The sequence below is a fragment of the Microcaecilia unicolor genome, chromosome 1 (genome assembly GCF_901765095.1).
Source record: "Microcaecilia unicolor chromosome 1, aMicUni1.1, whole genome shotgun sequence".
In the NCBI taxonomy this organism is placed as follows: domain Eukaryota; kingdom Metazoa; phylum Chordata; class Amphibia; order Gymnophiona; family Siphonopidae; genus Microcaecilia; species Microcaecilia unicolor.
This window is the reverse complement of record NC_044031.1, coordinates 508,668,624-508,740,712: the sequence shown is the minus strand read 5'-3', so window position 1 is coordinate 508,740,712 and position 72,089 is coordinate 508,668,624. Positions and strand designations below refer to the sequence as shown.

Genomic DNA, 72,089 nt, shown 5'->3' with positions numbered 1-72,089 from the left:
CCTTTTTTTCCCATAGGTTGACAGCTGTCATCCCTAACTTAGGGAATCAGAAACCAACCTTCACAGCTGTCAATCCATTACAAAAAAAAAAAAGGGATGACAGCTGTCAACCCATTGGAAAAAAAAGGAATAGCTGTCAACCCATTGCAAAAAAAATAGGGATGACAACTATCAACTCATTGCAAAAAAAAAAAAAAAAAAAGGGATGACAGCTGTTAACCCATTGCCAAAAAAGGGATGACAGCTGTCAACCCACTGCAATAAAAAGGGATGACAGCTGTCAACCCATTGCATATACCTGTAAAAAAGGGACGACAGCTGTCAACGCATTGCCAAAAAGGGATGACAGCTGTCAACCCATTGCAAAAAAAGGGATGACAGCTGTCGACCAACTGCAAAAAAAAAAAAGGAATGACAGCTGTCAACCCATTGCATGTACCTGTAAAAAAGGGATGACAGCTGTCAACCCATTGCAAAAAAAAAAAAAGAATGGCAGCTGTCAACCCATTCTAAAAAAAGGGATGACAGCTGTCAACCCATTGCAAAAAAAGGGATGACAGCTGTCAACCAACTGCAAAAAAATGGGATGACAGCTGTCAACCAACTGCGGAAAAAGGGACAACAGCTGTCAACCCAGTGCAAAAAAAAAAATGATGACAGCTGTCAACCAACTGCTAAAAAAGGGACAACAGCTGTCAACCCATTGCAAAAAAAAAAAGATGATAGCTGTCAACCCATTGCAAAAAAAAAGGGATGACAGCTGCCAACCCATTTCATGTACCTGAAGGGATGACAGCTGTCAAGCCGTTGCATGTACCTGTAAAAGAGGGATGACAGCTTTCAACCCATTTCATGTACCTGAAGGGATGATAGCTTTCAAACCATTGCAATATAAAGGGATGACAGCTGTCAACCCATTGCAAATAAAAGGGATGACAGCTGTCAACCCGTTGCAATAAAAAGGGATGACAGCTGTCAACCCATTTCATGTACCTGAAGGGATGACAGCTGTCAACCCATTCACATACCTGAAGGGATGACAGCTGTCAACCCGTTGCAATAAAAAGGAATGACAGCTGTCAACCCATTGCAAAAAAAAGGGATGACAGCTGTCAACCCGTTGCAATAAAAAGGAATGACAGCTGTCAACCCATTGCAAATAAAAGGGATGACAGCTGTCAACCCATTTCATGTACCTGAAGGGATGACAGCTGTCAACCCATTGCAAAAAAAAAAAAAAAAAGAATGACAGCTGTCAACCCATTGCAATAAAAAGGAATGACAGCTGTCAACCCATTGCAAAAAAAAGGATGACAGCTGTCAACCAACTGCAAGGGATGCCAGCTGTCAACCAACTGCAGAAAAAGGGACGACAGCTGTCAACCCATTGCAAAAAAAAAGGGATGACAGCTGTCAACCCATTGCAAAAAAAAAAGGATGACAGCTGTCAACCCATTGCAATAAAAAGGGATGACAGCTGTCAAGCCGTTGCATGTACCTGTAAAAAAAGGATGACAGCTTTCAACCCATTTCATGTACCTAAAGGCATGACAGCCCACCTCCCCTTGAAGTTGCATTCCTTAGCCTATGCAGAAGATGAATCCAGGAACTGGTGGGTTGTGTCCATCTACCAGCAAGTGGAGATAGAGATTACAAAGCTGAAGGCAGTGATACCAGATGGTCAGCTCCTCCTTCACCTCAGTATATCTCTATCTCTAGCAGGTGGTAGACGGTGTCTCTGCAGCTCCTGGATTCGTCTCTTGGGCCTGCTCCTGGGCCTTTTGGCCAGTTAAGCATAGGGGGTGTTTGGGCTCTGTGCCATCTTTAGGGGCATACTTAGTGGCCTGGGTCCATGCCTCACCCCGTGGTCCATTTCCTCCCAGAGTTTGGACTGTAGCCTTCCTCACTTAAAAAAAAATACAAAAACCTTTATTCCACAACAGACCTCTGTTTGCTGCTGTTATCAGCTGAAAAAAATAGAGCAATTTGGGACAGGGCAGCAGGTTGCTAAGAGAAGCCTTGGAGGCAGCATCTCTGGAGTCGCTGTGTGTGTAGCCTGCTGAGCCTGGGAGGTCCCACTGTCGGCGGGAAGTCTGGCTGCGCATCTCCGGTGAGTGCATTTATTTTCTGCCATTGGGGAACGTGCGGCAGAGGCCACCATAGGAGGCTCGTGTTCTGAGCAGGTGTTGGCAGGTGCACAGAAGCACAGGCAGGCACCAGGGATTCCTTTCTCTCAAAACAGGATTCCCTCTCTGAGGTGTCTGGTGCATGCGCCATTTTCTTTTGGCGCCTCCCGATGCGGCTCGCTTTTCGGCTGTTGGCTGCGTTGGCGGCTTTGCCTCTGCTATGGGGGGGACCTCTTCAGGCTTTCTACCGACCTCTCCTGATTCAGGGGAATGGTTTTGTGCCCAGATTTGTTCCTCCTTTTTTTCCACATCCACTGGTTAAAGTGGCTTTTCCCCCTCAGCATTTATCTGTAGCCCGCACCTTTTGAGGGTTTCTTCGGGTACAGTAATGGCTTTGCTACCCTTTGCGGTACACCAGTGTTCCGGGAAGGCGGCTGGGTGCTGTGTTGGAGGTGGGGTCATTGGGACCCCTCTCTGGTTCCCCCTCGATAGCTTCGTGCTCGGGGGAGTTCTTAGGCCCATCTCGGGCGGATGGGTTCTAGACCGCAAGGTTTTCCAGAAGGAATCTGATGGTCTTGCTGCGGTGCGCCTTGTTTTTTGGGATGCACATCAGCCAGCCAATCTGGGGGCTTCTCTGGGGCTGGGGGGCTTCTGACCTCCCTCCCCTCCCCCCCCCCCCCCCCCCCCCCGAGTCCATTCTACTTCTCATATACCTATATTTTGTAGAAGTCTGGTAGGGGAACTGACAGTTCCTTTTTAGTTCAGCCTTTGGATATTTCTGGCTTGTTCCCTGTCTCAGTCTCTTCTCTGATGGACCGTGCCCCAAAGAGGGGATGTTTACTCTCCAGCTCAGCAGTAGGGTTCATTGTTCCCATGTCTCCTCCTATTCGGAGGGAGTCTTTTCAGGGTAGTCCCTTTCTGCACAGAGACAGCAATGATCACCTGAGCTGGAAAGCCATGTTTGCCTAAGTGGGCGCATTGATGGCAACAGGCTCGAGTAGGCCTCGCTGTCTGTGGTGAGTTAAGATTTTCTTATAGTTCCTGCATTGGCTAAAGGCTGTTCTTGGTGTGGGAAACAGTGAACAGCATCATTCTTGGTGTGGGAAAAGTGAACCGCATCAGAGCAGGGCTGCTTGTATGTTGGCCCTCTGAAAGGGCCTGTTTCATATTTTTATTTACAGACTTTTTGTTCCCTCAGTTTTTTCTCTGAGGGCAGTTGCTTAAACACCCTGAAAGTCTACCTCACTTCCTTTGTATAGGGTTACCATGCGTCTGGACGGATTTGGCCAGCCTGCCCGTTTGTCCGGATTTCTCCGACAAACGAGCTGGCTGGTGGGGGCGGGAGCGGGATTCCCTTCCCCTCCCCTTACGCTACTATCCCTGGTGGTCTAGAGGTACCTCTTCACGTTTCAAAATGGCCACCGAGAGTTGAAGCAGCCTCGCGAGACTTCAACTCTCGGCGGCCATTTTGAAACGCTGAGAGCCGGACTCACACAGGATGCAGCAGGGCAGCTAGCAGCAGCATTCCGGGCAGGAAAGAGGGAGCTCTTTCCTGCCCCAAAGAGCGAAGAGGTACCTCTAGATCACCAGGGATAGTAGCGTAAGGGGAGGGAAGGTGATGGGGGGAAGAGGGGGTGACCGGGGGCGGGGCAATAGCATGAACAGGGTGGGGCGAGGGCGTGGAATGGGGCGGGGCAATTGTCCTCTTTTTATGAGGACGAAAAATGGTGACCCTACCTTTGTGGAACTCTTTATATTGGCAGGTAGGTCTGTGGATGCACCACCCTGAGTGCTCCTGATCTCCTCTGAAATTGAAAGCTCAGCAGGGCGGTGGCTTCTTATTCGACACGGTAGGACTCAGTCGGGCCCTGGCCACCAAGGCGTGTCACCCCCATGGGGCAGAAGACCTTGTGTTTCCATTTCTCCGTGGCCCACTTTGCGGGCTTTTCTTACAGTGAGCTCTCTCTTTCTGCCGTCTTCTGGTCTCGGCAGAATGGTTATTCCGCACCAGTAGTGCTTCAGTTTGGCCTCGGGTAGAGAGCTCCATAGGTACATCTGATGGTGTCCCAGCTGGATGCCGAGGTGCTTTCTTTCTTTTGTCATCGGAAAGAGGGCGATTCGGCAGGGCTGGTTGTTCATCTGCTTCTTTAGCCGGAGGGCGTTCTTTGATAATGTTTCCTCAGTGGCCTTTCTGCAGCAGAGTTCTTTTCGGATTGCTCACCACCAGGGTTGAGCCATTCTGGCCTCAACACCCTTGGTATGTGGATCTGGCGCTGTTCCTGTTGGTGCCTCCATTTCGAATTCCGCTTAACTCCGGGCTCTTCCTTCAGGGTCCGTTACTCAGTGGAGGGTCCCTCTTACTTTGGTCTTACAGCCTAGGTTTCTTGAGAGGTTGACTGAGGAACAGAGTTATTTGGATACAGTGATTACTGCTCTGTTGTGAGCTTTTATGCGGTCCACTTTGGCCACGTATTTTCAGGTGTAGAAGATTTTTTGAGGCATGGTTGCGGCCCACACTTGGTCTCCTTTGTGGGTGTCTGTTCCTCAGCGATTGATTTCTTTCTGCAGGACGGGTTGCAGAAGGGCCTGGCCTCTAATTCGCTTTGGGTGCAGGTTGCGGTAGCCTGCTTCTGGGAAAGAGTGTCGGGCTGTTCTCTGGCTTCACACCCGGATGTGGTGAATTGCTTGCAGAGTGCTTTGCTCCTCCGCTGCTGTGACCTTGTTTGCCCTGAAACCTCGTTCTTGTTCTCCGAGCCTAGCTTAGGGCTCCTTGTCTATCGAGCATTGATTCGGACTCCTTTTGATCCTTTGCAGAAGGCTTTGCTTAGGAGCTTACTCACAAGCAGTGTGCTTGGTTGCCAATTCTTCGGCACGCAGAGTGTCTGAATTTTTAGCGCTGCCGTGCCAAGCTGCTTTTCTGCAATTTGCTGACTCTGGAGTGACCTTGCATAAGATTCCTCCTCTTCATATCGGTTATGGTTTGGCCTTTCTTCTTTATCAGCCTCTTTTTTTTCCCCTTCCTCTTGGGAGGGGGATTTTCACTTGGAGTATGCGGAGCTTGGCCTTCTGGATGTTCAGAGGGTTATCCTCCGGCATTCGCAGCTGTTGCATTCGCAGCTGTTGCACGTTTTTCAGCATTCTAATCTTCTCTTTGTCCTTCTCGCTGGTTCATGCCGTGGGACGACGGCCTCTGATCTGGCTCTTTCTCATTGGATTGCAGATACTCTGTTTCTTGGATTTTTTTTTTTGGAAGGTTGTGTCCCGCCGGTGGTGTTCAAGCTCGTTCCACGAGGTTGCTATCTACCTCTTGGGTGGAACGGGTTTGCTTTCATTATTCAGATGCTGCCTTTGCAGCGGTTGTTCTGTCTCGAAGAGCGGCAATTTCCCACCCTCATTAGGGATTGCTTTGGTACATCCCATCAGTTCCTGGATTCATCTGCTGCATATGCTAAGGAAGGTACAATTATGCCTTACCTACTGATAATTTTCTTTCCTTTAGTAGCAGAAGATGAATCCAGGATCCTGCCCTCTGTCAGTCGCAATTGTTTTGCCTGTCTGTTCTTGTCCTGGTCTTCAGCTTCAGAAAACAAAAACCAACCAACCAAACAACCAAACAAAAAGAAAACCCCCAAAGGGGGAAAAAAAAAAGAGAGAGAACAGAAACCACTGAAGAGGAGTCCATCGTGGTCATGATTTCTCTTAAGTTGGACTGACAAGTTTCTGTTGTCTTTGATTGGTGAGGAAGGCTTCCTGGTTTCTTGTCTGATTCTGCTTTATGATGAGACATATACTGAGGTGAAGGAGGAGCTCACCGTGTGGAATCACTGCCTTCAGCTTTGTAATCTCTGTCTCCACCTGCTGGTAAATGGACACAACCCACCAGTTCTTGGATTCATCTTCTGCTACTAAAGGAAAGAAAATTATCACTAGGTAAGTCATAATTTTACCTTATACAACACTGATCTGGTCACTTGATATACTGCCTTTCTATGGTTTTTGCAACTACATTTAAAGTGGTTTACATAGTATATACAGGTACTTATTTGTACCTGGGGCAATGGAGGGTTTTGTGACTTGCCCAGAGTCACAAGGAGCTGCATGGGGAATCAAACCCATTTCCCCAGGATCAAAGTCTGCTGCACTAACCACTAGGCTACTCCTCCATCCTGGAGTGCACTGTCCGCACCAGGCTATGTCTGGTGATGTCACCCATCAATGTGGATATTCATCCTGCTGTCTCGGGAGAACATCTGCTAAAGGTGAGTAACTCCACTTTCTCTCTTTCTATCTGCTGTTGGGGGTGGAGGAGGCTCATAACCTACTTGTTTGGTCTAGTTTGACAGGACTAGCTTGCTTAGGAGTGGAGGAGTAGCCTTATGGTTAGTGCAGTGGGTTTTGATCCTGTCAACCTGGGTTTGATTCCCCCTGCAGCTCCTTGTAACCTTGAGCTGCTCACTTAACCCTCCAGTGCCCCAGGTACAACAAACTTAGATTGTGAACCCCCTAGGGACAGAAAAAGTACAGGTCACTTCACTGGCTTCCAATCAGATATCGCATACAGTTCAAGCTTCTCCTTCTTACCTACAAATGCACTTAGTCTGCAGCCCCTCATTACCTCTCTACCCTCATTTCCCCTTACGTTCCCGCCCGTATCCTCCGCTCACAGGACAAATCCCTCCTCTCAGTACCCTTCTCCACCACCGCCAACTCCAGGCTCCGCTCATTCTGCCTCGCCTCACCCTATGCTTGGAATAAACTTCCTGAGCCCTTACGCCAAGCCCCCTCCCTACCCATCTTCAAATCCTTGCTCAAAGCCCACCTCTTCAATGTTGCTTTCGGCACCTAACCTTTATACCTTTCAGGAAATCTAGACTGCCCCTATTTGACTGACTGTACATTTGTCCTTTAGATTGTAAGCTCCTTTGAGCAGGGACTGTCCTTCTATGTTAAATTGTACAGCGCTGCGTAACCCTAGTAGCGCTTTAGAAATGTCAAGTAGTAGTAGTAGTAGTAGTATGTTATGTCTAGTAGCACTATAGAAATGATTAGTAGTAGTACAATTAATAGCTAAGTTTAAATTTCACCATTGTGTTTCAATCATATTAAACACATTGCTTATTGTAGAGATATTGATCATGTAATTTAAATTTTTATTCCACTAAATTCATTTTTGTACCTAACTACTAGCATAACATGTCTATGAATATTTTCTTTTAGCTTCAAGCTATTTGGGGGGGGGGGGGCTTTTACTAAGGTGCACTAGAGTTTTTAACTTACACTAAAAATCAGCTGGTGCTAAATGCTGAGATGCCTATTATATTCCTATGGGCATCTTGGTGTTTAGTGCCAACTGATTTTTAGCGTGAGCTAAAAATGCAGCTCACGTTAGTAAAAGACCTCCATATATTTGCTACAGTACTTCTCCAGGAAGTGGGTATCCCAGCTTGGTTCTATGCTGTGGCTGAGGCTAATGAGTCTAAAACAACTCCAGTGTAGCTCCAAAACAGTTGGTCTTTATCTGCCTTAACTTCCTCTGTGTTTTGTTTTCTCCAGAAAAAAGGCCAATGTTTTATTAATAGCAGTTTGTATATGAATGGTTTTCTTTTATGAGGTGTGTTTTATGATTATTTGTGAATCATTTTGAATGGTTTTGTATATTTGTATATGTGTGTAGTACAAGAAGTGAGATGGGTCAGAGTCTCTTGTTGAGGTGCTGAAAGCCCAGGTTTCTGGACTCAAAACATAATGCAGGAGTGACTTATTTTTGTGGTACCTAATCAGGTCTGAACTCACCCCAGTGTAAAAAAAGGAAATTGGTTTTGGATTTAGCTCATATTTATTTTTGTTTCAGCCTGCTGTTCTTACCATTACCCTACTCTCCACTATGATTTATTGTTTTCTATTGGACATTATTCTTTTCACAATGAAATATAATATACAGTGAATTTTTGGAATTTGGACTGTTTCTAATGTCTTCTTTTTCTATGTTTTGGGCTTCAGTTATTTCCTTCTTTCTATTGTTTATATTCTTTGTGTCCTAATACATTATGTACTAGATATAACCAAAAGGTTTTTCTTACATAAGAGAGAAACTTTGTAAAGGAACTTTGATACTACTGCAAAAAGCAGACTGGTCTGTTAGATAGTATAATGAAATTAAAATGTAACATTTAGGATTTGTTACAACACACACACACCGTTTAATCCTGGCTGTAATTCAAAATACATAACTTTGTTAAGAATTGGCTCCATCCTCAGTGCCCCTTGAAGTGTGATTTGCACTTGGACTTGTGTGCTTGCTGATTAGTACAAGGCTGAAATTTACAAATGTGTCAAGTGTTACCTCAGCTTATGTACATATTATCTGACAAAAGTGAGCTTAGCCTTGTGAACTGATCCATGGCTACAGCATATGGATTCATTAAATGCTCTGCAGATGAAGGCGATGGCCAGCACAGCATTTGTTTGGGGCGTTCCTAAAGATATGCATGTCCTCCCTTCTGGCAAATAACCAGCCTTTGTGTGCTCCAGACACCAGATGGGAAGCAGTTCTGACTCTGACAGACAGCTGGACTGCATGAGACCTGGCAGTTGACCGGCTGCCGTATCATTTTTGGCGGGCTTTTCAGAAAAAAACATTTTCAAAAGGCTGTTTTCGTTCTTGCCTTTCATACTAACCTTCTGCTTCCCAGCTTTTGCTAATCTGTTTCCACATTTAATTATTTGAGCTTGCAGTATTATATACTTATTTCTTTGAAGTGATCTGCTTTAATATAGACCTTAGACTGGAATATACAATTAGTAATCATGAGAGCATTAATTTAGCCAATGTAATGGTTATGACAACTCCTTGTAAAACTTTATTGCAAACAGTGTGTACTGAGTGAAGACACTGAGTATATGAGCAGCATGTTTCTCTACAGCACCTGGTAATTTACCTAATTTATAGGTAATCAATAGAAATAAAATAAAACAGAGAAAAGAAAATAAGATGATACCTTTTTTTATTGGACTAACTTAATACAATTTCTGACATGAATATCTCCTTGACATCCTCCTCAGTATTGACCTAAGCATCTATTGCTAAAGAATATGGTGTCAATTCCAGTCAAATTTCACGTGTCTTGAAGCAGAAAGACCAGCTTCTGGAAGACTGGCAACACAATACAAATCCACAATTGAAACGAAAACGGGTGGGAAAAGCAGAGGAGGTAGAAGATGCTCTGCTTCGGTGGTTTTCTTGAGTCAGGAGCAGACAGTTTCCTGTCAGTGGTCCACTGCTTATGGAGAAAGCTAACCAGTTAGCTTGGACTAACTGAATTCAAAGCCACTATCGGATGGTTGGAAAGATGGAAGGAGAGGAACAACATAAAATTCAAGAAACAGCATGGTGAAAAACAAGACTCTGATGACTTTGGTGCTGAAAATTGGGTTGTTTCAGTTCTTCCTACCATCTTGAACGAGTTTGCACCTCGTGACATTTTCTACTGGTGAGCGATTCCTGATCAAACATGCCAAAATTACTGGAGGTAAAACGTTGAAGGGCCGACTGACGATCCTCCTTTGCTGCAATATGGATGGGAGTGAGAAGTTGGAACCCCTCGTCATTGGAAAGAGCAAACAGCTCCATTGCTTCAAGAAAGTTAAGCGACTTCCTGTGTCATATGAGGCTAACGCAAATTCATGGATGACTGGGGAAATTTGGAAGCCGTGGCTAAAGAAGAGTCTCGGCGGCCATTTTGAATCTCGCCGAGACCGTCAGGCAGCATACAGGAGGACGGAGGAGGACGGAGAGCAGCGTGCTGGGCAGGAAAGAGGGGGCTCTTTCCTGCCCCGACATCACTAGACCACCAGGGAACATCGCTGACGTGAGTAGGGGAGAGCGATCCCGAACTCGGGGGGAGGGCGATCCGGAATCGCTACCTTCGGACTATAAGACGCACCCCCCATTTTCCTCCCAAATTTTGGGGGAAAAAAGTGCGTCTTATAGTCCGAAAAATACGGTAGATATCATTGTTAAAGCGGAAGTAGTTGTCTTCAAGTCTAGGCTTAAAGCCCACCTCTTTGCTACTGCTTTCGACTCCTAACCATGACTCTCTTACTCAACACCCTCACTTATCACCCCTACCACTGCAATTTCCCCACCCCTAGCTGTCTGTTCGTCTGTCCAATTTAGATTGTAAGCTCTGTTGAGCAGGGACTGTCTTTTCATGTTAATTTGTACAGCGCTGCGTAAGTCTAGTAGCGATATAGAAATGTTTAATAGTAGTAGTAGTAGTAGTTTTCCTTCGGTAGTTCCTCCTTTACACTTTCAACCACTGAAGTGAGGCTTACTAGCCCATAGTTTCTCAAGTCCTCTTTATCCCTATTTTTGTGAAGAGCTACCTCATCCACTCTTTTCCAATCCGTGGAACCTCATGACTGCAAGGATTTATTAATTCTTTAAGAAGACCCACCAGAGGATTTCTGGCAGCAGTGCAATTGGAGGGCACAGCTTAGAGGTAACACCTGTCTTTACATCCCTAGCCAGATTTTCTTCTGCCCATGCTTTTGCATACTGTAATTCTCTCTTCGCTTCTTTGAGTTTAAATCCGTATGCTTTTCTGTGTTGCTGTTCATGTGTACTGTATTTCCTGAATGCCACCTCTTTTAAATTTATTTTTTCAGCCACTTGTTTAGAGAACCATATCACTTTTCTTTTCTTCTTGATTTTATTTATTTTCCTTACATAAAGATCAGTTGTCATTTTTTATAGCTCCTTTTAGCTTGGACAACTGGTTTTCCATTTTTTTATGTCATCCCTTTCCATCAGTTCTTTCTTCAGGTACTGCCTCATTTTATTCAAAAATCTCACAGAGCTACCACTCAACTAACATCAGTGCAAACAACAACAACAAAAAAAACAAAAATGTTTTTGTTTATATAGTGTGATCTTGAAAGTTGAAGGACTAAGACAACCAATAAGGTCTTAAACGTCCAATCATTGTACATTGTTTTCAAATTGACTGTTTTTATCGAATGATATGTACCCAGGTGAGACGAGCTTCTAAGTTTGAAAGATTTTTAAGAGGCCAGTTTCACTTCCGGGTTAGTCTTGACATTTCTCACATGTTGTTATGAAAGAAGTCCAGTGAGGTATAGAATCCTTTCCTGTCTTTTAACCCTGCTGTAAGATTTTTAAAAACTGCTAGTATTTGAAATTGATATTTTCATTGAAGACATGAATGTTCTTTAACTTATTATTTTTACTTGCAATGACTAACCCAGATGGAAATATTTGTTTGTTGGATACCTTGAAACAGCGGCATTCGAAACATGATCTGTGTCGGGACCCAAGAACAATTTCAAAAAGATAAGTCATCTTGCATTTTGAACATTTTATGTTCACTTTTATGAAAAAGTAATAAAAATTATAAAGAATATCAAATTGAAAACAGTGTGCAGTGATTGGAAGTTTTAAGGATGGAAGAATAAAGACCTTATTAGTCAGTGTTAGTCCTTTAGATTAATTGAGTATGCTATATATATATTGAGTACTCTCTCTATATATATTGAGTATGTATATATATATATATATATACATATACATACACACAAAAAAAATTGTATTTGTTTCTTTTGTTTGTACTGGTGTTAGTTGAGTGGTAGCTCTGTGAGAGTTTTGTGATTATCAACTGAAGGTATTTCCCTTCATTGATTGAATTGCCTTTACCCTCTCTTGATTTTTTTGGTATTGACCCTCATTTTATTTAAAGTCAGCATGTTTGAAAATCCAGGACTTTGAGTTTTGTGTGTCTACACTCCACTTCAGTTCATATCAGACCATATCATGTGAAGATCACAACTACCCAGCACCTACTCAAATGTTAGACACATTTTCTCCATTTGTAAGTTCTAGATCCAGCGTCACCCCTTTACTCATGGGTTCCAGCATCATTTGTCTAAGCAGAGCACCTTGAAAGGCATCCATGATCTCTCTACTTCTTTTTGATTCTGAAGATGGGATGCTCCAATCCACTTCTTAATACAAACTTTTGTGTTTAGCCAGTCTTAGGGCCCTGTGTACTAACGTGTGTTAGTGTTTTTAGCACGCCTACACTTAGTGCGCGTGCTAACCATGTAGGCGCCTATAGGGATATTGTAGGCCCGTACATGGTTAACGTGCGTTAAAAACATTGACTCGCTTATAATGGTGATTAGTAAACGGGGCTCTTAGAGTTTTTAAAATTTATTCCAAGAGACTTGGTACAATTTAAACCTCTCCAAATTCCAAAGAGATTAGGATCAGCAATGAAGGTTTCCTTTTAACAGTATCTCCCATTGTGAATGGGTTTGACCCAAAACCACTATCTTCAGGTTCCTTCCCACAGTGCCAACACACCTTCTCTTATGGTAACACCTTTTTACTATTCTCTTTATACAAGGTTTAAATGATGCATTTATTTCCAGGTTCCTTAACAAGAAACATCACCTTCCTGTTGAAGCTAATACCACAAGGCTACCACTAGAGGTCACAACAGCCATTTTGAGAAAGGAGCTGCAACAGGCAGGAGTGAGTGGGCATCCCTCCTGCCTGTAGGACCCTGCTAAACCCCAGGGATAAAAAAGGTAGGCTCCCAGCGAGTCCTTTGATTAGCACTGGCGAAGGAGTGTCGACGCTCTTGGACCTGGAAAAAACAACTCCATTGCTCCCGAATTATTCAACCACCATGTCCAAAGGAGTGGAGGAGTGAGTTAGAGGTATATGCTGAAATGGAGGACGTTTACAGCAGAACCCGAATTGGCGGAACCACTCCTAAACACCTATGAGAAATAAACTTGGAGTTTTTGGCTCCCGTAGAGGTTACATTGAATACCATCTGGAAGGCGCTTCGGGACCTAACGGTGGCAGTAAATAATTTTGTTTCAGATATAATTTTATTAGAGAGTTACATGGACAATTCAACAGAACCCTTTGAGAGTAAAAAATCGATATAACAAATGATTCTACATGAGCAAGAAGTGGTTATGATTTTGAAAATGATAATAGACCAGAAATTTTGAATAATAAAATGAATATTATTATAGACTAGTAAAAAAATGCCCGTTTCCGAAACCAATGAAACGGGCGCTAGCATGTGGCTTTTTTTTGTGTATGTGTTACAGAGTTATTTTGTGTGTGTGTGTGTGAGTGTGTGAGTGTGTGAGGGTGGGGTGTGTGTGCAGGTTGTTGATGTGTGTCTTTTTTTTTGTTTTGTTTTTTGCTTGGGGGGTTGGGGGATGTGCTGTGCTGTGCTGGCAAAGTGGGATGGATTGGTGTGTGGCTTTGAGGGTGTGTGTCTGTTGTATTGTGTGTGTGTGTGGTTTTGTCTGTCAAGGAGGTTTGTGGAGGGGGTCTTTCTGTTGGTGAAATGTAAATGTGGTTGTAGGGGGGTCAGCCTTTGCTGAGTGGTGGATTGTTTTTTCCGGGTTTTTTTTGTGTTGTGCTGAGGCAGCAGTGTTGTTTTAGATGGGCGGAAGGTAGAGGAGCACGTTCTTGGTCTGTGTGTATTTTTTGGCCGTTTCAGGGCTGCTGTAGGGGAACGCTGGAAGAGAAATGTGCTGTGGGAAGCAGCATCGTCTTTTTCCGTTGGGCTGGGGTTTTGGTATCCTGGAGGTGGGAGACGGCTTGCCTGAGGACGGGGATGATTGTTTTAAGTTGGCGGGAGAGGAGCACGGTCTCGGGCCATCGGGGGGTGATCCGGTATATTCGGTCCATTTCAGGCCGGCTGCAGGGGAATGCTGGAACATTTATGTGCTGTGGGAAGCAGCGCTATCTTTTTCCGGGTGCTCGGGGAATCCCTGAGGTGGGAGACGGCTTGCCTGAGGCTGGGGATGGTTGGGCACGTCCTTGGCCGTTTCGGCAAAAGGGGAAGAGGAAGGGTCGTGGGGAGTTACCTGCAGCCGCGTGAGAAACCGGGTATTTTTTGTTTGTTTGCATTTCTGTTGAAGAAAGAGTGGATGCCTTTCAAATGATGGAGGTGGTGCATCGGTGTGCGGTTGTTTCGTTAGTTTGGCAGCCAGTCTCCAGCGATTCCCAGGCAGGGAAGGAGTAGGGAAACACGCTCCGCGTGTTTCCCTACTCCTCCCCCTTCCTTGGTCGCTGTTTGCTGCTGGCTGGGTCGCGGGTAATCCTTCCAGCTGGGCCGCAGCTTGTCCTATTCACCCACGTCCCAGATGGTGAGGGGCACGCTGTTCTCTGGCTCCACCGACTCCACGTCAAGCGAACCCAAATATAGTCTGTGCTCTAGGCCCTCCGGCACTCTTCAGTACCAGCATTAGGCATTTAAAAATCCCCCCCCCCCCCCCCGGTCTATTTTTGCACATACCCACAGCAGGAATATTCTTCTCTCGTTCAAGCGGTGGTTCTGTGCTCTCCGTGCTGCACAGATAATGAGCCGTTCTGCTGGGGAATGCTCCTCCCTTATTGCCACACAGTTTCCTCTGATAGGTCCGTCTTACGTCGCCTAGCGTTGCCTGGGAACGGTTTTGTGATGGTCCTTTGTATTTCAGAACGTTGAGGGTGTTTTTTCTGATTGGTCCGTCATGCAAGGGCGGGGCAGAGAGACATGGTCAGTGTTGTGGCTTCACCACCATGAACTGACGAACCCTTCAGGGAGTGACTGAGTGACTTCAGAATGTTGTCTTCAGAATGTTGAGGGTGAGTTTTATTATAGTAGATGATTAATATCGAGATTATTGTTTTTCCCAGAGTTCCGGGTATGACTCCTAAAGTTTTCCTCAGAAATATTTCCTCAAATTATTACTTTAAAAGGAGTGAAGCCTGTGAAAACTGGGATTACTTCATCAGTGGGATTTGAATTAGAGACTTAAGTATATTGTTAAATAACTTCTGGTTTTTAAAAGAGAAAGAATGTAATCAGATGTATTATTTCTAACTAATATTGGACAATAAGTATGTTTTCAATGAAATGATTTGACTGTACATCGTATTGGCCTTGAAGAAGCCAACCAGATGATCAATGTGGAATAATGAATTAGACGAGTAATATCTGGGGATAATCAGGTTAATACCACGGTTTTTTTTTCTGTTTACTGTTTAATTGATCTCCTTGTCTTGTTTCACTCTCCCTATTTAGTGGTCTAAGGAAGAGAATAGAATTACCTGACTGAAATAATTCCTACATATTACTTTCTCTGTATTTCTAGCAAGTTATTTTATCGCTTGTAAAAATTTAAATGGTTATAAATAAAAAAATAATAATTAAAAAAAAAAAGGTAGGCTCCTGGGGGGCATACAGGGATGGGAGGGAGGTGGAGACGGGGCCCGGTCTAGGGCATATTGGCTTTAGCAGGAGGGTTGTGTGTGTGTGTGTGGGGGGGGGGGGGGGGCTGGTCTGGGGCATACTGGCTTTGAAGTGGAGGGGGATGGAGGGGAGGAATCAGAGTGGGTGAAGGCACTTGCTTGTACTTATGCAGGCCCTGGAAAAGTCCTGCATAAGCTCTGGTGGCTTCCATATGCCAAATTAGCCTCGGATATTCAATTCTGGTGCTGAACGTGGCCTGGCACTGAATATCCAGGGCTAGTTCTGCCCATGGTGGTCTGAGTTAAAAAAAAGAAAGGGGAAGAACTGACTGCCATGGGCTAAATATTGACTAGTTTGTGTTCTTATTTCAACGTTTTTTTCCCTGACAAATCTTTCACAGCACACATATGCAAACTAAGCAGTGTTTTGCTTGGATTTTTACTTTTAAACACTCACTCTTGCTCTTCTTACTTTCACAAATACTTTTTTTAGATATTTTTTTTCCAAATGTGTACAGTTTTGGAATATTGTCCACTCTTTCTCACTCACCAGTTATCTTCCGCTATAACAAATTAATTACTATAGACATTGGCTCCCCACCCTCACCCCCATTCTCATTGAGTGGTTTATCGGAACTCTGTCAGTACTGTAGTCAAATGTTGGCATTCAGCTTGGGTTTTGCTTAGGGTAGGATGTTTTCAGTAAGGGTTTCCTCTATTAATGAAGCTTGCCACACTCAGAGACCTGGCCCCATCAGTGCTTGCCAGCACATCTCTGTACCTGAGAAAGGAGGTCTTGATGCCCCTTTATAAGTCGTTGGTGAGGCCCCACCTAGAGTATTGTGTTCAGTTTTGGAGGCCGTACCTTGCGAAGGATGTAAAAAGAATTGAAGCTGTGCAAAGAAAAGCTACGAGAATGGTAAGGGATTTGCGTTACAAGACGTATGAGCAGAGACTTGATGACCTGAACATGTATACTCTGGAAGAAAGGAGAAACAGGGGTGATATGATACAGACGTTCAAATATTTGAAAAGTATTAATCCGCAAACGAACTTTTTCCGGAGGTGCGAAGGCGGTAGAACGAGAGGACATGAAATGAGATTGAAGGGGGGCAGACTCAAGAAAAATGTCAGGAAGTATTTTTTCATGGAGAGAATAGTGGATGCTTGGAATGCCCTCCCGCGGGAAGTGGTGGAGATGAAAACGGTAACAGAATTCAAACACGCGTGGGATAAACATAAAGGAATCCTGTTCAGAAGGAATGGATCCTAAGGAGCTTAGCCGAGATTGGGTGGCAGAGCCGGTGGCGGGAGGTGGGGATAGTGCTGGGCAGACTTCTACGGTCTGTGCCAGAGCTGGTGGTGGGAGGCGGGGCTGGTGGTTGGGAGGCGGGGATAGTGCTGGGCAGACTTACACGGTCTGTGCCCTGAAAAGGACAGGTACAAATCAAGGTAAGGTATACACAAAAAGTAGCACATATGAGTTTATCTTGTAGGGCAGACTGGATGGACCATGCAGGTCTTTTTCTGCCGTCATTTACTATGTTACTATGAGCCTGCTTCAGGCCCAACCACTCCACACAGCCCCAGGCAGTCTGCTGTCCCTAGCCTGCTCTACATCTGGCATCCCTCAACCCTGACTGGGCTTTTATCAGTGCTGCCACTGTGCTCTCCCATTTCTTTCATTGGGAAAACTAACAGCTGTGACCTCTTTTAATTTTATAAATCTTCCCTGCAAGCGGCTCCTGTTAAACCATGAACTGTGGCCTCAACACTGATTCTTTTCTGGCTTAGTGCCACTTCTACATTTGGCCTTAGCTGCCCAAACCTGTTGCAGCTTGCATGTCACAAACCACAGTTTCTCCTGCGGTGCCAGAAGAAGCCTCATTTAGAACTCTCTTCTGCCAAATTCTCCTTACTGCTGCTGCAGCATGGCCCAAGCTTCAACCACCTCCTGGATCCTGGCCATGACCCCTGTCACCTTGGAGTCCATAGAAGGCTTAATAAAAATAATTTGTTAAAAAAATGATCATATCAGTGTTTTCCAAGTCCGTTCCGGTAGTACCTATTGCCAGTCAGGTTTTCAGGATATCCACAATGAATATGCATGAAAGAGATTGGAATATAATGGAGGTAGTGTATGCAAATCAAGTTCATGTATATTCATTGTGGATATCCTGAAAACAGGACTGGACTTGGGAAACGCTGATTTACATTCTGATTGTCTTATTGTGCATTATTGCAGATGCCAAACTGTTCTAAGTTAGTGACAAGAATTAGAAGGGTCTCCCAGCTGTCTGGAACTGGTTTATCCTAGATTGAAAACTGCTGGATAATTTTTTTATCATTTTGTAAATTATATAAAACCTGGCTTTTAAAGAAAGTCTTTGACTAAATTATTGATTTTAAGTTTTATGCTGTGCTGTTTAAGTTTGTGCCCTTTATTGTGCTAGTTTGTCCTGTGAACCGCTTTTTAGCTGAAAGTGACCTGGAAGTATACCTGAATGAAACTCACCTTGAGCTACTACTGAAAAAGGTGTGGTGAGCAAATCAAAATAAATAAATAAATATAAGTTTTATAAATAAAATAAATGTGGCAGAGTGATGCAGGATGGAAACATTATGGTTGTTCTACTGGGAATCAAGTTTCTGAGGCCTACTTGATTGCCAGAAACATTGTCTTTAAAACCATAATTTCTGCTCTAGGTAATAGATTTCTAAGCTGCTGCCAATGCATGTTTTTTCCTCTTCCCTGCATAATTTAGAGGACACACTGGCCTTTTCATAGTGTTGTTCTCAACTGTGCCTGGAACAAAGAAACAACAATATTCAGTAAGATGGGAGTATATTTTGGTTCTCATACACCTGTTTTAAATATTTCTTTATTTTTGTATTTTTCTGACTGGCTAGAGAAACCACCACCTCCTGGGAAGCTAAGCATATAAGTATTGCCATACTGGGAAAGACCAAAGGTCCATCAAGCCCAGCATCCTATTTCCAACAGTGGCCAATCCAGGTCACAAATACCTGGCAAGATCCCAAAAAAGTACAAAACATTTTATACTGCTTATCCCAGAAATAGTGGATTTTCCCCAAGTCCATTTAATAATGGTCTATGGACCTTTTTTTAAACCCCGCTAAGCTAACCGCCTTTACCACATTCTCTGGCAACGAATTCCAGAGTTGAATTACACATTGAGTGAAGAAACATTTTCTCTGATTCGTTTTAAATTTACTACAGTGTAGCTTCATCGCATGACCCTAACAGACGCTTCACATCTACCCATTCAACTCCACTCATTATTTTATAGACCTCTATCGTATCTCTCCCCTCAGCCGCCTTTTCTCCAAGCTGAAGAGCCCTAGCCATTTTAGCCTTTCCTCATAGGGAAGTCATCCCATCCCCGTTATCATTTTCGTCGTCCTTCTCTGCACCTTCTCTAATTCAACAATATCTTTTTTGAGATGCGGCAACCAGAATTGAACACAATATTCGAGGTGCGGTTGCACCATGGAGTGATACAAAGGCATTATAACATCCTCATTTTTGTTTTCCATTCCTTTCCTAATAATACCTAACATTCTATTTGCTTTCTTAGCCGCAGCAGCACACTGAGCAGAAGGTTTCAACGATCGTCAACGACGACACCTAGATCCCTTTCTTGGTCCATGACTCCTAATGTGGAACCTTGCATGATGGAGCTATAATTCAGATTCCTCTTTCCCACATGCATCACTTTGCACTTGCTCACATTAAACGTCATCTGCCATCTAGATGCCCAGTCTCATAAGGTCCTCTTGTAATTTTTCACAATCCTCCCGCAATTTAACGACTTTGAATAACTTTGTGTCATCAGCAAATTTAGTTACCTCACTAGTTACTCCCATCTCTAGGTCATTATAAATATGTTAAAAAGCAGCGGTCCCAGCACAGAGCCCTGGGGAACCCCACTAACTGCCTTTCTCCATTGAGAATACTGACCATTAAACCCTACTCTCTGTTTTCTATCTTTTAACCAGTTTTTAATCCACAATAGAACACTACCTCCTATCCCATGACTCTCCAATTTCCTCTGGAGTCTTTAATTAGATACTTTGTCAAACGCCTTCTGGAAATCCAGATACACAATATCAACTGGCTCACCTTTATCCACATGTTTGTTCACCCCTTCAAAGAAATGTAGTAGATTGGTGAGGCACAATTTCCCTTCACTAAATCCATGTTGACTTTGTCTCATTAATCCATGCTTTTGAATATGCTCTGTAATTTTGTTCTTAATAATATTCTCTACCATTTTGCCCAGCACTGACGTCAGACTCACCGGTCTATAATTTCCCAGATCTCCTCTAGAACCTTTTTAAAAAATCGGCGTTACATTGGCCACCATCCAATCTTCCGGTACCACGCTCAATTTTAAGGATAAATTACATATTACTAACAATAGCTCCGCAAGCTCATTTTTCAGTTCTATCAGTACTCTGGGATGAATATCATCCGGTCCAGGAGATTTGCTACTCTTCAGTTTGTAGAACTGCCCCATTACATCCTCCAGGTTTACAGAGAACTCATTAAGTTTCTCTGACTCGTCAGCTTTGAATACCATTTCTGGCACTGGTAGCCCACCCAAATCTTCCTCAGTGAAGACAAAAGCAAAGAATTCATTTAATCTCTCCACTAAGGCTTTGTCTTCCCTGATCGCCCCTTTTACTCCTTGGTTATCTAGCGGTCCAGCCGATTCTTTTGTCGGCTTCCTGCTTTTAATATATGTAAAAAAATTTTTTACTATGTGTTTTTGCTTCCAACGCAATCTTTTTTTCGAAGTCCCTTTTAGCCTTCCTTATCAGCACTTTGCATTTGAATTGACATTCCTTATGCTGTTTCTTATTATTTTCAGTCGGTTCCTTCTTCCATTTTCTGAAGGATTTTCTTTTAGCTCTAATAGTTTCCTTCACCTAACTTTTTAACCACGCCAGCTGTCGTTTGGTCTTCCGTCCTCCTTTTTTAATTTGCAGAATATATTTGGCCTGGGCGTCCAGGATGGTGTTTTTAAACAGCATCCACGCCTGATGTAAATTTTTGACCCTCGCAGCCGCTCCTCTAAGTTTTTTTTCACCATTCTCATTTTATCAGTCTCCTTTTTTAAAGTTAAACACTAACATATTCGATTTCCTATATATACTTACTTCAAAGCTAATATCAAATCCGATCATGTTATGATCACTGTTATCAAGCGGCCCCAGCACCATTACCTCCTGCACCAGATCATGCGCTCCACTATTGTAAGATCTTACATAGAGGTCTCTATTTATGTTGCTTGCAGTAACATCTGTACGAACTCTGTTAGAACTTTTGAGGCTTTTTCTGAAATATCTTTTTGCCAATACCAGTGCCAAGGGCTGTTCAAGGATTGCCTTGTGAAGTAGAGCAGGTGTCTGTGACTTGTTTTCCTCCATAATTCCTCAGGAGCTGGACAGAGAGCTGAGGAGCCCCCCTGTCTTCTGCAACCCTAGCTGAATTCTCTGTTTCTCTGTTGTGATTATCTAATTGTCTGCTGATGAATAATTGTCTGCACCTACGTGACCAACTGCTAATAAAAGCTATGTACTTTTATATTCTCTGGGTGTCCAGTGTGGATTTGTTTGCTTCTTGCATAAATGTGATGCAAAGAACTATGAGCTGTGGTGCTATCTAACTCATCTATGACCCTAATGGAGTAAAACAGAGCCATGTAATCATGCATAGTGAAGACCCCAATGGAGTAAAACAGAGCCATGTAATCATGCATAGTGAAGTCCCTGGTTCTGATGACCTCAAAGTTATTGTAGTCTAGGTCAGTGAGTCTCCAATGTATGTAATTCTCTTGCGTATTCATTGTTGTAAGGATCAGACTGGCTAGGTGTGTGCTTCCAGGACAGGAATGGAAAACCCTGCTCTAGACAACCATCTAAAAAGGCGCAAGCTGCAGCTTGTGTTTGCTTCAGCCTCTCCCTTCTTGTTTCTCTATATGTGTTGCTTGTTGACACTGGATAGGACGGGGGGGGGGGGGGGGGGGGGGAGACTGAAGCCCATACAACAGAATGGTGAACCTTCTCCAGCCCCTCTCCTCCTGTTTTCTGTCTACACACTGCTGAAAGAGAGGGGCTAGAGCAATAGCCAGGGCCGCCGAGAGGGGGGGGACAGGGGGGACAAAATTCCCAGGGCCCAGGTCTCCAAGGGGGCCCGGCGCCGCAGTCCCACCCACCACCGGGCCCCTTCCACCCGAACCCCCGCCAGCAGAAGTGCTGTCTTCTGTTCTTACTCCGGCGTGCGCAGCCCACACAGATGCGCTCCTCTCAGCTGATCTTCGCTGTACTCTGCAGGGCTTCTGTGCGTCTGACATGCACAGAAACCCTGCAGAGTACAGCGAAGATCAGCTGAGAGGAGTGCGTCTGTGTGGGCTGTGCACACCGGAGTCAGAAGACATCACTTCTGCTGGCGGGGGTTTGGGTGGAAGGGGCCCGGCCCAGTGGCAGAGGCGGGTGGGACTGTGGCGCCAGGCCCCCCTCGGGGGGGGGGGGCGATGACAGCCTGGGGGGGTGGCAGTGGGGGCAGGGCTGGGGGCGGCCTTGTCCCGGGCCTGGCCCAGTCTCTCGGCGGCCCTGGCAATAGCATAGCAAATGTTGGCAGATAAAGACCTGCATGGCCCATTCAGTCTGCCCAACAAGGTGATCAGAGTTGAATCTGGCACTTTGCACAGGTTCCTCTTCATTAAAAAAAAACCAAAACAAACACTGGTATACGTGGAGGGGCATTTTCAATATGACGTCTAAGTCCAACTTAAAACGTCTAAAATCTAAATAGGAAAGAAGGCCATTAAAAAAAAAAAAAAACGTCTATCTTTCTTTTTCGAAAATACTGTTTTGAACAAGGTTTTGTGATTTGGACGTTTTGTTTTTTGGTCCATGCTACCCCCAACTGTACACCACTACCACAGCCCTTACGGGTGAAGGGGGCACCTATATGTTGGTACAGTGGGTTTCTGGTGAGTTTTGGAGGGCTCACAGTTTCGTCCACAAGTGTAACAGGTAGGGGGACTACGAGCCTGGGTCTACCTGTCTGCAGTGCACTGCACCCAACACTAGATTTCTCCAGGGACCTGCATGCTGTTCTAATGGACCTGAGTATAACATCTGAGGCTGGCATAGAGACTGGCAAGTAATGTTTTTCATCACATTTTTGGGGGTTGGAGAGGGTTAGTGACCACTGGGGGAATAAGGGGAGGTCATCCCTGATTTCCTCCAGTGGTCATCTGGTTATTCAGGACACCTTTTTGTGCCTTATTTGTTATAAAAATAGGTCTAGTTCAAAATGCCTTAGTTTTAGTCCTAGACAGTTTTGTTTTGTTTCATTATGGCTGAAAAACATCTAAGTCTTAGGAACGGCCAAGTCCCGGCCTAAACATGCCCCTGACACACCTCCTTGAGATTTGGATGCACTTCTGATGGACTTCATAGAAAGACGTCTAAAAATATGTTTTGAGAATACTGATTTGGACATTTTTGTGAGAAAAATGTCCAAATGCTGTTTTATGCCACTTTTTAGATATGTTTCTGTTTTGAAAATGAGCCCATTAATCTCTGTGTCTCCCTGTCAATATGGGGGCACAGACCACAGAAGTCTGCCTGGCACCGGTTCTACTTCTCAACTACTGGAGTTGCCATCAAAGTCCACTCCAGCCTTGATCCTGATCTGTTTTTGCCATTTACAGGACCCAGACCATAGAAGTCTGCCTGGCATTGGTCTCGCATCCCAACCTCTGAAGCTGCCATCAAAGCTCACTCCAGTTATGAGATCATTTAAGTTTTGCTTTAATTGGATTCCATCTTTTTTCTTTATAGTGATCTGTGTTTATGCAATGCATTCTTGAAATATGTCACTATTTTCATAACCTCCCATGAGATGGCATTCCTGGCATCCGCCACCCTTTCTGTGAAGAATTATTTCCTGACATTGTTCTTGGACCACGCAGGTCTTTTTCTGCCGTCATCTACTATGTTAAGTTTCCCACCCTAAAACCTCAACTTATGACCTCTGGTTCTACCACTTTCTTGTCACTGAAAAAGATTTGTTTGCATATTAATACCTTTAAGTATGTAAACATATGTGTCATATCCCCCTATCCCTCCTTTAGGGTATAATATTGAGGTCTTCAAGTCTTTTGATTTTGGCGCATGCTGACAATAGCTGCTTTCAGATATTTCCCTGGAGATTGGTGATTATAATTTACATATATTCCTTGAGATTCCAGGTCAGACTCGCAGAATTCCCAGGTATGATGAAATATTGTGGCTTCCTTGATATTGGTGGAAGGTGAAGGTGAAACTAGGGTAGTAACACAGAAGACATAAGCTGAACAGTTAACACCACTGACAGAGAAGTCCTTTCTGTTGGACCTGGTATTTAATTGCCTTTGGAGGAAGAAAAATAGGTTTTTAAAAGGTTGGAATGATGCAACAAAAAACCCATATCCTCTCTGGCAGAGAGAGAGCACTATAGAACTATTACTAAATATTTAGAAAGGGACACATTCCAGTTCTATTCAGAAAGAATGGCATTGTCAGGGAGCAATGAATTGGTGTATGTGTTGTCTTTCTCATTGTATAGCAAGTTAAAGTAGTGTCACCTCAGTTACCCATTCATTCATTAATGAATAACATTTTTTTCAGGTCTCTATGCCTGAATTTAAATTTCACATTTGACAGAGGCTCCATTCACACAATCTGTACACATTTAAGTATAAATGGATTATAAATGAAGGTTGATATAACCACATCCATAAACATAACTTTTCAGAAAGCAATGGAGAGCCGAGATTGTGAATTCCAATGTAAAACTTCAAGGAAAATCTCAATGGTGTAATGATTTCCTTGTTATTCAGGAGCACAGCAAGCTGTGGTGGGCCATGAAAAACATATTTAACAGATCAGTCCTTTATAACACAGTTGCAAGGAAAATTCAACCAAAAGAGCCTTCCTTCTGTCCACCAGCTCTAATGCACAGGATTGCAATACGCTTACTCTGAGTAATTGGCCACACCCGGATAAATATTAATCTTACAATTGAGAAACAATATTTCATTATGGGCCCCTTTTACAAAGGTGTGGTAAAAGGGGCCCTGGGGTAGCACCGGCGCATAGATTTGTCACGTGCCAGTGTCCCCTTTTTCTGCAGTAGGTAAAAGCAGGGGTGTAGCCACGGGTGGGCCTGGACGGGCCCAGGCCCAGCCACTTTTGCTCCAGGCCCGCCCAGCCTCTTCTGCCCGCTCTCCCCGACCGCGTGGTCTGCTCATTTTTACAGCCCTGAAGAGCCGTTCTCCCTCCAGCACCGGCGAGTCCCACAGCCAGCCTTTGGCAGCGTGCGTCATCGGGGCCTCTTCTCAGGCATGTCCCGCCTACTCTGCAACTTCCTGCGTCCCACTTTTGCGGAAAACAGGAAGTTGCAGAGTAGGCGGGGCGCGCCTGAGAAGAGGCTCCGACGATGCGTGCTGGCAGAAGGCTGGCTATGGGAATTGCCGGTGCTGGAGGGAGAACGGTGCTTCAGGTCAGTAAAAATGACCAGAACTGACTGTGCAGGGGGCTGTCGTGGGGGTGGGGGGGGGGGGGTAGCGGGTGGAGAGGAAATGTGGCAGCGGCGGGGGTGGTAGCGGGTGGAGAGGAAATGTGAGGCCTGTACCTACCCAGTCCACCTCCAGGCCCGTCTAAAACTTAAACTCTGGCTACGCTACTGGGTAAAAGACTTTTTTTTTAAAATGGAAATGGCTGTGTGATAAGTGAATCACTTGCCACATGGCCATTTCCTGGGGTTAGCCCTTACCACCACAAATTTAGGAGGCAGTAAGGGCTTCCGTGCTAACCCAACAGTAACTGGGCAGTGCGTGGGGCTGCCTGATGGTAGTGCTGAGTTGACGCATGCCAAAGCAGCGGTATGGGTACTGCCGCTTTGTAAAAGGGACCCTATTTGGTTTAAATTATATTGAAATAATAAATTTGACAAGAAAACTGCTTATGTCAGAATTATAAAATGGCTCTTCAGAAGAAAAATAGAAAACAATCAGAAAGAAAGATACCATATAAAGTGAAACTCGTAGCTTAGATGCCAATCTTAAGGACGGTGGAAGAACACCACTATAGGACAAAGAAAAGAAAAAAAAGGAATTAACACAGTATTCCCAGCCAATAATATATTATGCTGTAGAGATACCAATTTCATCTATACTACACTGAGGGCCCTGTTTACTAAGATACACTAGCGTGTTTTTTGTGCACACTAAAAATTAGCAAGCACTAATTCTAGAGACACCCATAGGTGGTCACTGGTGTACCTGCATAATCTGGGTTTTGGCTCGTGCCTGAATATTCAGGTTTAACTTCAAATGCTGTAACAGGTATTACAATGAAATGCTAACCATGGAGTCTATATGCTAAGAACGAAAGTTATACCATCCCATGAGAGACCAATGAACCATCAAGGCCAGCAAATTGAGAGCCTACTGGTGAAGCTTCTGCTTGGGGATGGTTTATGCTGACTGTTTAAGCTACTCTGTACTTTGCCTAGAACAGTATTTGTGACCAGAAAGGCCACTTTTGGACACAAGATGTTGGCCTCGATTGACCTCTTTATCTAACTCATCAAGGCTTTCCTAATAGTTATATGGTCTCTTCCCGTGGCATAGCTAAGGGGGGGCCACAGGGGCCTGACCCCCCCCCAATGGATCCCGGGCCCCTGGTTTGACTGGTGGGGGTCCCTAACCCTCACCAGCTAAACTGTTTCTTCAGAGATGCTGTCCTTATATTGCCTGCCCTGCTTCCCTTCACATGGCACATGCTCAATTTTAATGAAATTGAACATGCGTGAAGTGTCGCACATGCTCAGTTTCACTAAAACCGAACATGCACGTGACAAGAGGGAAGCACGGCAGGCAATGCAATGAGACCAGTGCTGGAGAAATGCTTCAGCTGGCAGGGGTTGGGAACCCCCACCAGCCAAGGTATGTGGCCTTGGCGGTGGTGGCAGGGAGGCAGGCCAAAATGTACCCCCTCACTTTGGGCTCTGGATGCCCCCTCACTTCTAGGTCTGGCTACGCCCACTCTCTTCACAGAGTTGAAAAGCCCTAGACTGTTAAGCTTTTCTTTGGAAGGGAGTCATTCCTTGTATCATTTTGTTGCCCTTCTCTGAACTTTTCTCTAGTATTGCTATATCTTTCCTGAGGTGTGCTGACCAGAACTGCACATGATACTCTCAAACGCAGTCACACCATGGATCAACATAGACATTTATTTATTTCATTTATATCCCAATAGATCAGGTCAATGTGGCTAACAACTTATCGGAGCTTAGCCGAGATTGGATGGCAGAGCCGATGGTGGGAGGCGGGGCTGGTGGTTGGGAGGCGGGGCTAGTGCAGGGCAGACTTCTACGGTCTGCGCCCTGAAAAAGACAGATACAAATCAAGGTAAGGTATACACAAAAAGTAGCACATATGAGTTTATCTTGTTGGGCAGACTGGATGGACCATGCAGGTCTTTTTCTGCCGTCATTTACTATGTTATTATGTTAACAGTTCAAAAAGTGATGCGGGATAGTATACATTAAGTAGTAATAACAAAGTAAATGAAGATTATTACAGTATGTAATATAGAAACGAATGCTAGACACAAAAAGGTAACAGTTTATAGTCATCCACGTATAATAACAATTAGAATGGAACTGAGAAATTGGAATAGTTGTACAATTAGGGGTTTAAATTAATTTTGATCATCATCTGGGAGAAATTGCTTGAACAGAGAGGCTTTAAGATATTTCTGAAATATCAAATAATTAGGTTCCCATCTAATGAATTTCGGGAGGGAATTCTACCATTTGGTACAGAGGTAAGGGAATCCTGACATGTAATTGACTTGTAGATCACATTTTTTGCAACTGGTATAGTGGAGGGTTAGATAATCTGTTGAGCATTGTGAAGGGGGAGACCAAGGTTGCATATAATCAGAGGTTAAACCATATAGAGTTTTGAAAACAAATGTACATAGCTTGATGCTATTCTGGCTTTGATTGAGATGCATTATCTTAATCTGTTTTGTTTTCATTCCAAATAATTCCTAATATTTGTTTGCTTTTTTGGTCAGTGCCACATACTGAAGGGAGGATTTCAGTGTTTTCCACATGGATTCCAAGGAGTTTTTTTCTACCTAGGTTGGAATGTCCTAATATGAAACCTTCATTATGTACCTGGTTTAAATCCCACCACAGCTCTGATTTTTTTTTTTTAAATTGTAAGCCTTCCAGGGACAGAAACAAAAACCTACTATACCTGAATGTGCACTTCATATTAGCTTGAAGGCTATTACAGCAATGTACATTCAGGCACAGTTGGTATTTTTCTGTCCCTGGAAGGCTTACAATTAAAAAAAAATAAAAAAATCAGAGCTGTGGTGGGATTTAAACTAGGATTCTTTGGCTCCTATGTGGCAGCATAGGGGCGCCCATGTCGTGCCCTGTTCATAGTTTGGATGTTTCACTTTATAAAATAGATGTCGACAGCACATGGATGCCCATTTCTCATGCAGGGGCGTAGCCAGACAACAGATTTTGGGTGGGCCTAGGCAAGAAATGGATGGGCACCAAGTGTTCTTCCCAACCCCCACCAGAAAAATATCTGAGCTGGCGGGAAAATGTTTCTTTCCACCTTGGCAGTCTGCAGTAGGCATGCGCTGAAAACTGAGCATGCACAGGTGCCGGTATCATGGAGAGCAGCGTTGTAATTACTATCAGGGGGATGTCTTCAGCTGGCAGAGCTTTGGATCCCCACCAGCTACCACTAAACGCGTACTACTGTTGGGTGGGCCTGAGCCCTAAGTGGGTGGGCCCTGTTCTCATATATTTTAAACAGGCTGTATATTGGGAGGTCCTGCTCTAAACTTCTAACCCCGCCAACAATGTACTGACCTGGACATCCTTTCTAAAATGCTGTTCTATATTTCTTAAAAATAGTATTCATATTCCAGAAATCACTAAGGAGCTGTACTAGCAAATGGGTTAAGCAGTCTAATGTGGGACTTTCCCGTGCGCTAAGCCTGTTTCCAGTATGACTGTAAAAGATGCATTTTTTTCCATTTGTTGGATATCGGGCCATTAAAAAAAAATTAATGAGGAAGCACTTGCTGCCTCCTATTTAGGAGATGCTAAAGGCTACTGCATTAAGAATAATCTCAGTTTGCTAGCTGATTAGTGCTTCCATGCTCACTCTCCACCCCTGACAGGCCTCCTCCTAAAAAAGATATTTTAAAATACTTAGTGTGCGCAAACAAACAAAGTAACACTGGGCCTTCAAGACTGAGACAAAAGGAGTATTTTATTGGGTCATTTACCAGTAAAATACTCCTGTTGTCTCAGTCTTGAAGGCCCAGTGTTACTTTGTTTGTTTGTGTACTTTTTATGTATGCTGATTACCCTCTCTTTTTGGCTTATACTTAGTGTGCACAAATGACACAACTAATGCAAACTGCTTTAGCATGTTCTATGTTAGATCATTTTTCCTGCTTTAAGTGCATGTTAACACACAACACAGCTTAGTAAAAGGGACCCTAAGTTCTATGCAGATTCCAATGCAACACCAATAACAGGTGCAGGTTATAACAATGCACATAAACATCCACATCTAATAGAACAGTCACAACACGTACTTATAGGGTGTATAATTTTATATTCCCAGATTAAGCACTTTTGTCTGTAAAAATGAATTTTAAAATTACCCCTTGTAATAGTACACATCATACTCTTGGCTTTGTTGTACTTTGCCTAGGGCCTATTGTTGGGTAAACATCTTACGAATGTAATAAAATAAAATAAACATCACTTGCACTTTCTGTATCTGTGCCTCTAGAATTTGTCAATGCTTTACTGCGTGTTGAGAACCCTTAAGCATTATGGAATTCATGCAGCATTTCATTATGTATTACTCCTGATTGTTGAAGGAATTAATCACTTAGGGCACTGTTTAGTAAGCTGTGCTAAATGCATGCTCATGTTTTTAGCATGCGCTAATGATTAGCACATGCTAAATGCTAAGTTGCACATAGAAACATACGGGCAACTCTAGCGTTTAGCACACACTAAAAATGCTAGAGCACCTTAGTAAACAGGGCTCTTAGTCTTAAAGGCATATGTGCCAATTGAGTTACGATGTGATAATAAATCTACTCACTTTTTCTGTCACTGCCTGAAATTTTCTTAATTTCATGGAAATCAATTAAATTCAGATTATCATTTTTTTTAAATCATCAAAGGAGGTCTGGAGGTCTGAAATTCCCATCTCTAGTGGCTCTGCTTTAGTATCTAGTCCATTCTTTGTGTGAATGTGGTACATGGACTGAACAGTACTGCAGGAGCGTTTACAATTTAGCCAGTACTCTATGGTTGGCACATTGAAAATCAGTGGTATGGATGAGTCATCAGTTCTAAAAGCAGACACCAGTCATATCAAGGAGCTGGCAGCCGCAGAACACAAATATTTTGAGCATTACCAATGCAAATGTGACCGGTAAAGCTGAATGTAACTGGAAGTGGAACAGAAATGTCAGATAAAACTTGGACAGCATTCAGAGAAAGAAATAACAAAGTCCTTTAGTGTGTTGGAAGTGAACTGCTGGTTTCCACAGTTCTGGCTGACTTGAGGAGAAAGCAGGGAGCACTCGAGAGGCTTACCAATGAGCTGTTAAAGTGGTTCAAGGGTGCTGCTGTGCACTGCCATGCAGAGGAACCAGGTTTGATTTCCCAGGTTTGATCCTTCATTCCCAGCACCTGGAATTGCGAGCGACCTAGAACGCTCTAAAGGCTTTCAGAGACTGGCTGTCCAACCAAATCATATTGATTCAGACAAACAGGTTGCCATGTATTACACCAACAAGCAGGGGGGCACCGGATCCCACCCTCTGTGTCAGGAAGTCATCCAGATGTGGCTTTGGGCGCGCCGTCACGGCATGTTTCTGCAAGCCACTTATCTGGCAGGCGTAAACAACAGTCTGGCCGACAGGCTGAGCAGGATAATGCAACCTCACGAGTGGTCACTGGACATGCGTGTCGCCCGCAAGATCTTCCGAGCGTGGGGCACCTCCTTGGTGGATCTTTTTACCACTCGGATCAATCACAAGGTCCCTCAGTTCTGTTCCAGACTTCAGGCCCATGATAGACTAGCATCAGATGCATTGGGGAACAGGCATCCTGTATCCATATCCTCCCATACCTCTAGTAGGGAAGACTTTGCTGAAACTCAAGCAAGACTTCGGAACCATGATTCTGATTGCTCCCTTCTGGCCACGTCAGATTTGGTTCCCTCTTCTTCTGGAGTTGTCCTCAGAGGAACCATGGCAGAAGGATGTTTTTTTGGCTAGGGCTGCTGCAGTGGCAGCAGTCCCAGTCCCGGACAAGACAGTTCTAGACACTGCACAACTGCAGCACCTACAGTAGGGGCCTGTGCGATAAAACACACACTCTGTTCTTATCAGTACATATTTAACACGTACCACTCGGGGCCCTTTTTACTAAACTGCAGCAAAGGTTTGTGGTGGTAAATGCCCAAAATACTGCACCATAAATGTTGGGGTGTTTCCAGAATCTGCCCATGTAGTTATTGCAGATGAAAAACCTTTATCATGTATTGAGTGCACTAATAGCGTGGGTGCACTTACTGCCTCCTGTCTAGGTGGTGCTAAATGATATGTTCTATCTGCAGTGATGACAGTGTGTGGTAGGTTATCATGCACTAACTGCAAAATGCAGTCCACACCAATTCAATACTGGGCACTTTAAAAGGCAATTCTGTAACTGAGTATGTGCAAGGTGTGTGTAAGCACTTTGGGGGAGATTCTATATATGGCATCTAAAAAAATTGGCGCTAAAATCAGTGCTGACTATGCATATTCTATAAGCTGTGCCTAGATTTAGGCACTGTGTATAGAATACGCTTAGTTGATATCTCAGCGCCTAGAACTACGCACCTCCATTTACACCAATTAAAACATGATATAAATCCTGGCATGTAGATTTAGGCGCACTGGATCATATTCTATAACTACACACATAAATTTCAGAACACCCACGACCACGCCCTTTTTTGCCTGCGCACTTTAGAATTTAGGTGCACTGTGTTACAGAATGCAGTTAGTGAGTTGTACGTGTAAATACTAATTATTGAGTGCTCATTATTGCTTTTATTTTTGTTAGATTTGTACCCTGCACTTTCCCACTCATGGCAGGCTCAATGCGGCTTACATGGGGAAATGGACTTGCCCAGAGTCACAAGGAGCTGCCTGTGCCTGAAGTGGGAATTGAACTCAGTTCCTCGGTTCCCCAGGACCAAAGTCCACCACCCTAACCACTAGGCCACTCCTCCAGCTGTTATCAACGCTGATTAGCTTGTTAAGCCAAGGGCATGTGTAGGTGCTATAGTACATAACTGCAAAGTGAGTGTACATGTAGGTGGAGCATACGCTGCAGTTGATAAAATACTGTAAGTTGTGCTTGTTGCTTATTGCACTTCGGTGCACCCATTTACACCTACCTTCGATCTGGTGTAAACAGGCGCGTCTACATTTAGGCACACCAATGCAAGTGTATGCTAGTGTTTTCTAACGGGTTCTAGGCATTCTCTGTGTAGCAGTTATAGAATTGCCACCTTAACATGTCAATTAGCACTTCCTGAGTGTCATGCCAGTATGAAAACTTACCACGGTCGGTCGGTTGTGCTAACAGCATGTGCTGCTGGAGGCAGGTGGGAAAGGTTAGGGGTTTGAGAGAGGGAGTAATTCCTTGGGCTAACCAGATAAGCATGAAAAAGCCGGCTACACTTGGGGGGGGTTCAGGCAGTTGAGCATATGATAAAAACGCAACATCAGGTTCAAGTAAGGTGTGGGCCTTCTTATGCTTCCTTTGCATATATCATTCTGTAATTTACATGCAGACAAGCACTAATTTGAGCAGTTAAAATGCATTTTAAGGCCTTATTGTATAGCATACTACTTTTGGTGTGCAGAAAATGCCCTTCATGTGGATGTCAAATGTTATTGCATAGGTCCCCTAATGTCTTGATTCCAGGAAGAGCCTGCTGTATGACCCTAGGACTGAGCTTGGTGAGTAACATTTTATTAAAATAAGTATGAATGGCAGCAGCTACATACCTTAACAACTATCTAAACCAGTCTTTCCTAAGTCCAGTCCTGGAGTACCTTGTCAGGCAGGTTTTCAGGATATCCATAATGAATATGCAAGAACTTGATTTGCATACACTGCTTCCATTATATGCAAATCTTTAATGCATATTCATTGTGGATATCCTGAAAACCTGACTGGCAAGGGGTACTCCAGGACTGGACTTGGGGAAACCGCTGATCTAAGTTACCTATTTTTTTCTACATATCACAGTACAGTAGACCTCTATATGACCCCCCCCCCCCCCCCCCCATATATTTCTGGCTTCCTACTATCATGCTGTTCTGGATTTTACTTTTTTCTTCTACTACTACTTATTTGTGTGATTGAGGGGACAATTACTAGATGGATACAGCTCTTTACAAATAAATGTAAGTGCCCCTTCTCTATAGAGCTTACAATCTACTCAAAACAATTATACCAGCTAAAAACTTTAATGTTTATTAAGAAAATGGCTAAAACCACAAAGGCTGTGATCAGGAGCAATAGATTTAAAAAGTAATCCAGTAATTGTTTTTCTCCGAGGATAAGCAGGCTGCTTGTTCTCACAAGTGAGTCAACGTCCGCGTCGGCCCAGGAAATGGCAAATTTTCCACAGCAAAATTAAAAAAAAAAAAAGTTTTACCAGAGTCTTCTGGCGCACATGCGTGGACAACTTCCCGCCCATTGCGTGAGCGTGGCTCTTCAGTTTTCTCCACGTTGAGGTGCAGTAGTTTTTTTATGCGCTGCTCTCAGGCCCAGGAAAGAGTCTTTGACGAGTTTTCACTTTTTTCTTCTAATTTTTTCTTTATTTTATTATTATCTTTGTTTAAAAAAAAAAGGGTCCCGTAGTTCTGTTTTAGTTTTCTTCCCTTTTTAAAGTTTCCTTTTTCGATGCGGCCGGGTTAGTCCCTTATTTTTTGTTGTGTGCCCTTTTTCTTTACAGGCACAATCGCGTCTTTTGATTTTGCCAAAGCCGTTTCCCCTTCCATGTCATTGAAGACACCCAGCGGCTTCAAATGTTGTACTCAGTGCAGCTGGACCATCTCAGGTACCGATACCCACGCCTGGTGTATCCAGTGCCTTGGGCCTGACCATAGCCCAGCCGCTTGTATTCTGTGTCTTTTGTATGAAAAAATGGACCCAAGCATCTTGAGAAGCCCAACAAGAAAAGCTTTTTGGGACTCGGTCCAGTCCTTCGACATCGGTACCAAGGTTGGTGGTGGCGGTGTCAACATCGAAAGGAGCATCGATGTCTGGAAGAGAGGTAATGGCTGCTGAGAGACCAACTCGCGCTGGGAGCAGTGAGGCATCGAGTGGGTCTCCTCCTGCCTCGAGGCCTCCTGTTATGCAGGCCCCCCCTGGGACCGACCTTTGTCGGACCCAGCTCGAGGAGACGTGAGGATTCCATGTCCTCCTCGGTACCGAAGAGTCTCGATGACGGGCGTCGAGCGAAGAAGCACCATCATCGTTCTCCTTCGACACATGGTACCAGGAGCTCCGGGGCGTCGAGAGAGTTGGCACCTGAGAAGCATCGGTGCCGAGAGGATCGCTCCTCCTTGATACAGGAGGTGCCAATGCGTCGGTCTCCTAGCAGCCCGGTACCTGCTCCCAAGCCTCCACAAATTCTGATACTGCCTGTTCCACCAACCCTGCAGCCTTCTTTGATGGCGGCTCTCGATGAGTGCATCTGGGCGTTGTTTCCAGAACTTCTGGAGGGACTGCTACGCCAGTCAGCTTTGGTGTCGGGGGTGCTTGCGCCTTCTGTACTGTCTGCTGCAGCGGTGTCTGGCCCTTCTCCTGTGGTGAGGTCCTCGACTGCGTGTCAGCATCGGCTGCCACCCAGGTCGACTCCCCTTTGACATCGGTGGAGGGAGCTTTGCCGCAGTCAGACCAGGCATTGGCCTCTCGACATCGCCATCGAAGACATCGTTCCTTGGCGTGGAGGCAGGTTCAGTGTCGAAGTGCCTTAACAGAGGTCTTATCCGATACTGAGCAGGAGCGTTCGTGGGAGTCAGAGGAAGATCCCAGGTACTTTTCTTCAGATGAGTCCCATGGGATTCCCTCTGAACCTTCCCCTCCACCAGAGAGGAGAGTATCTCCGCCGGAGAGTCTATCCTTTTCCTCTTTTGTCCAGGAAATGGCTACAGCTATTCCCTTCCCTGTGGAGGTTGAGGACTGAGATGCTCGAAGTTCTGGACTATTCTTCTCCACCTAAAGAGGCTGTGACAGTCCCTCTGCATAAGGTACTGAAGGAAGTCCTTATATGAAACTGGATGGCCCCGTGGTCCCGAAGAAAGCTGAATCCCAGTATCGGATCCACAATGAACCTGGATTGATGAGGTCTCAGTTACCCCACAATTCTATGGTGGTGGACTCCGCCCTCAAGAGAGCCAGGAGTATTAGAGACAATGCTTCGGCGCCCCCAGGCAGAGAAACTAGGACTCTTGATTCTTTTGGCAGGAAGAGGTATCAAGCTGCTATCCTCGCTGCCAAGATTCAATCATACCAGCTCTTCACGAGCATTCATTTGCGGGACTCGATAAGGCAACTGTCTAGCTTGATTGATGCACTCCCTCCAGAGCAAGCCAAGCCTTTTCGCCAGGCAGCAGAAGGCATGTCGAAAATTCCTGGCCAGGGGTACGTTCTACACTTTTGATGTAGCATCCAGGATCGCTGCTCAAGGTATAGTGATGCGTAGACTCTCATGGCTGTGTGTCTCTGACCTGGATCATTCGGTCCAGCAGTGAATGGCGGATGTTCCTTGCTGGGGGGGACAACCTTTCTGGTGAAAAAGTAGAGGTTCTTGTTGATCAGATCAAGAAGCATAATGATGCTATGAATTCTCTCTCCCACCGGGCGTCTTCTGCTACTACCTCCTCATCTAGGAGGTATTTTGGGGGGAAGAGGAGTGTTCCCTATTCCTATCCTAGGCGTAGGTACACTCCTGCTTCTCAACAGCCTTCCCAGGCTCAGCCTCAGCGCGCTCGTTCTCGTCAAGAGCATGCATCTAAGGCCCGTGCTGCTCCCCAGCAAAATCAGGGAACGGGCTTTTGACTGGCTCCAGTTAAGCATAGCCTCTGTAAAAGTGTCCGTACTGGACGACTTGCCAGTTGGGGGGAGGTTGATATTTTTTCAACAAAGGTGGCCTCTCATAACCTCTGGGTCCTTGAAATAGTCCAGTCAGGATACACCCTCAATCTGGAATCCAAACCTCCAAATTGCCCACCGGGAGCTAATTCTTACAGTTCCCAGCACAAACAGATACTTGCAGAGGAACTCTTCGCCCTTCTGAAGGCCCAAGCGGTCAAACCCGTTCCACCAGGGGAAGAAGGACTGGGATTCTATTCCAGGTACTTCCTTGTGCAGAAAAAGACGGGGGATGCGTCCCATCCTAGACCTGAGAGCCCTGAATAAATTTCTTCTCCGAGAAAAGTTCAGGATGGTTTCCCTGGGCACCCTTCTTCCCATGATTCGAGAAAACGATTGGCTATGCTCTCTGGACTTAAAGGATGCTTACACACACATTTTGATACTCCCAGCTCACAAGAAGTACCTTCGATTTCGGCTGGGAACTCAGCACTTTCAATACTGTGTACTGCCCTTTGGTCTGGCGTCTGCGCCCAGAGTGTTCATAAAGTGCCTAGTGGTAGTCGCAGTGTCGCTACGCAGACTGGGAGTGCATGTACTCCCTTATCTCGACGATTGGCTGGTGAAGAGCACCTCGAAGGCAGGTGTTCTACAGCCATGCAAATGACTATTCAGGTGCTAGAACTACTGGGGTTCGTGATCAATTACTCCAAGTCCCATCTTACCCCAGTTCAAACATTGCAATTCAGTGGAGCTGTGTTGAACACAAAGACAGCTCGAGCTTATCTTCCCGAGGCAAGGGCAGACAACCTTCTGTCCCTGGTGTCCATAGTTTGAACTTCTCAACAGATCACGGCTTGGCAGATGTTGAGACTTCTGGGGCACATGGCCTCCACAGTTCATGTGACTCCCATGGCACGTTTACACATGAGATCAGCTCAATGAACCTTAGCTTCCCAGTGGTATCAAGCTGCGAGGAGTCTAGAGGACGTAATCCAACTATCCACCGACTTCCAGAATTCTCTGCAGTGTGTGGACGATTCGATCCAATTTGACCTTGGGACATCCATTCCAAATTCCTCAGCCACAAAAAGTGCTGATGATGGATGCATCCCTCCTGGGGTGGGGAGCTCATGTAGATGGGCTTCACACACAAGGAGCCTGGTCCTTTCAGGAAAAAGGTCTTCAGATCAATCTCCTGGAATTGTGAGCGACCTAGAACGCTCTAAAGGCTTTCAGAGACTGGCTGTCCAACCAAATCATATTGATTCAGACAGACAATCAGGTTGCCATGTATTACACCAACAAGCAGGGGGGCACCGGATCCCACCCTCTGTGTCAGGAAGTCATCCAGATGTGGCTTTGGGCGCGCCGTCACGGCATGTTTCTGCAAGCCACTTATCTGGCAGGCGTAAACAACAGTCTGGCCGACAGGCTGAGCAGGATAATGCAACCTCACGAGTGGTCACTGGACATGCGTGTCGCCCGCAAGATCTTCCGAGCGTGGGGCACCCCCTTGGTGGATCTTTTTACCACTCGGATCAATCACAAGGTCCCTCAGTACTGTTCCAGACTTCAGGCCCATGATAGACTAGCATCAGATGCATTGGGGAACAGGTATCCTGTATCCATATCCTCCCATACCTCTAGTAGGGAAGACTTTGCTGAAACTCAAGCAAGACTTCGGAACCATGATTCTGATTGCTCCCTTCTGGCCACGTCAGATTTGGTTCCCTCTTCTTCTGGAGTTGTCCTCAGAGGAACCATGGCAGAAGGATGTTTTTTCACTCAAAACTGTCTAACTTGCAAATTTTGACATCCTGATGGTAGACATTTTGCTCCATAGTTTGTCCAAATTTCAAGGGGGTGTGTTTTGGGCAGGACATGGATGGCACCAAAAGATATACATTCTTCTGTAATAATGGAACAAAATGAAAATGTCTAGGGCCAAATTTAAGACATTTGGGGCTAGACCTGTTTCAATCACAACTAAGTGACCAAAAAGTGCACAAAAGGGAGGGATTAAGGCATAACGTCCCTTACTTGCACACTGATCACTGACACCATCCCAGCCCTCTAAGATTTGACAGTGACTGTACATACATTGAGCCTGCAAATAGGTGGAAAAATGTGGGATACAAATGCAACAAACAAACAAATAAATAAATAAATACCAGGCTCTATGACAGCTTCAGATATGATGGCCATTCCTATTAGAGCAGCAAGCTAGTGGTTAGTGTCATGGGCTTTAGAGAAAGGGACCCAGACCCATATCTCACTCTTAACTGGTACACTTGTGGTGGAATATGTGAGCCCTCCAAAACCCATTAAAAAAAACTACAGTACCTACATATTGTCTACTGCTTGAGTTTGATTTATTCTTATTGTACATCACCTTGAGCAAATTCTTTCAAAAAAGCAGTAAATAAATCCTAATAAATAAATATAGGTAACACCTGCAGGAATAAGGGCTGTTGAAGTGGTGTACAGTTGGGTGCAGTAGGTTTTTGGTGGGTTTTGGAGGGATCACTATACAATATAAGGGGGTAATGGTGAGATGTGTACCCGGGACCTTTTATGTGAAGTCCACTGCAGTCCCCCACTAGGGTGTCCCACTGCTGTGCTACGATTTCTGTGAAGCCAGTTTACTAAGAATGCTGTTCCCCCCCATACATCCCAATGGTGTGTTTTTCCATTGGACTTCCCCCCTCCCAAAAAAAAATGGTCCTAAAGAATAGATGCACTGAGCACAAAAGTGTCCAGTAAATGGCCATTTTTGAAACAAAAAGTTGGATGTTTTTCTGATTTGAAAATGGACACTTCTAGAGTTTTTGGATGTTTTTCGCAAAACGTCCATTGGATTTAGACATCATCTTCTATTATCGCAACAATTATGCTGCCTCTCTCCTTACTCTGAGAAGGTAAATCTTATCCCAGCTGTGCATGCCATGATAACATCAAGACTGGATGCACTCTACTACAGTCTGACTACAAATGCTCTGCACCAGCTGCTATTGATTCAGAATGCTGCAGAAATACTCATAGAAGGTTGGAAGCGAGGTGACCACATCACACCATTTTTGCAAAAGCTTTGTTGGCTGCCAGTACAATACAGGGCTAAAGTTAGAACTTTGTTTGATCTTCAAGGCCCTTAAATGAAATGTCCCTGAGTACTTGAAGAACAGGATGACCCTCTACACACCTCCAAGGACACTAAGGTCTTCCCAAGGGGTATCCCTAACCACACCCTCTCCAAAAGACATCACATGATGTGATACCCACAAGCTAGCCTTCTTCTGAGTAGTCCACACACTCTGGAATGCATTCCTTGAAAGGCTCTGCTTAACACAAGACTATCTCTACTTCAGGAAGCAGGTGAAGGCTGGGCTCTTCAACTTGGCCTTTAATGGAAGAAGTGACTAACTTGTTAGACTCAATCACACGCATAAGGAGTAACACAGGCTACACATACTGCAGCAGGACATGTTTATCGACTCCTACCCTATCTGAGATAATATTTAATCATCTCTGACTTAATGTGCAACTCTCTTTAAATTAGTCACCTTATTTTCTAACTCCTCTTATTCTCTTACCTATCTATATGTTCCATCTTTGCTTATACCCTACGCTTTCTATTAAAATGTTCTTATGTATTGTGTTGTTATACTATGCCATACTTTTGTATTTGAATATTTTTACTGCTGTAATTGTCAATTGCTTATGTTTGATTTATTGTTACTGTACACCGCCTTGAGTGAGTTCTTTCAAGAAGATGGTAAATAAATCCTAATAAATAAATATTGAAACTGCCCTTCTGTATATCTATCTCTAACAGTTTCCCCTGGTTTATGATTATCAATAGAAATCAAACAAAATAAAACATGGAAAAGAAAATAAGATGATACCTTTTTTATTGGACATAACTTAATACATTTCTTGATTAGCTTTCGAAGGTTGCCCTTCTTCGTCAGATCGGAAATAAGCAAATGTGCTAGCTGACAGTGTATATAAGTGATAACATTCAAGCATTACTATGACAGTCTGACAGGGTGGGAGGATGGGGGTGGGTAGGAAGTATGCATGGGGACATCAAAGTATATCATTGATATTCTAACAGGGTGGGTGTGGATAGGTGAGGGGAGGGTGATCAACAGAGACATACAGCTTTATGGTTTATAATGGGCTAGGAACCCCAGATCCTTGTTAAGTCCTTTCTGTTGGGTGTTAAAATATTCAATCATTCTGACTTCAAAGGTCTTACGTTCTTGTATGGTTTTAAAGTTACCTTTGAGGATTCTCACTGTGAAGTCACTGGTGCAGTGTCCTGGTCCTGTAAAATGTTGCCCAACAGGCGTGGGAACCCTGCTGGCACCAGTATTGTTTATATGATGTCTATGTAAATTGAATCTTGTCTTAAGCATCTGGCCTGTTTCTCCAATATAGCATCCTTCATTACATTTTTTACACTGAATGATATATACCACATTGGAAGATGAGCAAGTGAAAGATCCCTTTATGTTGAATATCTTTCCTTTGTGGATGACTTTGGGGTCCTGTGAAATATTTTGGCATAGTTTGCAACTGGATAAATTACAGGGAAGTGTGCCCTTCTGTTCCTTTTCAGTCTGTGAAGGAAGTTTACTTCTGATTAGCTTGTGTTTTAAATTGGGTGGCTGTCGGAAGGCCAGTACTGGTGGGGATGGGAATATCTCTTCAGTAATTCATCCTCCTGGAGTATAGGTTGTAGATCTCTTATGATTTTCCTCAGTTTTTCCAGCTCTGGATTGTATGTCACTACAAGTGGGATTCTGTCTGTGGATTTTTTCTTTTTGTACTGTAGCAGATTCTCCCTGGGTGTTTTGAGGGAGGAGGCAATATTCTTGGAGATTATTTTGGGGTTGTAGCCCTTCTGTTTGAAGGATTCAGTCAGGGTTTTAAGGTGTCTGTCTCTGTCCCCTGGGTCAGAGCAGATACGGTGGTATCTTGTGGCTTGGCTGTAAATGATGGATCTTTTTGTATGTGAAGGATGGAAGCTGGAGTTGTGGAGATAGCTACATCTGTCTGTGGGTTTCTTGTATACAGATGTTTGTATACAGCCATCACTGATTGAGACCGTGGTGTCCAAAAAATTGACTTTTTCTGGGGAGTAGTCAATTTTGAATCTGATTGTAGGATGGTATGTATTGAATGCAGAATAAAATTGTTTCAGAGTTTCTTCACCCTCCGTCCAAATCATAAAAATGTCATCGATGTACCGGTAGTATTTTAGAGGTTTGGTCTGGTGTGTATTCAGAAATGTCTCTTCCAGCTCAGCCATAAAAAGGTTGGCATATTGGGGTGCTGTCCTGGTGCCCATCGCAGTGCCCATTATTTGCAGATAGATATCATTGTTAAAGTGGAAGTAGTTGTGAGTTAAGATGAATTTGATTAATTTTGTAATAGTTTCTGGTGAGTATTGATGGTCCAGTGTGGATTTTTTTAGGAGTCTTCCACATGCAGCTATGCCATCCGCATGTGGAATGTTGCTGTATAGTGATTCTACATCCATCGTGACCAGAAGGGTGTTAGGTGGTAGTTGCTTGATATTTTTCAATTTATTCAGAAAGTCTGTGGTGTCTTGTATGAAGCTGTTAGTTTTGTGTACGAGAGGTTTCAGAATTCCCTCTATGAATCCAGATATTTCTTCCGTGAGTGTGCCAATACCTGATATGATTGGTCTGCCAGGGTTTCCCAGTTTGTGGATCTTGGGTAGCATGTAAAATGTGCCCACGGAAGGTTGATTTGGTATGAGTTTCTTCAGGTGAGGTTGCGCTTGTGTAGGAAATGTTTTGATAAGATCTTTCAGCTGTTTTGTGTAATCCTGTGTGGGGTCCTACAAATTCTAATGTAATGGATAGAAATGCTTGTTATTAAAACAAGTTACTTTTGATGATTTTGTCTCTTTCAGTATAAAATTGACTGTTCCTGTTAACAACTGCAGAGATCTCTATTGCAGTTCCAGAAAACTCAAGCAGAAAAGTGACTGCATGCAAACTCTGTTTGTTTAATGAACAAACGATGTAACAGCCTTGAATGCCTCCAAGCATATATTTGAGAAACTCATTGAATAAATCACTCACATGCTGTTTTCCCCAAAATAAATAAATAATTTAAAGCTTAACAAATGTTATTTTTTTGCCCAATGGAATAATGGTACATTAAAAAAAAAAGAGAGAGAGAGTTCTTTCCATTGCAAAACTGAATAATCAATGGTTTGGTAAATCATCCTGTTCAAATGATAATGTATCTATCAAAGTTTGATTACTATTTGAAAAATGAAAAATAACCATGATCAGGTTTGGATAATCTTTAAATCTATCTGGCTGAGGCTGAGCATTGTGTGTGGTAGCAGCAGAGAACTGTGAAACCCTCAGCAACATGAGCAAGGAATGTGCAGATAACGTTTCTTTCTGAAGCAGACTGAAGTCACCCTTAGTTGCTTCAGATAAAGGAGTCCAAAAGAGCAGATGTAAAGAAAAAAAAAACTGAACTTGAGTCCTCTGCAGAAGAAGGGTCAAATCCTAGTCCATAAATCCCTCACCAATGGTAGATTCTTCACTGATTGATTTATCCCTCCATCGCTGGTGCTTGGCTTGCATTTTCTCTGTATGAAACTGGTGATATTTGCCTTCCATTAAGTATGTAAATCATCAGTGAAATACATTGGGAAAATGTTTACCTAACAAAAAGATCTAAATAATAAATTATATAAATATATTAGAAACGTATTTGCCTGGCATACATATTTAAATAATAAATTAAATTTAAGACAATTATATGTAACAAATATATGAACAATACATAACAGCGATTCTACAAACTAGGTGGCCACATTTACATGTGTTATATGTGTGAATGTTTAGAATAATGACAAATACTTGTGTATGTGTGCATATACACAAATAAATGCCAGCATTCTGCAAATACCTGCTTAACTGACATAGCAGGCATTTGTAAAGGCGGGAGGGGAGTACACAGGGGCTCCCACTTTGGTATGTAACTAAAAGAATACTGTAAGTTTTTACCCATGCCTGCTGCATTTAGGCACCTGCAGTTAGTGGTGGCCTTACCATTAGGCCACCTGAGGCCAGGGGCAATGTGAATCTAGGTGTGGCCCCCTGAGGGAAGTTTCTTCTGAGGCAGTGCTTCAGTCAATGGCCAGCAGGGGTTGCTGCAGGAGTCACTTCTGCCTTCCCTTCCTCTATAGACTCCTGTTCATCACTCCTGCAAGGTGTCTGAGACATTCCAGCCTCCCCCCCGTTAGACATGCCTGGGCCATGGTGTGAAGGCCTAAGTCACAGTACTCCATTAATAGTATAAGACCTCCTAAAATCCTTTAAAAACAGCCTATTCAGAAGTGAATTGTGAGATTATGGTGGAGAATAAAAATGGATTCCAAAAGGAAAATTTTGGATCTATTGTTCACACATACACACTAATTCTTGCATTACAGCCCCGTAACTATTTTGTAATTGTTTCCCCTAATTCCTCCGAGTGTCCATTAAGAGTGTTAAAGACTCTGCCTACGTAAGGCTGAAAGCATTCTACTACTACTACTATTTAACATTTCTAGAGCGCTACAAAGTGTACGCAGCGCTGTACAAACACAGAAGAAAGACAGTCCCTGCTCAAAGAGCTTACAATCTAATAGACAAAAAGTAAAGCATTTAAATTTAAAATATTTAAGCAGTCAAGCACAAGAGAACAGTCACAGAAGGACAGAAGATGTTGAAGGGTGGTCAGTGTGATTAGGTGTAACTCTGGTTGGAGTAGTGGGAGAAGGTGATAGAAGAATAGAAATGGGTGAGGTAAAGTAATGAGTGGGTTGATAGGGAGGTTATATAAGACATGTCACTCTAGGGGTGGGTGGGTAGAGGGGTAGGGTGGGTGGAAGCAGGAGAAGGTATTCTCTGCAGCCTATCTGTGAGATGGAAAATGCTCTCTGAAGCTGCTGCTATAAGTTGTTAGTTTTCTCTACCTGAAAGAGATCCAAGCCACACCCACGAAGTTCAAACTGTCAGTGGGGAGGGTGAGGGGAGGAAATGGCAGTGCTTGATGAAAAAGAGAGCTCAGTTTGATAGGAGATATACTATAGGATGTCATTCTGAGGCCAGGCTAAGTCTAAAGCAGGAGAAGGTATTCTCTGCAGCCTATCTGTGAGATGGAAAATGCAAGAGGATTTTCACCAGGCCACCTCTCAGTCTGCCTCAAAAGCGCCATTGGATGCTCCAATACACTCTGCCTTCCCCTTGGGTTTCATCCAGATTCTCCGCAGTATAGTTGGCATGCCACAGGGGGCACCGCCTGTCAGAGGAATGGAGGCTTCTGTTGCGGGAGTCCAACTGCTTTCTTCTTCAGTATTTGCAACTTTCTGCTCTGTTCTTTGTCTAGAAAACAAAATAACACCCACATCATTGCTTTTTTCTAGGTGACCATAAAATTAATTTGCCAATTTTTCGTAACAAAGGAGGGAGTCAACAAAGACCACAGAAGTCTCAGAAATGAATGAACAGATCTGTGGTTCATGCTTCGTGGGTTCAAAGTTAGATATAGGGTTTGAGGTCCTCCTTGGGGCTGGGTTTTGTTTGCTGATATTATGGTTGTCGTCAAAGGGATTAGAAAGATACAGAGGCATCAATTTGTACATTTAGGGCTGGATTCTATATAAGGTGCAGTAAGTAGTGAACGTTACATTGTGCATGCAGCCAATTTACACGTTTCTCAATTGAGTAACAAGCTAATTAGTGATGATAATTGGCTGACAACCAATTATCACTAATTGGGAATAATTGGAATTTACATGCACTTCTTTGTAGGCATATTCTATCGCTGAAAAGAGGACGTGGCCATGGGAGGGGTATAGGGTTGTGAGGGTCATCAATCAAATTTACGTGTTGTTAAAGAATTTGGGGGAACGTGCATACATTTAGGCACAGGTATTTACACCAGGTTTTCAGTAGCGTAAATGGCTGCACCTAACTGTAATAACACTATATCACTGCACCTCAGATTTTAAGTGGGAGATCTGAATGGATAGCCTCGCCATTTCTTCTCCCACAATAGAATTCCACCTAAAACTGAAAACCTTAGCGGTGCACCTTGCCAGTGATTTTACACTGTTGCAAGAATTGCTTGCACCCACCTCGTCATCGGTTCTCAAGTGGTTTTAGAAATTAGGAATATAAACTTCTCAATATTTTTTCCACTGCACATACAGTTGTCTCCCTTAATGTTACCTACTTTCTTATATTAATTATGTATTAAGCTTATACTCATCTTGTAGCAGAGCATTGTGAGACCGGGGACGCAGCGTCTGACATGACCATGTTTAGCCACCACGGGCTGTCTAAAGGATCGTTCCCACAAGGTCCTAATAGTGCCAGCTCAGCTCATGCATATAGATTATCCCTCTGCCTAAATGTACGCATGTTCCCTCAGTCTATGCGCTATTCTATAAACCATGTCTTACTGTAGACGCGGTTTATAGAATAGCACTACGTGCGTTATCCAACCTGCCTACATTTTAAATGCTATTTATTGAATCTGGCCCTTACTGAGCAGGTTTCATAACAGAAATATTAACAATCAATTTTCTATTTTTATGAAGTGGGTCTTTAAATAATAAACCTGCCAACCAGAAACACAAGATCAACACGAACATACCTAAATCTCCACTACCCAAATTGCAAAGGACTCAAATACAATTCAACGTATGCATCCAGCGTCTCCTATTTAAGCACACAACTATGGAACACACTGCCAAAAGCCATAAAAACAACGTATGACCACCTAAATTTCTGGAAATCACTAAAAACAAACCTGTTCAAAAAGGCATACCCCACTGACCCAACATAAAAGCCTGAATACCTGCAGCACAACGAAACAAAAGCACGTAATGGACATACTTAACTCTTCCTCTCTATGAGCCCCCAATGTGTATATCACACATAAACCTTACTCTACCACAATATCACCTTGTATCTGTTCATACCGGAATCAGTACCACGTAAGCCACATTGAGCCTGCAAATAGGTGGGAAAAAGTGGGATACAAATGCAATAAATAAAATGACTAAAGAATAATTCATATCTAACACCACTAATATCTCAGCATTTTTTAAAACTGCAACACAGCACTGTAATTGGCAGAGTCCCACTGCTAAACCTCAGATCGCTTAAAAATAAAGCAGTCATGTTTGCTCAGTAAGTAAATTGACAAATGTCAAACACTTTAAATGGATTTTGAGTTTCAAAGTACATGTACTAATGGAATACTATCAATAAAATAACATTTCGGGCAATTGCTTTGGAAATTAATTACACTTTTCCTATAGAAAGTTGAAGTTTATTGTGTTAGATGAGGTAATTTGCACTTATTGCTGTTTTGTTGTGTTCAGATGACCCCTGACCCAGAAGGGGTCATCTGCTGTCTCTAATCCTGCTGGCACTCGGAAAGCGACACACGTCTTGTACAGAGAGTGTATTGTAGCAGCCAAATGCAGCTGTCCGCTATTGGGTTGAAACTAAACAAAGCGAGGTGAACTCACTCTTGGTTGAAAGCGTGGTGTGCTGGTGCTGGTGGTGCTGCTACGTTCATGGTCCACTGAGCCTAAATCACAGGAAACAGAAATTACCCCAAGAGTGGTCAACCGTGCAAAGTAGTGATGTATTTACAGCAAAGAAAAAGCAAGATAACTGCAAATTGTGGTTTAACGTTCTGAAAATAGAAAAAAAAGTAACAGTGACACACTTTCATTTGGTTTTACATCTTTTGTGACTTTCAGCCAGAAGGGCTCCTGGTGTTTTTTTGTAATGTGCTATTTCAGGGATATATATGCACCCGTTTGGGGTGCATGGCACAAAGACAATGCTCATGTTCTCAGACTGCATAAAAGTTTGCATTGAGAATACGAGAGGAGGAACAATGACAGTTTTGTTACCTGTAACAGAGGAAGAGTAACCAGCTTGGTCAAGGTTACTAGCAGACAGGATGCACTAACTCTTTTCCCAGGATAGACAAATTGGAAGTCATTTTAGAAGGCTTGGTTGGCTTTTTTAATATGTATAAAGAATTATTTTAGAAACCTCTTATTTTAGAAACATTTGTATATCATTTACAACTGCTCCACGGCAGCTGTGTCCGCTAACTGCTCGTTTGGACTTGATGTTTGCAAAAGTGATTAAAGGTGTCATTGAGCTTACCACTGTGGAGTTTCAAAATGTAAAAACGTTTGTACATACACAGATTGTAAAATTGGCACTTAACTCATGTACTTCTCACTGTCCTTATATGTGTTTTCAGAAAGCTTTCTGTAGTTTTTCTACCTAGATGCCCTGGCCTATGCCAAAATCAGGCATATTGTTATTACATTTAGTATTGCATTGATGGCAGAGATAAAATTCCAGTATCTGTAACAGAATGTTTAAGGAGCTGGAACAGTTTTTAAGCCTGCTCAAAAATGTCTTCTCAATATTCTAATTTTGAGCGAAAGAGGGTAGTGTTTGATGGGCCTAGGTGGACTCTAGCTAATATACCTATACATCTTGATCATGGTGATTAAACTATAGTGCCTGATTTAGCTACTCTCCTTCTCTTGCTGTAATTGGCTGGTGCTGTACCTTCATGCATCAGTGGCAACAGAGTGACCCTCTATTTTCTGGTACCCCAGTTCACCTTTGTGCCAGGAGGAGACGTGACCAGCTGATGGATGTGTTCCACAAGGTGTCTGTGCTCAGTCTGGTTACGTAGCACTGTCAGGCATTGCCATGCATCCATTTCCAGGTTCTTCCCAGCAGACTACACAGTCCTGTCCTTGCAAGCACATGGATGGCATGAACATCCCTTAGGATTTGCTGGCCATTTGGGATTCATTCGTGGTGAGGTAGGCAACTATCCCCGTTTGACTGCTTATTGCTGCTTCCTGTCCACCCTCCATTTTATCTTTGTGAATTAATGGGACCAGTATATTTCAAAGTTAAAGTTCATGACATATTGTTTTTTGTTGAATATATTCTCTCATTTATTGAATTTGCAACTTGTACATACATCTATTTCTGTCATAGTGAGGCACTTAAGCTTGGGCTTGGGAATGGGGGAGGAGCTTGAAGGCTCACAGTCTGTTGCTATAGCTGGTGCCCTGGACTGTTTAAAAATTATTTGAATGGCCTGGAGTTGGTCTGGAGGCCCAGGTCAGATTTATGCTTGATAAGGCTCAGCTCCATATATTTAGAGTCTTTGACCATGTTTAAGTTCGCTACAGACATTTGGCCCCAGAATAGATTCCACTGGGTGCCTTTGCTATATGCAGCTGGCCTTGGGTTCCAGAGAGCAGGGCCACTGAGAGACACAGCCAGACCTGGGGCAGAACCGCACCGCTGTGTGCAGCCCCCCCTCCACTCGCGCCTGGTGCCAGCAAGCCTCTTCCTGCCTGCCTGCTCCAAAGGTCTGTCCTCTCCTGCTCTTGTCCATGCCAGGAGTCGGAACCCAGATGATTGCATTAATGCGATATTGCCCTAATGCAATCATCCGGGTCCTGGGCAGCAAGCAGGAGCAGGAGAGGACAGACCCAGAAGCAGGCAGGTAGGAAGAAGCTTACTGGCATCAGGCCCTGGCCCCCCTTGGAGGCCAGGCCCGGGGAATTTTGCCTTCCCTGCCCACCCCCCTCGGTGGCCCTGCCAGAGAGGAATGGATTTGAACACCTGGACGACATTTCCTTTGGACAGGTTAGGACTTACAAGCTTTGAGCACCCTTTAGACTCCTCCATAAGTCATCTAATAAAGTCACGGCCATTTCTCTACTTCAGACCCGACTCCTGTTTTCTTGGCAATTAAAATCTGATGGACTGAGGACTGGAGTTGACCTCACACTCCACTTGCATAAACTTGTAATAGCTTAGCTTTGAAAAAGCAGAAACACTGAGCAAACTCCACTCAAGGATGTACATAAAAGTCTGCGAATGAGATGCAGAGCAGAAAAGCAGCATTAAAATCTGTGCAGAAGTAGTCTAAAGCAGATCATGCAGCACACTTACCGTTGTTGCTGCTGGTCTTCCATTTGCCCTGTCACTGCTGGGCTGTGAATCCTTTCGTTTGGAAATATCTAGTGCAATAAAGAACAGTGATACTGATATCTGTTGTAACACAGAGCTGAAATTTTTGATTTTCTTCTACAGCAGGTGTGCAATTGAGCAACTTGCCTCAGCAGCTGTACTGATAAACTGTAGCTCTGTCATTGCCACTAAGGACTGTATTGAAGTAATAATAGGGCCTGTACAAAGATATTAAGCATCCCAGGTGAACCTTTAATCTCGTGCCCCTCCCCTGCAATCCAGCATCTCACTGCTCCCATTCTCCCCCATAGTCCAACATCTTCCACCACCCACCACCACATATTGCAATCCCCCCCCTCTCTCTTCCCTTTCTTTTCCCCCTGATAGTCCAGCATCTCTTCCATAGTTCAGCATCTTATGTCTCCCCTACCTGATAGTCCAGCATCTCTCCTTTCTCCTCCCCCATCCCTGGCCTCTGTCTCAATGCTGCTGTGGATGTAAAAGCGGGGAATGAGCAGACAAGGCAGCAGCTAAACAACGAGGAAGCGCAGGACTTCAGCACATGCAATGCACTGCAGGCTGCTGTGCTCCCACCTACTTCATAACAGGAAGTGTGCGTCAGAGTGGGCGTAGATGTGGCAGCCTTCAGCGTGCACATGTGCTGAGGCAGCATGCTTCCGTCATGTTTAACTGCTGGCTTGCCTGTTCAATCCCACTGCTCTGCTGATTGGAAGAAGGAATTTGATCTGCGTAACCCTAGTAGCGCTCTAGAAATGTTAAGTAGTAGTAGTAGTATTGCCTGGGCTGCTCATTATTTTTGTCACCTACCCAAATCTCACTGCTCTAGGTGACTGCCTTGTTTGACTAATGGAAGCACTGGCCCTGAGTGAAACAGATTATAATCTCAGATATTCTTCACAAATGTAGCAGTGCATCATCAGAGATAATATGTGGTAAAGGAAACCCCCTCCCCCCCCCAATATTCAAAAGCATTTAACCGGCCAGGATCAGCACCTGGCTAATTAAATGCCACATGACTGGCTATCCGTGAATTTACAGCTGGAAATGGTCAGCCATGACCTGCTGAAAATTCATGGCAACTGGATAGTCAATTATATTGCGAGATATAACCGGTTAACTGCCGATTTTCAGTGCAATACCAGGCCAATCTTTGGCTGGTTCAACTTAACCAGCCAGTGCTGACTATCGGCTTGGCCAGTTAGTTTGAACCGGCCAAAAATATTCAACACCAGTCACCGGAAATGGCCTGGCATTGAATATCATACTTTGTATTTGAATATTTTTACTGCTGTAATTGTCAATTGCTTATGTTTGATTTATTGTTACTGTACACCGCCTTGAGTGAGTTCTTTCAAAAAGACTGTAAATAAATCTTAATAAATAAATAAATATCTGGGCTCAGCACCAACTGCGGGAGTTAGCTGGGCTAACATTCACAGTCTGAATATTGAGTCCAAAGTGTTTTCTGTTTTCTTTAGTATTAAAAATACCAGAGAAAAAGGATTCCCACATGATCTTGACTCAAGTTGCTGACATTTATTCATGCTCTCCTGATACCTTGATTCAATTAGTGCAATGCTATCTATGTGGCTATCCCTGGTTATTTACTAAAGTGCTTTCAAACCCTTCACAATACTACAGCTAAACTCCTATGTGTTTATGTTTATTTTTAGACGTGATATACCGCCTTTCACAACAAATCATATACGGTAAAACAAAATATGAAAGTGCTAAGCCGCTACGAGAAAAGCTACACTGGCTCCCACTTAAAGAACGCATCACGTTCAAAATATGCTCCCTAGTTCACAAAATCATTCACGGAGATGCCCCAGCCCACATTTCAGACCTGATAGACTTACCACCCAGGAATGCTAAAAAATCATCCCGCACATTCCTTAATCTTCACTTCCCCAACTGTAAAGGTCTAAAATACAAACTAACGCATGCGTCAACCTTTTCATACCTGAGCACACAATTCTGGAACGCGCTGCAGCGCAACTTAAAAACGATTCATGAATTAACTAACTTCCGCAAACTACTGAAGACCCATCTCTTTAACAAGGTATACCACAAAGATCAATAAATGTGAACATACACCACTCCTCCACATACATCCAGAATTGCCTTATAATATCTGCTTGTTGTTCTACTATCATGTTTTATCATTATAATGTTAACCAAGATCCTTCTGTAATACTAAATGTCTATTTTCTTATATATTTCCACTATTCATGATGTATTGTAAGCCACATTGAGCCTACAAAGAGGTGGGAAAATGTGGGATACAAATGCAATAAATAAATAAATCAAAGCGGTGTACAATAACATAGAAATGTGACGGCAGATAAGGGCCAAATGGACCATCCAGTCTGCTGATCCTCAGTAACCACTAACTCTTCCTTTCCTAAGGGATCCCACGTGGCTGTCCCATGCTTTCTTAAATTCTGACACAGTCCTCGTCTCCACATCCACCACCAGGAGGCCATTCCACACGTCCACCACCCTTTCCGTGAAAGAGTATTTTCTTAGATTCCTCCTAAGTCTATTTCCTCTTAACTTCATCATATGACCCCTCATTCCAGAGTTTTCCTTCATTTGAAAAAAGGCTCACCTCCTGTATAATGACACCACTGAGGTATTTAAACAACAGATAGGAAAAGAATGCCAATTTCCAATAGGATAGGAGAAATTAAAGAAAATAACAAGGTAGAAAGGGGTTAGATGAAGAAATGGGAGGGGGAATTGAGACAACTGAATGCTGGCCAGACCCTGTCGACTAAAAAACAGTCCTGAACAAAAGGGACTAAGGAAAGGACTGTGAAAATAGATGTCACCCCTCTGTTCATTCACTTACACTGGCTCACCATCCCTTTCCATTTCCAGTTCAAGATTCCATATTTGACTTATAAAGCCTATTATCTCAGTGTCCTGAAACTTCTCTTTACTGGAGAATTAATACCTCCATTTTATCTGACCCAATTTTTGTGGATAAAATAAATTCCTTCATAGCAGATTTTTCCATACCAACACATCATCTATCACATTCTTTAATACTTATGGGAAGCTTTCAAATCATGTCTCAGAGACAAAATACTTACTGTAGCTATAAGTTATGGTACAAAAAAACAAGATCACGCCCGTCTTATTACCCTTGAAACAGAAATTTCCAAACTGGACTGTGAACATATTCTCTCTGGTCAATGTACTTTTCCATCGGATTTATTGAAACTTAAATATGAATACAACAAACTATGTAGCCACATAGCTCAACATCTACTATAATAAAACTCACCCTCAACGTTCTGAAGACACTGACGTCACTGCAGCCACTCAGACACCGGTTCATAAGTTAATGGTGGTGAAGCCACAACACTCACCATGTCTCCATGCCCTGCCCTCGCGTCAGACGTGATGACGTCGAGGGCGGAACAATTACAAAACAACGAAAATGAACGAACGGGGAGGAGTCCTACTCCTCCCCTTCCAACGAATCGCTGCAGACTGCCTAACAAACAAAAGCGGACGAGGACGTGGCCAACCGAAGCCATCTCTCTTGGCCCATGTCTGCTAGCCCCGCCCTCACGTAAAACGTTATGACATCGAGGGCGGAGACATGGCCAGAGATAGATGGCTTCAACCGACGAACCCCATAGTGATCACCAACTAAAAACGTGCCAGCTACCCTCCAACCACCGCTCCACAAATGGCCCCGCCACAATCACGGTCGTCGTTCCACAAAGTGGTGAGTTACAGGGGAGCGGGAGAGGAGAGGGAGGATAGCCTCGAACTCGGAGGGGACGAAAGGAGGGCGTGGGACTTGGAGGACAGAGAGGGAGATAGCAACGGAGGGAGGGGGGAACCCTTGCTAGCGCCCATTTCATTTCAGGCAGAAACGGGCCTTTTTTTTACTAGTGATATAATAATATAATAATCTGGTCAATATGCTTTGGTCAATAAAGCTGGTCATAGCCTTGCCAGATACTTGGCTAATTGCAAACAAAGAACTTGAACTTCCAATGTTATAAATGACAGTGGCATTTCTCTACGTGATAGTCCTCAATTGCAAAAGAATGTGAAACGTTCTACCTATACCTTCAACAGTACATGGTCCCTCTAACTCTGCATACTTATTTCTATAATATTTACCACATCCAACTCTATCAGAATCTCAAAATACAATGCTTGGTGCATCCATAAATAAAGATGAGATCAAATTGGTTATCAAATCCCTCACTGTCCACAAAGCTCCCAGCCCAGATGAATACCCGGCTAAATTGTTTAAGATCTTCAGCTCATCGCTGTCTTCTATACTATGTAATTTATTTGCCTACCTGAAATCTCATCTGGAAGTTCAAGGAAGATTCATAGAAGCTTAGATATCTGTCCTCCCCAAACCAGGAAGAGACCATACAAAAGTATCCAATTGCAGACCCATTTCCCTTCAGAATTTGGACTGCAAAATCCTTGCTACAGTTCTCTCATCCTGTCTCAAAAAAGTTTTAGGCCACCCTATTCATCCAGACCAGGTGGACTTTATGGAAGGCCATTACTCTGGTGATAATGCAAGCAACGTTCATCCTATTATTGACCTGGCTCATCATTATAACCAAACTGCTATTGTCGTCTCATTAGATGCCGAAAAGGCATTCAACATGGTTGAATGATCATACTTATTTAATGCTCTCAAATGGTTTGGCTGTAATAATGATTTTATTCAATGCGTACACATTCTCTATACTATTCCTTCTTCAAGGTTAAAAATTAATGATACTTTCTCTAATCCTATATGGTTATATAGGGGTACTAGACAAAGCTGCCCCTTTTCCCCTCTACCTTTTTAATATTCCTTTAGAAACTTTGCTTATTGCCATTAGATCTTCTTCCAATATATATGGCTTATCTTCTGGCAATACACAATTTAAAAGTCTTGTTTATGCTGATGATCTTCTAATCTTCCTCTCAAAACCAACCACTTCAATTTCCATGATTTTAAAATTAGTCTCTCAGTTTTGATATTTGCAAGTTGCCATATCAGTTGGGATAAATCTGAAGTCGTGCCTCTGAATAACGTCACTTCACAATCAGATATTGATTTATCCAATTTAAATTGATCACCCTCACAACTGAAATATTTAGGTGTTCTACATCACATAGATAGAGACCATCTAATCTCTATTAATCATAATACTATTATGTTGACAATTGATAAAATTGCAAATTGTCAACTGATGATCACCAATGGCTCTCTCTTGGTGGGGACACATCAAAGCCATTAAAATATCTATTATGCCCATGGTTAACTATATTTAAGCATGTTTCAACTGGCTCTTCTTTCTTTTTACAAAAATATTGAGAAAAAACTTATCAATTACCTCTGTCAAAATAAACATGCTTACATCAACCTGAGAACTTTAAAAGCTGCCAAAACTGATGGTGGGGTATCTTTTCCAGATTTTTTTTCTACATCATGTGGCTGCTATTCTTCATTATGGCTCTTAATGACCCAAAGTCATTCTACCTCTCTATTTTACAGTATGTTGAGAGCCAAAAAATATACGCTCAAATAATGTATCAAAACTACATAGTCAAATGAGAACACATGGAATGGTGATGACAATGGCTGGTCTATATTTTTCACAAATATTTTACACCCCACTGCTTCTACCAATCTAATGCAATATCTTTATTTTCTTTTCCACAAGTCAATCTGGACTCCCAGTAAATTACAGTTACCTATGCTGACACTGCAATATTCATGTAGGTGATTTGATGCATATGCTTCACTTGTATTCAAAATTTCTGGTCCTCTGTATGGGATAGTAGGCTCTATGGGGCCTTTTACTAAGGTGCGCTGAAAAATGGCATGCAGTAGTGTAGGCGCTTGTTTTGGGTGTGCGCAGAATCATTTTTTCAGCGCTCCTGCAAAAAAATGGCTTTTAAAATGGATGTGCGGCAAAATGAAAATTGCTGCGCCTCCATTTTGGGTCTGAGACTTTACCACCAGCCATTGACCTAACGGTAAAGCCTCATGCAGTACCAGGCAGTAATGACCTATGTGTGTCAAATGGCACTTGGTGCGCGTCCAAAAATAGCAATTATTTTTCAGATGCACGTATTGGATGCATGCCATAAATTAAATTACCACAAGAGCCACATGGTAGCCGGGCAGTAACTCCATTTTGGCATGTGTTGGGCACACGTAGATGCTTAGCGGCTTAGTAAAAGGGCCCCTATATTTCCAATTACTTCTCCTCTTACCAATGACATAATCATATTTTGTTCATTGGTGCTTCCAGAAACTTATAGCCATTCAAATGATCTTACATAATTGAAAATATTCCTTCCTCTATGTTAAATAACATCTTCTGGTAGACAAATGTAATACCCCAATATATTGGGGATTGCTAAAACTAATGAGAGACCTCTCCAGAGTTACTGGGAAGGGAGGGAGGGAACTAGTTAGAAAAGGAAAGTGAGAAGCCCAGCCTCAACGGGAGTGTTTATGGGAGAGTTCCTGTGGGAAATATTTGTGGGTTTAGATGGATAGGAGATGTCATATAGGGGTGGAGTTTGGAGTTAATAAAAGCTGTTGTGCAGAGCACATGGTCTTTGGCTGCTTTCAACCCCACCAGGACCTGTGATGAGAGGGGGTGTCCTGGACAGTGGCGTACCAAGGGGGGTGGTGGTGGTGGGGGCGGTCCACCCCGGGTGCATGCCACTGGGGGGGGGGGGGGTGCCGCAGCGCACGCCTGTGGGCTCTGACTTCGCTAACTTCGCTCGTTCGCTGCAGCTCCCTCTGCCCCGGAACAGGTTACTTCCTGTTCCAGGGCAGAGGGAGCTGCAGCGAACGAGCGAAGTTAGCAAAGTTGGAGCCCACAGGTGTGCGCCGCGGCACCCCCCCCCAGCAGCGTGCACCCGGGGGGGTGTCATTTTGCCGGGGGGGGGGGGGTGAAGGGGTCATTTCGCAGGTGGGGGGACGCGCTGCACCTGGGGGGGGGGGGGGCGCATTGGCGATCTGCCCCGGGTGCCATCCAGGCTAGGAACTCCACTGGTCCTGGATAGGCCCCATAACCTAAGGCTGAATTAAGATGAGGTTTTTGTCAACTAAAGCATTAACTGTGGAGTGTGAGGAGTACCCCAGGTGGGTAGAAGGGTTAACCCACCCCGGGAGTAGAACAGGAAAGAGTCTGTTCAGTACCAGAGGCTGCAGCTTAAAGAAGTGCTCCTTTGGAAAAAGGACAGACAGGGAGGTCTGATCCTGAGTGAGTCCGGTAGCTGGATAAAACTCAGTGGAACAGCTTGCTGCAAAAGTGCTGCAAGCACATCCTTGGATTATTCTGCCCAAATGGATGGGCATTAGACTGGTGGAGCTGTAAATATGTAAATACCCTAGGATTGATAAGAGACTTTTCAACAAAAGTCTTGGACTGGCACTTATACCCCTTTTTCTGCAAATAAACTGTTGGATACAAATTGAACTGCTTGATATTGAGAGAACTGTTACCAGAGAATGTGAAGTTTGGATAAACTGCGTGTTGCAGCATTCAAGTAATGTTTATGTTTGTTTCCTAAAACCTGGTGTGGAAAATTCTTTGGAGTGAAAGTAAAGTTTATTTGCTCCCGAACTAATAAAGAAAAGTAATATAAAAGTGCGGCTTAAAACCCTACAGCCTACTGGAGTAAATCTAGTCCTGGCCTGCGCCCAACTCAGTAGAAAAAAATAAAATGCTTGGAGTGACCCTGCTTTCTGGTGCTGAGCTGAAGAGCTAGCTTTGTCCGGAACTGTATGGTGAGACCAAGGTTACACGAATATAAAGTAGCCGAATATACTACTAGATTTACCACTGTAGAAAAGATATGGGTACCTATTTCTACCTTCTCCCATTTCCATTGAAGCTCCTTTGTTCCATTTTTATAACCTTTTTTTTTTTGTTACATTTGTACCCTGCGCTTTCCCACTCATGGCAGGTTCAATGCGGCTTACATATTGTATACAGGTACTTATTTGTACATGGGGCAATGGAGGGTTAAGTGACTTGCCCAGAGTCACAAGGAGCTGCCTGTGCCTGAAGTGGGAATTGAACTCAGTTCCTCAGGACCAAAGTCCACCACCCTAACCACTAGGCCACTCCTCCACTCTTTTTGTGATTCTCAACACTAACTAGTTTACACATTTATAAGGGTGCCTTCATATTTCATTCATATTTGTTTACCTTTTTATTAATCACTTGTAATTCTCCATTATAGCTACTGCATGGTTTCTAACTGTTACTTGATATTGTTTCTACTTTGACTGTTTCAACCATTAACCGTCACTTTGACGGTTGTTGTAATGTATTATTACTTATTGTTGATATTATTAAAAATATTCAATAAAAATGTTTTGAAATTTAGATCTTATTTTTTTTTAAAGCGTGAAGTTTAATCTTGTTGTTTTTGACCATGTTTGTGATATATTGTGTCATAAGTACATAAGTATTGCCATACTGGGACGGACCGAAAGTCTATCAAGCCCAACATCCTGTTTCCAACAGTGGCCATTGCAGTTTACAAGTACCTGGCAAGATCCCAAAACAGTACAATACATTTTATGCTGCTTATCGTAGAAATAAGCAGTGGATTTTCCCCAAGTCCATTTTAATAATGGTCTATGGACTTTTCCTTTAGGAAGCCATCCAAATCATTTTTAAACCCCACTAAGCTAACTGCTTTTACTACATTCCCTGGCAACAAATTCCAGAGTTTAATTACATGCTGAGTGAAGAAATATTTTCTCCAATTCATTTTAAATTTACTACTTTGTAGCTTCATTGCAGGCCACTTAATCCTAGTATTTTTGGAAAGCGTCAACAAACGATTCATGTCTACCAGTGAAAGCAATGCCTTATTTAGAGTACACTCCCAAGGAATGAAGAGAAATTGTTCATATAATCTTGACTCTTCAGATGGCTTTTATTTAAGGTCAGGTCCAGAAACATTTGGGCCTTTGCCTTCTTTGCCCATTAACTATTATTTATTTATTAAGTTAGACTTTTATTCACTAGCTCACCAAGATATGCCAAATGGGGAACAACAAGTTAAAGCCACAATACATACAGGAAATAAAATAAAAAAAGAGGAAAATACATAATAAGTTTGGCACGTGGAATACAACTATCTAGGACAATTGTTCTTGACCCATTCCTCAGGACACGCCCAGCTACGGAACAGGTTGTCCAACAACTTAGAAACATAATCACAACTGGCACCATTAATTTCCTGCAGCCGAGGAACTTTTGATCCAGTGGGTGTGGATAACAGGCTATCTCCTACCCTCTACAGATGGATCCTTCCTTTCTGGGCTTCAGTTATTTTTAGGGTAGGAAGGGAGAAGAGTCATTAATGTCATGCAGGAGAGGAACTGTTGAACCAGCGGATGTGGATAATGGGCTAACTTCCACCTTCTACCGACGGGTATACAGAATTTACAGATTTGCTATTTATGGTGTGGGTACATTAGCCTTTATGTTACACCTACATCTTCTTTCTCTTCCATAACAAATACAAAACGCTGAAATAAGTTCTGAGGAAAAATATCAAGTAACAAGCAAGTTGCCAGAATGAGCATGTTCTGAACACAGTACAACATAATAAACTAGTTCTGGGGACTGACCAGGCTTGGCAGCAGCACATCTGGAAGGAGCTGTTCTCTGCTGTCTCTTCTGCAGGTATCCCAGCTGCCACACCTCATCGTTCTTATAGAAAACTTGAATGAGATCAGCTGGGTGCTCTAACATGTCATCTGTCCAGCGGGCATGGCAGTCAGACACCGTGGCCACCTACAGGAGTTAAGGAGAAGAGAAGCATTGAATTGTTTTGGCTGCAATGTGCGGGTTGCGTGCTTCACTGCTGACCAGCAAATGCTTTCTTGGCACATCTTTCAGCATTTTCACTACTTATGCACAGTGCTGTTTCTTAGATCTTAAATGCTGTTTAGAATAACACTGAGCTATAACAGCTTGCTGGTCTGTATATAAGAACAGGAATAAATGTGGTAGGAAGATAAGTTTAAAAAGCAAAAAATAAAAAATAAAAAATTCCCCAAGCTATTTTATTTTATGTTTAAAGACCCATCCAAAGCATCCACCCTAATAAGGCACAGGAAGCCGGGATCAGTCTAATAGATTTGGTTTTGTGGTCATAAATTTCTAAATTGCTTTCTTGCTTCTTTTGTAAAAATAGTTTACAGTTTGTATCTTGTCATTTTAATAAAGACAATTGCTGAGGTAACCATAAAGAGTTTTTCTCAGTCGAAAGAGAACCACTAAATTAAAATATAGAGGGAAAATGCTGAACCAAATGAAACTCTCTGTCACCTGAAAAGCATTCATGTTGATATTACAGCTATATTACAGCTATATAATCAAAAAGATTGCATTCCAGATTATTAATATCTACTTGTGAGTGCTTAATAAACACCGGCAAAGGTCGGTGTGTACAGGGAATACCTGAGTAAAGGCTTATTATTGCTGTTTTTCTTTGCCTTCATAATTATTATTGTGGAGCATGATAATTGAAACATTTTACCCTAGAAACAGAAATGGAACAACACACTCTTACAAAAAGATCCCTTTTAGTCTTCTGCAGTGTACTTGCTCTTTTGGGACTACTTGGATATGAGGGATTTAATTTTTTAAAAAAGATTATCATAATAACTTGATTTAACACTTCCTATTCCTTGCACATCAAAGTGGTTTCTGATAAAAATGCATCAGAATAGTTTACAATAAAACAAACCCACACAGATTTCCTCAACCGAAAACCAATCACTCTCAGCTCCTGATCTTCCACTTCAGTCTGACCTCCTCCTATCCTCTTGTCCAATATCCATTCCACATCACTGAAGGAAACTTTGTACAAACAGCAGCTTTTCTACCTGATTCTGAAACCTCATGTATTAATTTTTCTCTTAGCTTTCAGGGGACCCTCTTCCACAAATGTGGACCAGAATAATTATGGGAGCAGTTCTATAATTTGGCTCCTCCAGATAGATGCATCAATTCCACACTCGGGGGCCCTTTTACTAAAGGGTTGGCACGCGGCAATAGATTTGCTGCCCACCAATCTGCAACTAGCCCTAGCATGCGCCATTTTCAGTGCTATAAAAATATTTTCTATTTTTGTAGTACCAGTAAACGCTGCCCAGTTACCGCCGGGTTAGTGCAGGAGCCCTTACCACCACGTAAAAGCTGCCCAGTTATCACCAGGTTAGTGCGGGAGCCCTTACTGCCACGTAAAAGCTGCTCAGGTACCGCTGGGTTAGTACAGGAGCCCTTACCGCCACGTAAATGCTGCCCAGATACCGCTGGATTAGTGTGGGAGCCCTTACCACCACGTAAATGCTGCCCAGTTACCGCTGGGTTAGTGCGGGAGCCCTTACCACCACGTAAATGCTGCCCAAACGCTGCCCAGTTACCGCCGGGTTAGTGCAGGAGCCCTGACCACCACGTAAAAGCTGCCCAGTTACCGCCGGGTTGGTACGGGAGCCCTTACCACCAAGTAAATGCTGCCCAGTTACCGCTGGGATAGTGCGGGAGCCCTGACCGCCACATAAACATTGCCCAGTTATCGCTGGGTTAGTGCGGGAGCCCTGACCGTCACATAAAAGCTGCCCAGTTACCGCCAGGTTAGTGTGGGAGCCCTGACCACCACCTCAATGGTAAGCGCTTCCGCTTGAAATGGCCGCACGGTAAGTGGTTCACTTACCACATGGCCATTTCTTTTCCAGAAAAAGAGACAGGTTTTTACCCACTGAGGTAAAAGGGGGCCTCAGAACGTGTCAAAACACACACACACAGATGCTAGCGCAGGTCCCCTTTTACCATAGCTTAGTAAAAGGACCCCTCTGAGCGTTAATTATATAATGGCATCTGTGCACCAAGATGCCATAATATAAAACTATTGTAAACCTGAATTGGTGTGTCTGCTTTTGATGCAACCATTTTATGCCAGGTAAATAGCAGGCATAAATTGGTGTGCCTATATGTGCACTATGCAATGTATGTAACTTAGGGCCCTGTTTACTAAGCCGCACTGGAGGCGTGCTAACTTTTTAGCGCATGCTAAAAATTAGCACATGCTAATGCTAGAGACACCCATAGGAATATATGGGTGTCTCTAGCACAGCGTAGTAAACAGGTCCCTTATTGTATTCCATGTGTTACACAGGTAAGTTGGAGACATGCCCATGTCCCTTCCATACTCCATCCATGTCTACACCCCCCTTACAGTTATGTGCTAAGGCACTTATGGTATATACTATTGTATAGACAAACTAAGGAACAGCAAATCACCTGGACTGGATGGTATACATCCCAGAGTGCTGATTGAAGTAAAAAATTAACTTGCAGATCTATTATTAGTAATATGTTATGTACGTATTTAGGGGAAAAGTCAATAAATTGCACTAAAAAAAATCTATGCTAAACAGTATTCTATAATGGCATTCTGGGATCGGCACCCTTTATAGAATAGCGTGTAGTGCTGGGATTTATACTCAGCCTTGGATGTGAGGAGTTACACCAACTGAAACCAGGTGTAAATCCCAGTGCACAAATTGGGCACAGATCTCCCAAATTCTATAATACTGCATTTTAAGGGAGTGCCCTGACCTGCTCATGCCCCCTTTACAGATCCACATGAAAACACTTAGGCGCTATTCTATAAATGGGCATGTAAGTGTGTTTTTGCATGGATCTGCTGGTTTTGCCCTGTTTCGGTGCCTTGCATTTATTATAATGCTTTTTAACACCAAAAATTCAGTACAGAAGTAGCTCCTAACATTCAGTGCCATATATATGCAATTTTCCCCTAAATTCGTTGTTTTTATTCTTGTTTGACTTTGACTGGGATCCTCTGTGAAAATGTAGAGACTTTGGGTTTGGTGTCGGGAATGGAGGGGTTAGGGTGCATAGGAATTGGGAGAGGATGGGAGGGTGGATTGTTTTAGTGGAAGGAAGGCTGTAAGAAATAAGGCCTCCTGTCCTGGGACTAATGTGGTTAGGACTGCTACTTAAAGATAAAAACATTAAGGGCATAATTTTGGTATGTTGATATGCTTATATAATACACTGGTTGTAATTACATTATGACTGTTCTTTTAAATGTTGCTTGATTATAATTAAAAAAAGATTTTACATAGGAAAGATACAGAGAAGATCGATGAAAATTATGAAGGGAATAGGATGTCTTACCTAAGAGAAAAGGCTAAAGAGGTTAGGGCTCTTCAGCTTGGAGAACAGATGGCTGAGGGGAGATATGATAGAGGTCTGTGAGTGAAGTGGATCAGAAAGACATGAGCTGCTTGTTTACTGTTTCCAAAAATACAAGGACTAGGGGGGCACGCAATGAAGCTACTAAGTAGTAAATTTAAAATAAATTGGAGAATATATTTCTTCATTCAATGTGTAATTAAACCCTAAACTTAGTTGCTAGAGAATGTGGTAAAAGTATTTAGCTTTGCAGGGTTTAAAAAAAAGGTTTGGACGTGTTCCTAAAAGAAAAGTAATAAACCATTATTAAGATGAACTGGAGGGTAGACTTGACATTGCCCCACTTCTGGCAGTCTGCCCTCCAGCGAGCGGATGCGAAACGGGACCGTTGGGACCGCACAAAAGTTCAAATCAGCCAGCTGGGGTATAACACACTTCATGTGAACTGCACAGGCGCCACTAAGAAAGGTTTTTCATTATTAAAGTTATGTGGCAGTGTGTAGGATGTGCCTGAATGACATTATATTATATGAGATGGAAAGATTTTTATAGTGCAAGACAAAACAACATAAAAAAACAACAAAAAACAATTTTGGGGTTTTTTGAGCCATGATTACTTTTTGAACTGCGTGCAGCAGAATTTTTAATTAATTGCCACAGTTGTATGAGATCTTTTTTCCTCCTTGCAATATATTTTTCTTCACTGGTTGGGCTTGGATGAGTATCTGTAACAGATTTCAGTGAAGTTGATCTGTGTTATGGTTGAAATTATTTTATAAACATATCCACATGTTGTAGTTAAAGCTACACAGGTTCACTATAAAATGTCCTAGTGGTTCCTAAAACTGACTTGGGAGCTTCCTAGCCAGTCAGGTCTTCAGGATATCTACAATGAATATTCATATGAGAGATTTGTATGCAAGAGAGTTCATTGTGGACATCCTGGAAACCTAACTGGATGAGGAGCCCCCAGGACAAATTTGGGAACCACTTGTATATACAGTTAAAATCATCCAACCATTCAAACATGTGATTGAAACATGTCTAGACCAAACCATCTAACTGTTTACTCTGGACGTTTTTGCTGTGTTCCATTATGGCACAAAAATGTCCAAGTTTTGGGAATGCCTAAATCCTGTCTACAACACGTTCCCTTGTGATTTGGATGCTCTGCATAGAAAAACGTCTCAAATCTGACTTTTGAAAATCGCAATTCGGACATTTTTTGGAGAAAAATGTCCAAATGCCACTTTATGTCATTTTTCAGAAAATGAGCCCCATTATGGTATGCAAGGTTATTTAGGAGGATTGCATTGTTTAAGATTAAATCTAAATAGTAAGGCTTAGTTTATGTGGGACTACAAGGGCTAGCGTACCTAGGGCTGGGCGGTGGGGCGGTCCTCCCCAGGTGCTGGAAGCAAGGGGGTGTGTGGAGCAGGCATGCACTGTCGGCTCTGCTGGTCCCTTGCAATGGAACAGGAAGTTGGTCTGAGGGGGTAGGGGACTCACAGAGCCTGCTCCGTGCACCCCCTTGCTTGGAGGAGGGAGTGAGCGCTGCCCAAGAGGGGTGCTCTGCCACATGTGCCATACAAGGTAGGTACGCCGCTGACTTCATAAGTACATAAGTATTGCCATACTGGGAAAGACCAAAGGTCCATCGATCCCAGCATCCTGTTTCCAACAGTGGCCAATCCAGGTCACAGATACCCGGCAAGATCCCAAAAATGTACAAAACATTTTATACTGCTTATCCCAGAAATAGTGGATTTTCCCCAAGTCCATTTAATAACGGTCTATGGACTTTTCCTTTAGGAAGCTGTCTAAACCTTTTTAAAACTCCGCTAAGCTAACCACCTTTACCACATTCTCTGGCAATGAATTCCAGAGTTTAATTACACGTTGAGTGAAGAAAACTTTTCTCCGATTCGTTTTAAATTTACTACATTGTAGCTTCATTGCATGCCCCCTAGTCCTAGTATTTTGGAAAGTGTGAACAGATGTTTCACATCTACCCGTTCAACTCCACTCTATTTTATAGACCTCTATCATATCTCCCCTCAGCCGCCTTTTCTCCAAGCTGAAGAGCCCTAGCCGCTTTAGCCTTTCCTCATAGGGAAGTCGTCCCATCCCCTTTATCATTTTCGTCGCCCTTCTCTGTACCTTTTCTAATTCCACTATATCTTTTTTGAGACGCAGCGACCAGAATTGAACACAATATTCGAGGTGCGGTTGCACCATGGAGCGATACAAAGGCATTATAACATCCTCATTTTTGTTTTCCATTCCTTTCCTAATAATACCTAACATTCTATTTGCTTTCTTAGCTGCAGCAGCACACTGAGCAGAAGGTTTCAACGTATCATCAACGATGACACCTAGATCCATTTCTTGGTCCGTGACTCCTAATGTATGTTCTCTTGTTTTCATAAATTGCTTGGATGGTAAACTTCACCTCTCCAGCTAATGTGGGCTGGGATTAGCTGAGGTGTATAATCTCTTCATTTGGGAGGGAAGTTATCAATGTGGGCTACCATTAAGATGGGTGGTGCTATTTTATCACAGGTCCCAATTTATGCAATGAGAACTAGATGCTTAATAATCCAGGTTAATAGTTAAATGACCCATTTTAACAGTACGCCATGTTGATAACTTCCATGTGTAAGTGTCAGTGGCATATTTATTCAAGGTGTGTGTATTGTGCATGCATCCCCTGTCAGAGCCGGCTAAGAGGCCTCCCCTACCCGTGCCCTAAAATGATTTCTGCTCTAGTCTTTGCCCGCAGAAACAAATGGGGTTTGCAGTTTCCACAAAAATTCAACAACAGAAGGAAGTGGAAAACACAACTTCAAGAGATCAATCCGAGACACCAGGGTGAGATGCTCCACTGATCGACCCCTGATGAAGGCTTTTTTAAAAGCCGAAACACGGACCGTGTAGGGTCCTAATAAAGTTTTTCTGGAGCATCTCACCCTGGTGTCTCGGATTGATCTCTTGAAGTTGTGTTTTCCACTTCTAGTCTTTGCCCGGGCATCAGTACTCATAGGCTGCCTGCGGCCTGCACTATGACTTCCTCTCTGAACAATCTCGACCCATCTGATGCAACTTCCTGTTTTGTGAAGGGTGGGATGGTTCTGAGAGAAAGTCCTGGTACAGGTCGCAGGCAGCTTATGAGTGCCACTGCCCGGGTAAAGACTGGAGCAGAGATGATTTTAAGGTATGGAGGGGGGGGGGGGGGGGGGGGGGCATGGAAGACACACCCCTTGTTAAAATTCCTGGCTATGCCACTGGTAAATGCTGACATCTCCACATGGAAGTTGCAGAGTTTGTACCGTTCATTTTTTTAGTGTGTATATGTGGAAGATAAATGCTTCTGCTCCATGTGCTGGCACATAAACATGCACTCCTGCAGGTTTTTAGACAAGATTATGCATTGGCCGATCCTTTTCTAAAATACCACTGGAAATGAGCACTCCTTGACTTGGACATCTCATTTCTGATCTCTATGTTCTACGTAAAATAGGGCTCTTTGTGATGTGTATTGTCCTCGACAAATAACACTTAATATATTCAATGTAAAGAGCTCTGAGCCAAGGTGCACTAGTAGGTATAAATTAATTAAACAATAAATAGATGGTATGGGCTGCAGTACCTCCATTTTGAAGGCATCCTCAGAAATATTTGTGTGCAGTAAGTGCAGTTGGGGGATGGTGCAGTTAGACCATAGGAGTTTGTAGTAGAGTGGAGTTGGTGATGATTATCTTCCACCTACATTTGTATCTTTTAAACCTGCCCAAGGAGTCTGCCATTGGGAACAGCTTATCTTTAAGGTTGGACTTGGCATTTGGGAGGGGCAGTATTTTTCTGGTTTCTCTGTTTCTTCTTAACTCTTTTTCCAGGATCTCCTGTCCTTTTGATAATTATTCTCTCTCTTATGTTAACTATCCGTCTTTCCTCTGCATCCTGGTCCAGTATCTTTCTTCTGTGTCCCTTTCTCTTCCTTTTATGTTCAGCCACTGCTCTCTGTTTCTACCCTCCCTCTATATTCATCATCTCTCTTCTGTATCCCTATCTTACTCTATCGAGCATTTCCCTCTGTGTCCCTATCCCTATGTTCCCTCCATGCCCAGCATCTCCTTTGTGTCCCTGTCCTTCCTCATATCCAACTTCTCCCCTCTATCTTCCCTTCTTCCTGCACCCCCCATGGTCTAGCATTGCTCTTTTCCTCCATTAGTCCAACATCTCTCCCCTGTCTGCATCCAGTCTCTTTCTCTTCCTTCCATCCTCCCCAGTCTAGCATTTCTCCACTTCCAAGTTTCCAAGTTTATTTATAATTTACTATGCCGCCCTATGGGGGTCCTTCAGGGCGGCTTGCAAACTAGATAGATGGAAGTCAAAGGTAAACATTAAATCGGACAGGACACCAGGGGAGGGGAAGGGGGTAGAACTACAAAATCTGATAGGATAGTGGGCGGGAAAGAATGAGAGGGGTACTCCATCTGTGATCAGGACCAGTCCCATGGCAGAAAGCCAGAGAAGAAGCAGAATTAGCAGAAAGCATCTTGAAATAGGAAAGTCTTAAGTTCGATCTTAGACTGTGCTAGTGAGGGCTGCAGGTGAAGAGAGGATGGGAGGGCATTCCACAACTGGGGGCTGTAAGGGGGTATACAGAATATTGCCCCTCTCCCTTAAGGATAGCCCCCCAGATAGCCTGAGCCACCTTAAATCCATTAGTCCTGCTCAGGGAGGAAGTGAGATGGGAGAGGTGGAGCCAAAGGTACAGAAAAGAGGGAGTATAAAAGGTAAGGCCAGACTGGGGTTAGAGAGGCCCAGGGATGGAAGAGTTGAGATGGAAGAAAATCAATCTACATTCAAAAATGCTATGCATATAGCTATTAAAAATGTTATAGTGGCAATCATTTGAAAATGTAAAACACAAAATTCCTTCGCTCCTCCACCTTCTCAAAAATAAATTTAACAAGTTTGTTAAAAAGGTATTTAATATACATTTTAAATTTCATTTATTAAATTTCTGTTCCATTCTACCCACAGAGATCTAGACAGATTATAAGTTGATAGGTACATAATCACAATACAGTATTGCTTGTAAACCTACTAGATTCTGTGGTCCAACTTGTTAAGAATACTTTGTAATAAAAAAGTTGTTTTAAGAGCTGTACTTTTTCACTTTTACTTGAGTACTTTTTTGTCTTTTGGATAAGACTTTCTACTATTACTTCACTACTGTTTTTAAGCCAGTACCTTTACTTTATACTTAAATACTTTTAAAAAGTAATGACCCCATCTCTGGGGTTACATATATTATGGATCCCATTGGGGGCAGGGTATTTGCCATTGGGGATGTGTTGTCAGGGGGACAGGAGGCTGACTCAAGGTACTGGTGGCATGTGGGGGTCCTACCATCTAGAGGTTGGGCTGGCATTGGCATGGGGCTGCTGTCTTCTGGTATGGGTAGGCGGGGGGGGGGGTAGGATTGAATGGCAGGGAAAGTGATTGTAGGGGCTGTGGATATTGGGAGAGGATGGTGATCAAGTGGTCCCTAGATGTTGAGATTTATAGCTCTCCCTACAGCAGGCACTTAGACATGCTTCAGGAGAGATGTAAATTCTAAAGTTATACAAAATTATACATGGAGATGCTCCAGCCTATAGGACAGACCTTATAGACCTACCTGCTAGGAACGCAAAAAGATCAGCACGTGCATTCCTCAACCTCCATTACCCCAAATGCAAAGGATTAAAATACAAGTCCACTTACGCAACCAGCTTCTCCTACATTTGCACGCAGCTATGGAACATGCTTCCGAAGACCATAAAGACAACGCAAGATTTAACTATCTTTCGAAAACTACTGAAAACTGATTTATTCAAGAAGGCATACAACAAACAACCATCCTAATTACTAAACAATAAGAATGAAGAATGAGATTGGACCGACCCTAATCATGCGACCGAGCAAACTCAATGACCTTAATGAACAAATAATACCACTTCTAATCTAATATCGACTACTATGCAACCACAAAATGCCGACTAACCTCACCGCCATACACTATTACTCTCACCCTAATGTCCTCACCTGAGCAACTACATAATGCTGACACCTACACAAGATCACAATGTATTCTTCTACCATGTATGTACGCACTTGATTGTAAAACCATGTGCTAATATGTACGCAAGATCACAATGCATTCTTCCACCATGTATGTACGCACTTGATTGCAAAACCATGTGCATATTTGTAGTCCGGAAATGGCAATCGCCATTACGGCAAATGTAAGCCACATTGAGCCTGCAAATAGGTGGGAAAATGTGGGATACAAATGCCACAAACAAACAAACAAATAAATAAATAAATAAATAAAGTCTACTTTTTTCAATATAAACGTGGACTTCCTATGTGAAATGGGGAATGCATGTCTGTATTGTAGGTCTGCCCAAATCACACCCTATCCTACCCTACTTATGCTCTCTTAACATCTAGCCATTCTCAGCTGCTCCACGTGTGAATGTTTTCTGTTCTGAAATGGTATTTAAACCAGTGGCGTAGCCACAGGTGGGCCTGGGTGGGCCAGGGCCCACCCACTTAGGGCTCAAGCCCACCTAACAGCAGCACACCCTTAGCAGTAGCTGGTGGGGATCCCAAGCTCTACCAGCTGAAGACCTCCCTCTGTTGGGGCCAAAAATGCTGCTCTCCACTTCAGCAGTCTGAACTTCCTAAGCTGCGCATGCTCAGATTTCAGTGCATGCCTGCTGTAGACTGCTGAGGTGGAGAGCAGCATTTTCCTGCCAGCTGAGATTTTTTTTTTAAGATAACAGGGGGAGGACACTTGGTGCCCACCTACTTCTTGTCTAGGCCCATCCAAAATCCACTATCTGGCTACGCCCCTGATTTAAACATCTGGGCCTCTCCAGACTCTTAAATGCTGCTATTTACAAATGAAGATCCTTCTAAGATAAAGGCCTATGAAAGTGAAGCAGATATTTACAGGCCAGCGCTTTGGCAGAATTTTAGCAGTTGAGCAGGGACTGTCTCTCTATGTCAAGTGTTCAGCGCTGCGTGCGTCTGATAGCGCTATATAAATGCTATTAGTAGTAGTAGTGCACTTATGTGCACATATACACATGTAAATGCCTTTATTTATTTATTTATTTAGTTACATTTGTACCCTGTGCTTTCCCACTTATGGCAGGCTCAATGCGGCTTACATATTGTATACAGGTACTTATTTGTACCTGGGTCAATGGAGGGTTAAGTGACTTGCCCAGAGTCACAAGGAGCTGCCTGTGCCTGAAGTAGGAATTGAACTCAGTTCCTCAGGACCAAAGTCCACCACCCTAACCACTAAGCCACTCCTCCATTTATGCATATAATCAACAAGTGAATGTTAGCGCCTACAGTAAGCGTTGAAAATGGTAGGGGGTTTGCGTAGCATGATGTATGAGGAGAGCCATGTATACCCTGGAGGAAAGGAGACACAGGGGGTGATATGATACAGACGTTCAAATATTTGAAAGGTATTAATCTGCAAACAAACCTTTTCCAGAGACGGGAAGGTGCTATAACTAGAGGACATGAACTGAGGTTGAAAGGGGGCTGACATAGGAATAATGTCAGGAAGTATTTTTTTCACTGAGAGGGTGGTAGATACCTGGAATGCTCTCTCCTGTCGGAGGGTGGTGGAGATGAAAACGGTAATGGGATTCAAAAATGTGGGGTAAACACAAAGGAATCCTGTTTAGAAAGGAATGGATCTATGGAAACTTAGCAGTGATCAGATGGCAGCACCAGTAATTGAGAAGCAAAGCCAGTGCAGGGCAGACCTCTATGATCTGTGCCCTGATCGTGGCTGCACAGATTTGAACGGGCTGGAATGGGACTTCAATAACAACTTCCATAAGTTTTAGAACTGAAAATGGCAAAGACAAATCGAGATCAGGTATACATATGAACTATCAAACCATACCTTATGCTATGAGTTTATCTTATTGGGCAGACTGGATGGACCGTATGGATAGCTATCTGCTGTCATCAACTATGATACTATGTTATAAGTATCCCTTAAATACAGGACAAAATGTGGGCCATGCTGTATTAATATAGCTGGGGTCTCCCACCACCTAGAAGTGGGATTTCCAGTCCACTAAACAGATACCTAGACCATTTTCAAACACAAGGAGCACCAACAAAAAGGAAGTCTCGAATATTCTTACGTTTCTCATCAAGGTCTGCTGCATGTTGTGGGTTCCTCTTTGGGCTCGACCGTAGACTATGAAGAGAATAACCAAAAAGAGATGTTTCAAAATCAATATTTACCAAATGTACGGGTGTCAGTTAACCATATGTAATTATAAGCATTCAAAAAGCAATTATGGAATAAAAACGTTATGGGCTAGACTTGCTAAAGTGAGCTACTGTGTTAGGTTGCGCTAAACTGCCAGCGGACATTGCTAGTAGGTTTCATTGCATAAAATGGGCCTTGTGAATAATGTATGTTAAGGTATGCAAACATGGTAACACGCTTTAGTAAATATAGCCCTGTATGGGCTACAGATATATATATATATATATATATATATATATATATATATATATATAACTCCTTTGAATTTATAGAGCACATTTCAGTCAAAAAGAGTTGTAATGAAAGAGTTCAGGCTCTACACACCAATTCTGCCTTGTCATAGATTCTGTGACTAGTAGCAGGGGGCCTGGCTATTGTGGGATGGGTCCCTCAGTGATCACCCCACCCCTGAAGGGTGGCCTGGCATTTGAGTACTGGCACCTTTTTCGCTAGAAAAAACACACTGGTCCTACGGCACTTTTCTATTGATTGGATTACAGGTAGGTTTTCCTAAAGAAATGAAACTATGTTCGTGTTATCCAGTCACAGCTATACAAATTGAAGGACTGTGAGACAATGACTTGCCCAAGGTCACACAGAGTCAGCAGCAGAGGGGAGTCTTGAATTCATATCCTAGAGCTTTCCCTGGCTCATAGTTCAAAGTTCAAACCATTGGACCACATTTTGCACCTGCAGCCTGCACCACTGAGCATAAAAACTGACAAAGTCGATATACCACTGAGAAATTGTAAAAACCTCTCAAAGCGCATCACTTAAAAAATCATAAAAGAAAATGAAAGCTGGGTAAGTGTCACAAAAATTAAAGATACAGTAGTAAGGTGATGACAGAGAAAATAATGAACAATGCGAATAAACCCTTGCAAAATTGAAACAGAATTCTTTGCTAAAGATTTTAGTTCTTTGTGACTTGTACTGAAAATAAAGAAACAATACATTTTTCTTTCTAAGTTTTGTCACTCTTAGCAGATTACGTCTAATGCTATAAAAAGAATAAATTAGTTGAGCAAAATCCCATTTATCACAGACATATCCATATTTTCAGTATCTCTGGCCTTAAAGCAAAACATATTTTCCTCTGTAAAAACTTAACATCACATTAGGCACATTTTTAGAGATTGCTCTGATGGAAAAAAAATGCTCCCTTTCAAAAAACCCAAATATAGAATCTAAAAGAGACAGCACTGGAGAGCCTTGAGGCACAAGTACTCACTTGTCGGTGTAATAACGGTGGTGAAGACTTCCAAATTGTCTTTGCTACATCTATATATCTGGGCCATGCCTCACCTCTGAGGACTGATCCTGCCAGTTCAGTGCAAGCGCTCTGAAGGGCTGCAAAATAGGTTCCACTAATCCAATCTGCCTCGCTGATCTTTGTTCAGGTTCACCGGGGCAGACGGAGGCTGTGATCTCATCTCATTTCATATTCTTCACAGCCACAGTTTTGACTTCCATCTGCCTTCCTATGAATTCTATTAATACAAAGATTGATTAGCACTACTGAACTCTTCCTTAAACCCAGTGCGTTTTTTTTCTAGCAAAAAAGGTTCCGGTACTCACATGCTAGGCCACCCTTCAGGAGTGGGGTGATCACTGAGGGACCCACCCCATAATAGCCAGGC

The 72,089-nt window shown here is 43.2% G+C and overlaps 1 protein-coding gene across 1 annotated transcript; it reads right to left on the bottom strand.

Moving 5' to 3' along the window:
• Positions 1-43,961: 43,961 nt before the first annotated feature.
• VXN (vexin) lies at positions 43,962-71,747 on the bottom strand. The gene is made up of 6 exons (XM_030189611.1): positions 71,681-71,747; positions 70,319-70,374; positions 58,487-58,652; positions 48,796-48,863; positions 46,311-46,372; positions 43,962-44,151 (listed from the first exon to the last, which is right to left on the bottom strand). The coding sequence occupies exons 1-6, from the start codon at positions 71,745-71,747 to the stop codon at positions 43,962-43,964; spliced, it is 609 nt and encodes a 202-aa protein (XP_030045471.1).
• Between the last annotated feature and the right edge of the window lie 342 nt (positions 71,748-72,089).

Coding starts and splice junctions, on each gene's coding strand:
- VXN (XM_030189611.1), bottom strand. CDS start 71,747: ATGGCCCAGATATATAGATGTAGCAAAGACAATTTGGAAGTCTTCACC. Junction 70,375..71,680: donor CACCGTTATTACACCGACAA/GTGAGTACTTGT, acceptor TTCTCTTCATAG/TCTACGGTCGAGCCCAAAGA. Junction 48,864..58,486: donor ATGTGCTGCTGCCAAGCCTG/GTCAGTCCCCAG, acceptor TTATTGCACTAG/ATATTTCCAAACGAAAGGAT.